Consider the following 56256-nt stretch of genomic DNA (forward strand, 5'->3'; position numbering starts at 1 on the left):
TGATCCCTGTAGGGGACTTCAGAAGTGGAGACACCCTTTCCATCCCAGAAAAGAGTAACCGGGGCCATCTCCTGAGATCAGAGTGGAATCTGGAACCCAGACAGCATGTGGTGCATGTCAGGCTCTGGTTTAGACCCTGGTCAGCAGTATCCTCTAAGGAGGAAGGGATCTAGATTAGACTAGATCATGGTCTTAGTCTGGAATCTAGATTTCTGGTGGGTTGGACTTGTTGGTCATTTAGAACAGAGGTTGGCAAAACTTCTGTAGGAGTCAGATAGTAAAAAAAAAAAAATTTAGACTTTGTAGACCATTGGGTCTTAGTCATGAGTACTCAGCTCTGCTATTGTACTTTGAAAGCAGTCATAGACAATGCATAAATGGATGAGTATGGCTGTGTTCCCATCAGACTTGAATTATAAAACAGACAGCAGGTTGGATTTGGCTCTCGGGCCATAGTTTGCCAACCCTTACTCTAGAACCCCATTCTTCCTAAGGGTATCTCAATCTTAAATCTTACTAGACAGCGATCTAAGCAAATAACGTTGTGGTGTCAGACTGTCAGGCTGGTTAACATGGAAGAGAGATCCACGGTCTTGCTGGGATCTAGGTGTTAGGAATTGGTGAACAAGAAATTAGTGATAAGAGAGTGGTTTAAAACAAACTAAGCCATAATCTCTGGCAGAGCCTAGATTCACAGAAGACTGGGGTGGAGTGGTGTGGGGTGGTGAGATTTAGACCAACACATAAGGTTGTGGTCTGAATATAGGGAAGTGGGTGAGCTAAAGCCACACAGATATTGATCTAGAGCAGGCAAAGTCTTGGCCCTAAGCCAGAGTACCATATGATCTAGAACAACACTGTCCAATAGAAATGTAATGGGAGCCATGTATGTAATCTAAATTTTCTAGTGGCCACATTAAATAAAGTAAAAAGAAATAAGTGAATTGATATTAATAATGTAGCAACCCAGTATGTCCAAAATCGTATCACTTTAATACATATAACCATTATTTAAAGTATTGAGATATTTTACTTTTTTTTCATATTCAGACTTCAAAATCTGATGCATATTCTGTGCTTATGGCACATCTTCATTCCAATTAGCCAAGTTCCCAGTGCTCAACAGTTAGTTTCTACCATATTGGGCAGCACAGGTTTAGAAATGGGCTTTTCTTTGGGACCATGATCCAGAGGAATCATCAGCCGGAATGATCTGGAGTAAATACAGTTGGACACACCAGAGGTTATACTCTTAGCAGACTTGAACTGGGTGTTGGCTGGCTCACCCCGGGAGAGCATCTTTTGCTGTATTGGGAGTTGGAGAGGGGTTCCTCCTTTGTAGTCCTGACCAAGTGGCCTCCAGCTCTTCCCTCCCTCATCCCAGTGTCACCTCTGAATCTGGAGTCTGGTCTGGCCTGGCAGGTGGGGGTGGGGCAGGGTAGCAGCTGGACCCTTGAGGGAGCAGGAGCTCCACCCCTCCAAGCCAGCTGCTGCCAGCCTTCCTGGACTGGCTCTGTGGAAACAGGGGGCCCAGAGACAGAAATAAACTGCCAGGTTTCCGGGGCGGAGTGGGGGGCCTGCCAGCCTTTGTGCTTCCTTGCTGGAGTTTGAGTGGGGGCAGGAAGCAACTCCATGCTCTGTCCCAGGCTGTTACCCCTCCATGCCATCTCCCTTCATCCCTAGCTCCTCCACCTCCATGGCTCTAAGGCTAGGCTAAGTCTAGAGTTTGGTGGATTGGTGAACTCTCTGGGCCCAGAAGCCTGGGTCAGTCCCTTGGGAGCAAAGGGTGATTCCTAGGGCCCGGGACATAGCTTTGCGGCCATGGGGATAGTGCTTATGAGCTCATTTCTAGAACTCCATCCTGGGAACCCTGCTAGCTGCCCCAGGGCAGAAGCAGAGCAGATTCGGAGGGCTGCAGTGGGGTGTTAGACTAGGAATTGGAAGATCTGTGTTGGATGCTCACCTCTTCCACTAACTGGCCAAAAGTAACTTTGGGCAAATGACACTTTGAGCCTCAGTTTCCTCCACTCTAAGAAAGGGCAGGGTTTGTCCTGCTTGTCTCAGGGCACTGTAGTTAAGTAGTTAACTCAGACTCTGGAGCCTAAGTTTATCTGACTCTGGCCCCTTCCGTTGGACCTTTGGTAGATCACTTAACCTTCCTGGGCCTCAGTTTCTACATCAGCGAAAAGGGAATATTACCTACTTTACGGGAACCTTATCATCAAGTGAGTTAACCCATGCAGGGCAAGTGCTCAGTGTTGGCTATTACTATTGGTAATTGAGTTCAATCGGGTTGTAAGTGAAAATGCATTATTCAGATGTAAGGGATTCTTGCCCTGGAAAGAGTTCTCTCGGACCCCCTCATTTTATAAATGGAAAAACAGAGGCTCCCAAAAGGGAAGGCGTTTTGCCCAAAGAGAGGCACACAGCAAGCAAAATCCTTATTTGGTACCACTATATAAAGCCAGGTGGCACATCCCCAATTTACAGGTAAGGAAATCGAGGCGAGTGATTGGTCACTGGGGCACAGTGGCGCTATCCAGTGAGGCCTGAGTCCGCCGCTGGGGCGGGAGTGCCCAGGCCGTCAGTGCTCGTCGGAGGAGGGGCGTACAGGTAGCGGGCGTCCCGCAGCCGCCGCCCGAGCCAAGCGCGCTATTAATAATCCCGCCGCTCCGCCCGGGCGGAGAGCGCAGGTCCCGACTGCCGCCGGGCGCCTCCCGGGCCTGGACCGGGGCCGGAGCCCGAGCCGGATCGCGGCGGCCCTCCTCTTCCCCCCGCCACGTGACCCCCCCTCCCGCGGGCAGCCGAGGGCCCGAGCTGGCGGAGGGCGGGCCGGGGGCCAGGAAAAAGCCGAAAACACCGAGGCTGGGCCGCTCCCCTCCCGCTCAAAATAGCCCCCGGCCGGGGCTGCCACGCATTCCGCCGAGCCCGGGGCGCGGGAAGGGGCGGCCGGCCCGGCCCCCGCCCGGCCCGACGTGGCTGCCTCGCCGGGTTGGGGTGGGGGGGTGGCGAGGGCGGGCCGCGCGGCCGGCCGGCATGTGGCTCTCCTTCGGGGAGCCTTGGCAGCCCGGACTGCGCGCTGCGCCGGGATGATGGAGAGCTTCTGGAATTTCCTGCAGCTGGAGAGCGCGGCCGGCCGGGGGAGCGGGCTGAGCGCGCGGCTCGGGAAGGGGCGCCTCGTAGCCCGACCCTAGGGGGCGCCTCCGCGGCCAGGGCTGTGGCGGGGGGGAGATCTTCTTACCCGCCCCCAGGCCGCGGGAGTGGAGGGCTACACACCTCCCCTCCCCCCGCCGCTCGTTTCGGGTCTGGCGGGGGTCCAGTCCCGCCCCTCCCGGCCTGGGCGGCGGAGAGGGGCCAGGTGCAGGCAACGCCCCTCCCCCAGCCGCCTGGTTTCCCTCTCGGCCCGTCACCTCCTCCAGGAGTCAGAAGCTCCGCGGCCTCATCTAGGAGGGGGGGGGGGTGGCAGGGATCAGGGGGCAGCGCAGGCCTGCCAGGTAGCCTGAGAGGCAGAGGCAGAGGCGGCGGCGGCGGGAAAACTCGGAGGCGGACCGTTCGGGCCCGAGAACGGCTGGATTTGCGGACCAGAGCCTCCCTGCTTGAGCAAGAGGCGCCCCAGGGCTTCTAGGAGGGAGGCAAGGCCATACTCTCTCAACAACCTCCCCACGGCCCTCACCCCCGGCAACCGCGGAGCCGGTGGGGGGCGGACGTGCCGGAAAAATCCTGGACAGTTTTCTGGACGTTGGCGGCAGCTTTCTTTGGGGGCGGAACTGCACCTTGCAGGTCCTGAAGTCCAGAAAAGGGCTCCCGGGAGGGAGGGGGTTCCTTTTAGAGGAACCCTGAGATCCAGGGGAGTAGGTAAGTGACCTCTCAGGGCTCACTCTTGGCACTGTGGGTAGGGGGAGGGAAGGAGGTCTACCTTGTCCTTTGTGGGGGAGGGGAAGGGATGCTTTCCCACACTTTGCTAGTTCCAGTACCATTTGGCCTCTGCAAACTGTTGAGCCTTTTGGCAACTCAGGCACCTCCCTCGCCTGGGGTGGACTACCTCTCCCTTTGCCAAGGGTCCCTGTTCAGCTTGCATTTCTCGCCCCAACCCATCACACCCTCACCATGTTCAACAAAAGCCTTAGAGCACACTGGCAGTGTGACCTTGAGCTAGTCCCTTCACTCCTTAGTCCCTTTGCTCATCTGAAAAACTAGATAATAGTAGGTAGGCTGTGGCCTTGTTGTGGAGCTTAAACTTGCACAATGTTTAAAGCAAATTACCATAGTGTCTGCACAGAGTGAGGACAGGAAATAAACGGCACCTGTGTAACACACGGCCTCATTCAGAGCCCTTAAGTATTTGAATCCCCTTCCCCTCCAACAGCCCTGCGGAAATTTGGCTTCCCAAGGTAAGTAGTGGCTCTCAGTAAGGCTGAGGAGGATGGAAAGATGTTGGTTTCATTGTGTTCATTTATTCATTGAGCACATAGTTAACGTTGTTCTCAGCTAGCTCCATACTAGGGGAGAGACCTCTGAATGTGTGTTGGGAACTGTAAACTAGGTTGGGTCACTAAACTCTGTTAAAGCTGGAAGAGCCCTTAGAAGTCCTTCCTGCTTGGTGAGCTCTTAGTACAGATGGAGAAACTGAGGCCAACAGAGGGGGCCTGGTCTTACAATACTCATGCTGTTCCTAAGGGGTGGGGGTGGGGCCTGGCAAAGAGCTCTGGCCTGGGGGAAGCTGGGGCAGCCCCTGGCCTGGCTCCCTAGGGTATGGCCTAGGCAGGCTGAAAGGCTGGTGAAATTCTTCTTTCTGCTCCCTCCCATCTCCGTGCTGACCTTTCACTCCACCTCTGCTAGAGTGGGTGCGGGTGGAGCCCAGATATCCAGATTCAAATTCAGATCCCTGTTGGCTCCCTGCTCAGCCCAGGATGTTGGGCCTGGGCCTGAGCCTGGGCCTGAGCCTGGGCCTGGGCCTGTGTCAACTCCCACCCTTCCCTCCCCTTCATGCCCCCCCCCACCCAGTTCTCCCTGTTTCCTGTTGGATTGGCCTTCCTTATGTACTGGAAGGAACTCAAGGCTCCATTTGTTGTCTGTGTGAACTTGAGCAAACTGCCCCACCTCTGTGAGCCTCGATTTGCTTTTCTGCAAAATGGAGTTGACATAAAAGCTACCTAGCAGGACACCTCTTTCCGGAGCATCCCAGGCTTCCTGGCAGAGATTTATTTAAATAATAAAAGGTAGTGAGTCCTTAGAATGTACCTTGAAGGCCAGGTATGGAGAACAGATCAGTCTTCCTTTACCTTTGGTTTGGCAGCTGGTTTGGGTCTCAGCTTGGTTGGGGGGCCGATAGGGGGAGCCTGGTCTAGGGGGTGGGGTAAGGATGAGGGTCCATCTGATCATTTGGCATGGTCCAGATTGGAGCAAATTTTTGTGGCCCAGATTCCAGGGCTGCCAGGTGCCTGTCTGTGAATGCACGCCTGGACAGTTCTCAGAAACTCACCTTTACGACTGTGGACTCCCTCGCCCATCAAATCCAGCCCCACCTCCCTCTGCCTCAGGGAAGCCCTCCAGGGCTGCCTGTATTCCTACAGTTTCTCTCCAGCCCTTAGAGAGCTCTCAGTTAGGGACTGCAGAAGAGAAAGGGATTGGAAGCCACAGTGGGGCTGTGTGACTTTGGGCAGCTGCTTCCCTTCTCTGGGCCCTGGTTTCCTCCTGCATAGCAGGGAAGGCTGGATTAGTGACTCCCTGAGGCCCCTTCCAGCTCTGACAGGCTCCGAGACTATGTTGACTAATGTATCCTAGGAGATAGGAGCACACAGAACCGAGTCAGATGGGAGATTCCTGTGGAGGTATCCCCACCTCTAGAAGACTGGAGAGCCTTCCTTCCCCAGACACACCATTCAGGGACACTGGCCAAGATTGTGGTGGGTGGAGGGGGCATATCACCCAAGTGAGTGGTGCTGCCGATTCCCAGGGTCCCTGTTGTCAGTAGAGAGGCCGAAGAATAAGAGCTCTTGTCAGCCCCAGGCTGTGAGACTGCTTGCTTCTAGGGGAAGGGAATGTGTGTGTCAGTGACCAGTCAGCCTCCAGGGATTTGGGGGGTGGGTGGGGTGGGGGGAGGGTTGCGGTGCTCAGGGCAGCTAGCTTATGGGATGGTGTGGCCAGAAAAGCGATTGCAGGGGCAGTATATGGGGTGGGGGGCAGTGAACAACACAAGAAAGCTGGCAACGGGAGAGAAAGAAACATAGATGAACCAGAGAAGCCAGGCTTTGGGTTAGGACAGGCCTAACTTCCTGGGAAGGTTGGGCACAATCTGACACAGTAGTTCTTGCCTGTGCCTAGGTTTGTTGGCTTGTTTGTGGGTGTTGAGCTGAACTGCACTGTTCTGAATTTGCAGTTGTCCTATTGTATGGGGGGTGGTGTCCGTGCAGGGGTGTTGTCAAGGTTTCCTGAACAGCGAGTGTCTGGCTGTTGGAGGGGTGTGTGTGCACAGGATGGTATTTATTGTACGGCAATAGGCAGCCCGTGTCCATTGGGGTGCTTATCAGATTGTGCTAGAGGCATCAGTTCTAGCTGTTAGAAAGCTTGGGCTACATTAGGGAGATTGCCTGGCTTGTAAGGGAAGGTGTTTTCAAGCTGCAAGCGAATCCTGGCGGTGTTTTGGGTGCCTCTTCCCCCTCCATCTCTTGGGGAGGGAGGTCTCCTGTCTTAATCAGTGCCTCCGCAGGTAGGCAAGCAGGCGGTTGCTAGCCTGCTCACACTTGCAGTAATTTTACCACGGTGCCTAAGTCAGGAACAGGCGTGAATTGACCTTTTAACCCCTTCCCTGCCGCAGGATTAGACTCTGTTTCCTGTTCAATCTCCTCCAGAACCAGTTCCATCCCGCCTGGGGGGCCCCCCCAGGAGCGGATAAGCAACCCCCCCATCTGTTCTCTCCTCCCTCCCCCCTGTTGAGCCTTGGGGGGGCCTGAGGGCCAGGCTGGTGCAGGGTCTGGCAGGAGCTGAGGGCCCAGGCGGGAGTGATAAATATTGAAGAGGAGGGATTTCGGTGTGGGCTGGAGCAGCTGCAGTGGTTCGAGTGTCACACTATCTCTCCCCAGGTTTACTGACCCATTTCCATTCACGCGGCTGCCGGTTTCCTAGCAACGGCAACAGTCCCCCCAGAACAGGCGGAGTGTGTGTCTGCCATTAGCGACTGCCGCAACTGTGTCAAGGTTACCCCGCTCCCTGCAAACCCACCCCGGCGGGTTTGTTTTCTGCCAGCGCCTGGCACTCACGGTGCCAGCCAGGGAGGGGGAGGGGAGGGGGCTGGGGGCCAGCCCAGGGGCTTGGGTGGGGGTGGGGGGCCGAGGAGGAGCTGCAGTTCCCGGTCCAGTGGGAGCCAACTTGGACTGAGGCCGAAGCAGCTGCCCCCCCCTTTGCCTGGTGGAATTCCTGAGCCTGAGGGGAGCAGGGGGCGGGGCTGTCCCTCAGCCCTGACCCCCGAGATTCCAGAGCCTGGGGGGAGGGGTGTGGGCCGAGGGGCCTCCGGGAAGCCTGCCTGATCTGACCCCACCTGGCTCGTTCTGCTCCTGCCCTGGCTTCCTCCCACTTCTGCACAGCGACGTGCTCTTCCCTGCTCGGCTCGCAGTTCTTTGTCCCAACCTCTGTGCCTAGTCTCCCCCATCAGACTCCCCAGGGCAGGGTTATATTTCTCCCATCAGACTAGGGGCTCCTGAGGTTGGGGTTCGTGATTTGTTCTTTCCTTCTCTCTCCTTAGCACCAGCTCTTGACTGTTTTTCCAAATGTCATGGGAGATGAGATTAAACAGTTGGGGTGGCAAAGGATAATTTTTCTTACTGGGGACTAGAAGGGCAAATCCCTCATTCTACCTCCTCAGTGAAGTCAGTTCTGCTTGCATGACCCCCCCTTCCCCTGCACTGCCCCGCAGCACTAAATGGGAGTGGCCATTGCAAGTAAAGTTAACCTCTCTTTTCACCCTGAAAGCCTGGCTGCAAAGGGTTAAAGCAGCTGCGCAGCCCCCCCCCCCAATCTTGCCTTGGTATGTGAGCTCCCCCAGGCTTGGGGGATGGGAAGATGGGGGGTCTGTCGCCTTATGGCCACTCATGTGGTCAGCTCAGACCTGACCAGTCACATTCCTGCCCAGGAGGACTGGGGTTTGGGGGGGGCAGGGGCCTGGAGGGGGCTGGGTTGGTAGGAGTGGAAAAGGGGGGTGCCAAGAAGCTGGAGCAGGGGGCTGCTGAGAACATGGAAGTATTGTGCAATATAAACCCCAGGAAGCCTGACTCTACCTCCCGTTCCTCTAGGCCTCAGTCTCCCTGTCTGTCTTCCCTGTTTGCACCTGCCAAAACATTCCCATGATCCACATAGCTGTGATACAGGTACAGACCTGGTCCTAGTTCTAAACAAAGAGAAGAGTGTGGCAGAAGCGGTTTCTGACATGCAGGGCAGCCCAGAGACTTGTGGGTAGCCTCCAGTGTGACTTTCCGGGGCTTGGAGGAGGTCGGCTGGGTGTTTGGCTGGGTCAGAGGCTCTGAGATCTAGGGTACAGAGCAGGCTGTGCTAGACAGTAGAAAGAAACCTGGGCGGAGCCCCAGGAAGCCTGGTTCTCTGCCCAGCCCTGTGACCGACTCCCCCATGGCCTCAGTCTCCCCATCGGAGGGGCTTAGGCCTGTGGTCTTTAAAAGTCCTCCTGTTCTCTAAGTCAATGGCTTCAGGTTAGGGATGAGGAGTAAGGGGCAATGGTCTGGAGGGATGTGGGAAGCTGCCAGCTCAAGGGGGAGTTTGCAACGCGATCCCAGAGCGAAAATAGCCCAGGTCATTTTCAGCTGCTTAGGCTGAGGGAGGTATCTGATCCTGGCAGGGCCGGGCAGCTTGGGCAGGGGGCAGGGAGGAGCATTCTGTCAAGCCCTCTGGGAAATCGGACCCCAGGATGGGAGGGTGGGGTGAGGTTGGCATGCTTAGCTGGGTTTCCTGAGACCCTCTGGGTCCTGGCAGATTCCCCACCCCCTCCCATGAAAAGATAAGGAATGCAGAGGGTTAACAGGAGGTGAGGGCTGTACTCTGGTCCCCTTTGGGTCCTGGCCTGGATGAGGTGAAAGGTCAGCCCCAAGGAGTCCAAGCACAGCTGGGGCAAGAGTAACCTGATCCTTCTCCCTAGCCAGGCTCAGGGGATCACAGAGCCGCCTCCCCCAGGAAAGGTGCTTTGACATCCCCAGGAAGGAGTTTGTTTCGACTTGTTCCCAGCAGGGGTTGGGGGGTAAGGGAAGATCATGGCCCAAGGGGTCAGGGAGAGCTGCAGGCCTGGTGCCCCAGCCAGTCTGGCAGTGCTTTGTCATCCTGGGGTCAGGGGAGGTGGAGGTGAGCCTGCTGGAAAGGTTAGAGGGAGCCTGTTCTGGCCCTGCTCTACTCGGTGCCCCATTTATAATGACTGGCGGCCAGCCCTGGAGATGCGAAGCTTAGAGGTAGGACACTCTTTCCCCTCAGCACACATACACTGTCTGAGGAGTGAGAGAAACTGCTTGATCCTAGGCAGTGACATTGACGTGTATTTGGGGTGGGGAATTACACCTTGACTGTGAGATGGGTTTGCCCTCTGTGGTTTTGTGGGGGGGGGGTGTGGGGGTGTAAGAGTGTGAGGTGGTGTGATGATTTGCAGAAACAATACAGATAAGAACAGGGGCTCTGAAGTCAAGTTTGACTTGGGTTCAAATCCTTCTGCCCTAGGTGAGCTAGTTAACATAAACCTCAGTTTCCCCACCCACAAAATGAGACTAATACCACTCCCCACAAAGGGTAATTAAAAGGATTGCACAGAATAAGTGCTCAGTAAAAAGGAACCTTAATGGGTTTCATTGTGTGCTAAGGTCACACATGAGGCGGTGACCCTGCTGAAGCTGGAGGTCTGACTCTGGCCGGAAGGAGTTGGTGAGTTACAGATGGTCTGAGGGAGCAGGTAATTGTGAGAATGTGACTGGATCAGTGTCTCTAGAGCTGCATGTGAGGCTGTGGGAGTATCCAGGTCACTTGGGATGGGATGGGGTGAGATGAATGGTGTTGAGCCTGTGGCAAACGGTGGTTGGGGCAAGGTTCTTAAAGCTGACCCCTTGGGCTGGCAAGGGCCCCCTAGTCCCCACCCTGGCAGGCTTTGTGTAGCAATGTGTGGGTGTAGCTGTCCCCGGAGTGTGGCCGTAGGTATGTTTGAGAAGACGCAGGCATCCCAAGAAAGAACAAGTCGCCTTTTGTCCGCATGCAGCCCGGGGCTGGGCTGGGCCCTCTCTGGGGGATCCCCTGTTTCCGCGCCCAGTTCCCCGCCCACGGACAGCGCCCCAGCCCCACCCGCCACCTGATGGGGGGGGCAGCCAGGTGGCCTGAGCGCCCCCTCTTGGGGTCTGTGCTTCCGGGCCTGGGGTTAGGGGTCTGGGACTTGAGGCAAGGGGAGTGCCCGAAGCCCTGGCACCGCCCCTCGTGACATCACTCCAGGTATTACCAATCCCTGGGAGCCCTGCCCACGGGTGCCCCGCCCCCAGGCGCCAATCTCCTGCTATCCCGAGGTGCAGTGGGTGGAGGAGGAGGAGGAGGAGGCAGGGCCACCTTGCGGGGCACGGAGACCACAGAAGGCCGCCTCCTTCCTGCCCTGGAAGGGGCTCAACTGGCGACCCTGAGACCTTAGAGCTCAGCTCGCCTTCAAGGACCTCACAAGATCTCTCTTCCGGAGCATTCTACCTTCTTGCTCACCTGTCCAAATCTTAACCAGGTACCACTTTCTTCAGGAAAGCCTTCCAGAATCAGCCTCTCCTGCCCCCCCCCCCGCCTTTTTCCTGATTACCTACACCCTTTTAGTGACCCTCTGTAATAAAGGGCTGCTACTTTTTCCTGATTACCTGCACCCTTTTAGTGACCCTCTGTAAAGGGCTGCTAGTTCACTGCTGCTCCTAGCTAGCTGCAGTCCACCGGACAGCTCACTGTGTACCACACTGCTCCGTATTTTTCCTGGAATAGCTTACCTGATGGATCTCGGATTGTTTTCCACTTTGTATAAGAGCCTTTCCCACCCACCGGATTGGGAGTTCCTCTGGGCAGGGGCTGCAGACACAGCCTGGCTCAGAATAGGTGCTACCAGATGTTTGGAGGATGGACGAGGCTCCAGAGGGAGAGTACCCAGAAGTCACACAGCAAGCACGTAGACCAACCAACACTGGAAATGGGGTTTCCTGGCCCCATTCAGGTTTTTGGTTCCGGTGTGTGCCTGAGTCCGGAGTTGCACAGAAAGATGCCACAGACCTTTTTCCTCTAGGAAGGCCTTTGCCTAGCCACCGAAGATCAGAAGCGCCCCGAAGTCTGTCCTCCTCTGTGATCCATACCAGAACCCCTGACTTCTGGGAGGCAGAGGTGGAGATGCTGGGGGAGCTGGGATGGCTTTCACGGCCAAACGGGCAGTTCTGGGTTGTCTTGTGGGCCCAGTAATTGGGGGTACTGGTTCTGGGGACATAAGGATTTAGCTGGCAGGTGGGAGGTTCCAAGTTGGGCAAAGAGGAGTTGCTGGGAGCCAGAGTATGTGGGGGTTCAATGCAGGAGAGGCAGAGATTATGCTGGGCCAGCACTCCCAGCACCAGGCTGGCCCAGCGGAATGCTGGGAGGCCCGGGGGATGGGGCCAGGCAGCCAAGGTGTCTCCGGTGGCACAGAAGCAGTTAAGAGCTGCCTCAGCCCGTTCCTTCAGACAATTAGTGACATCTCGCTTGACAACACCACACTGAGCCGATGCAGACCTCAGCCCCCCTCCCAGCCCCCCCACGGCCGCTTCAGCTGTTTATTCTTGGTCTTTAACAATTGGGATTCTGACTTGGAGGAGCGGGCGCCCCGCGCTGCCCTCTGACCCTCCGTCGCCTTGGCAACTGGAGCCCGGTAGGCCTGGGCTCTGCGTTAGGATTACAGATCCTGAATTCACAATCTTGCTGCTCCCCTGCAAGCAAAAACAGCAGCAGCAGCATGCGGGAGCTTCAGCTAGACTGGAGGGGATGGAGCTGGAGGGTCCCCAGGGGCTAGCCTGCGGCACTGGTGGGAACCTGGGAGACCCACAGGCGACCTGTGGAGTGGTACCCACCCCCCCTCCAGCCTCCATGGGGTTGAGCAGGGCCCAGAGCCCTCCTCAGCGCCAACAAACATCTCCCATCCTGTCTCTGGAAACTTTCTTCCTGGTAGAGCCCCGAGGGCAGGGGTGAAGCTTCTTCATCGCCCCCCCTTCCCCTCAGTCAGCCCCCTACCATGCCCAGAACTCCAAGTGCCAGCCGGCTGTGCCCCTGCCGGCTGTGCCCCTGCCGTGCCCGCAGCCATGGCAACAGGCCCCCCTCCTTCACCAGCTCTGCTCCTTCTCCCCCCCACCACCCCCCCAGCAGCCAACTGCCCCAGCTGAAACCGGAGCCGATGCATCTGTGAGCCTCATGCCCAGACCCACATTCCATTTCTGTCCTCTGTCCCCCCCCAAGCTCTGGCGACGACATCTCCCCCCTCTTTGTGCCCCCTCCCTGCTCACTCTGTGCTGTCCCCCCCCACCCCTTCCCACACGCTCTATCACTTCGTGTCTCCCCCTTCCTCCCGCCCCATTCTCTGAGTGTGTCTCACCCTCTCCGACTGTCTCTGTTGGTCTCTGGGTGTGTCAATCCCTGTCTGTCTCCAGCTCCCTGTGGTGTCCTTAGTTCTCTGTGCCTTGCCCTGTCTGTGGCAGGCTCCTTCTCCATCTCTTCCCCTCTGTGTGGATCTTGCTCTCTCTCTCTCTCTGTCTGTCTTTGTCTCTGCCTCATCCTGCCTGTCTCTCTCTGTCTTTGTCTTTTTCTTCCTCCTCTGTCCTTCTCTTCTGAGTCCCTTTTGCTGTGTTCCTTCCTCCAGCATCCTGTCCTCTCTCCCTCCTTCTCTCTCTCTCTCTCTCATCCCCTCCCTCCCCATCTCCTTCTCTTTGAGCCCCGTTCTGCTCTGTGTCTCTTGCCCCCCCCCTTCCTCTGTCTCTCTCTTCCTGAATCGGATTCCGTGCCTTCCCTTTGCCCTCCCTCTCTTTCTCTTCTGACTCTCTTTAAATACATAGATTTCTTTCAAGTTGTCTTCCTCTGTTTTCCATTTGGTGATTTCCTCATGGCCCCGGGTTTGGAACAGGGATGGGGGCCCTCCAGAGTCTCCCCAAAGGATCCCCTTTTCAGATAGGGGCCAGATGTGCTGGCACCCCATCTGGCACCTGTAGTTGAATCTGAGATGGGGAGGGGAGGTTCTAAGGCCATAGAACCTACAGGAGATGGGGTGCCAGAAGCCAAGAGTGCCAGCTCTCCCTTTCTGGGGTTTTAGAGCGCAGATTCCAACCATCTAGTCTACCTTCTAGGAGCCCAGGTCAGGGCAGAAGGTAGTTTCAGGGGCTGAGCTGGCCCAAGAAGCCCCCTTGCTCTAAGAACTCAAAGAAGAGCATGTGTGGGTCTCACAGATCCCTGGGATTGGTCTCCTCCCCTGCTACATTGATGACTGTCTCTGGCTGTACCTCAGTTTCCCCCAGTGGCACAGGGGTGCTACCCTTGCTCTATCTGACTTCTTTAAAGTACTTTGAGTTCCTGGAACAGTTAAAAGTTATGCAGAACAGGGAAGGGGTAGAGGGGCTGCTGACCCTTGCTTACCAACACCAGGGGGGACTCTAGCACAGAAGAGTCTGTCTGGGGCAGGGGTAGAATATGGGTCTCGTCCCCGTAAGTATAGAGTGGAGGACAGTGCCCCACCTCCCCTCGCCCCCCACCTCCCAGGAGTACCAGACCCTTCTGTCAGGCCCTCCCTCTCAGTCTGGGTAGTGGCCTCTATCTAGCCGTCCTCCCTGCCACCCTCTTCAAGGAATGAACTTGGAGTCATGGGAAACAGGCCCTGGGGTGGGGGTGCCAGGTCTCCAGGGCCTAGCCCTTGCCTCTGGGTGTGATGAGACCTGGTCAGGCAGACAGTTCTAGGACCCTGGGGTCTGGGCACTACTCACCAAGGGGCCGGCGGGGGAGTAGGGGTGCCTGGGGGAGGCGGGTTGCACGCAAGGCATGCTGGGCCCCCTCGGTGGGTGGGTGGGGGGAACAAAGCTGGCATCGAGGCCTCAGCTAAAATTAGCCGCTTCCCTGCGCGGGAGCGAGCATGCCTGCCAGCCGCCCAGATCGCCGCTGCCTCGGCAGGCCATCTGTCGCCACGTTTCGCTCAGTCCCCCAGGGCTCCCCAGCTCCAGCCATCCCCAGGGGCTAGAGGGACTCTGCTCTGAGACTGTCCCTGACCAGGGCTCTGGGCTCTGCTGCTGTCATGCTGTGTGACCTCAGGCTAGGCCTGTCCCTCTCTGGACTCCTGTATGATGGGCGGGCTCTGGAAACAGATATCCCAGATACCCCCAACCTTCTAAGCACCAGATAGAGGCCTTGGTCATGGGGGCCTGGGTTTTGGGCTGCCTCCCTCCCTCAGAGCTGGCCCTCTGCTCTAGAGTTTGAAGATGAGCCAAGTGGGGTTTGGGGTAAAGGTCGGGATGCATGGGAGACTCCCATTCAGTTTACTTGGTCTTCACGGGAGAGTAGGGCAGCTCTGTAACCAACACCTCCAAATCCTCCCTTTGCCCCCCCCTGCCCCCAACTCATTACTCCAAGGAGTCTTAACAGAAGCAGTTCAGGTGGGAAACCCAGAGCTAGAGTGCGAGTTCAGCAGATACTAACTTGCTCTGCGGCTTGGAAGAATCTCTCGCCCTCTCTGTTTTCCCCTCCTCAGTGAGAAGCTCCTATTTTTTGAGCACCTGCCCATTTCACGTCACATTGTCTTGTGAGGTTGACAACATCCCCGCTTTCCAGCTTAGGAAACTGAGGTACAGAAAGCTGAGGTTCCTTGTGAGGAAGCGGTGGGTCCAGGGACCGGTCTGCGGGGTCCTTCCCATGGTCACCAGGGCTCTGCCTGCGGGCTCCAGCCCCAGCTTCTTTCTGGCGCCCCCCTCACCGCTGCCCCTTCCCCCTCCCCATAAGCCATAGAGACTGAGCTGTTGCTCCAAGGTCACTCAGCTTGGCCTGGGAGGAGCTCGGACTTGAACCCAGGCCCCTTGGCTCCTCGCCTCCCTCAATCTCTGGCCAGCAGGCTGGGCCTGTTCCCTGGGTGAGTCATGCCCCTGGATTTTGGCCTCCTTGTCAGGCTCTGTGGCCTGAATTTGGAGAGGGGCCTTCCTGAGGACCAGTGCAGGTCTAAAGCTGTCATCACACCCCCTCTCTGTCCTGGGGCCTGAGGTCATGGTAACTGCACCCCCCAGTCTGCCTCCCTGCCACCCATCTCTGAGAACAGCTCCTCAAGCCCCAACGGCAGCCCTCCCTCCGCCACTCCTGCCCCCTCCCTGGAGAACAACCACATTCACTTAGAAATGGGGGAGGGGTGGCAGCATGGAGAGGTGGTGTTTCCAGGTCGTCTGCATGCCCCGGGGCCACTTGCTTCCCTGCCTCTCTCCCCCAGCACCAGGTAGCCAGAGTTACCCAGGAGGGAGGCCACAACACCTCCCCTCCTGGTGTCCAGGGACCAAGGTCGCGCCCAGAGCCCTGTGCGCCTCCACCTCCTCCTGGGGCCAGTGGTGTTTGTCGCTGGGGCAACATGCGGCTGTGCCCGGCTCTGGCAGTGCCGGGGTGACATTCATGCCCTGTGAGCTGTGACGCCTCTGCAGGCAGAGGACAGCATCACGCAGGCTGTCGCCAGTGATGGGGGAGCCATGGTGGGTGGGGGGGGTCACCTGTCTGAAGCAGTCAGGGGGTATGTTGTGTGCCTATCTGATGGGCTGAAGGGAGGACCCCCGGGGAAGGGCTGAGGTGATGTCTCTGACTCAAATTGGGTGGTGGGCATGGGGGGCGGGGAACTGTCCCTTCCTCATACCTGAAAGATGAGGCTTGTCTATGTGTGTTTGAGAGAGACAGGTTCTCCACATTTCACATCCATTAGCGGGTGTGGGAGTGCCTGGCCACGTGTCTGTTACACTGCGGTGAGGGTGACAACGTGTGTCCCTGTCTCCTGTTGTCTGGGGGTATCAGATGTGCCCATCTCACGCTTTGGGGGAAGTGACAGGTTACGTGCTTAGCTCATCCCGTTAGGAGGGTAGTCACCACCCCACATGCCTGTCTCTGACTGTTGGGGATGTGTGAGATGTCACCACGTGTCCCTCTCCTGCTGTTGTGGGGAGTGACATGTGTGATTCTCTCATGCTGTTGGGAGATTGTCAGTAACTTGGGAGCTCGTCTCTCACCCTAAAGAGACAACATGTTGCCCAGTGGTATGGGGCCCGCTGTTGGCGGGGCCTTCCCGTGCAGGCCTCAGAGTCCTCAAAGGCGGACAGGGGAAGCATTCAGAGCCCTGAGCACAGGGACAAGTGTGCTGGGATGGTGGCCGGAGCAGAGGGGGTGCGAGGGGGTGTCTGAGTCCCCCCATGACCTTCTTTCTGCCCCAGGTGCCAACCCTTGGGACTGTTTCCCCGAAAGGAAGAGGACCCAGTGCTCTTCAGGCCATGTGGCAAGGGTCCTCTGGGGCAGAAGCAGGTGTGACTGGGGTGGCAGGGCACCCGCCAGCGTTGGTATGGGGGTCCGTCCATGTCCCTGCAAGCGTGGGGGGACCCCAGTCCCTGCCTCTTCTGCCCCTGAAACTGTTAAACTAATTAAGGCTGTGGAGCCGCAGGATTAATCGGGGCAGCTCGGCGCGGGCCGGGAGCTCAGGTAGTCGATTAGTGCGCCGCGGAGGATATTGGATTTCTGAACCGCAAGTCAGCACTATTCGGCCTGTTATCTCGCCGAGGCTCGAGGGTCAGGAGGCGGGAGGCTCCGGGCTCGCTGGCCGCCCCCGCCCGGCCCGCTCGCAGTGTCCACTCCCCCTGCCCTCACAGCGCCGCCGGGGCCATCTCTGTGCCCTCACCCAGTCCATCTCCCAGGTGCACCCCACGCCTCATCCCTGTGGCCCTCTTGCCCCTGGGCCCCGTGGTGCTCTCCCCTTTTGGTCCCTCTGAGTCTCTAACTCGCACTCTGAGCCTCTGACCAGCCTCTCCACCTGCCTCTCCACTTCCCTGCCCCCCCCACCCCTGTGAGCCCCTCCCCATCACCAGGCTCTGCCTCTCTGCTTTTGTGTTCTTGCCTCCCTGTCTCACGGTTCCTGTCTGTCACTGCCTGTCTCTGTCTCTCGTGTCTCTCTGTCTCACCTTCTCTCCCTCTGTGTGTCTGTCTTTTCCTCTCCCTCTGGGCTTCAACCTCTCTCTCTCTTTCTCTCTCTCTCTCTCTCTCTCTCTCTCCCCCTCCCTTGCCTTCTCTCTCTCTCTTGTGTGGTCTCGGCTGGTGTCTGCAACCAGAACAAATCTCCCCCAGCCAACACCCCCTGAACAAGGAGGCCAGAGCAGCTAATGGGAAACATGTGATTCTGCCTTGCGCCTGGAGCACCGTGAAGGGAGCCTTAGTCCCAGCTCAGCCCCCCTGTGCCCCCCTTTGCTGCATTCCCCCCCACCACACTACCCCCACTCCCAGCATCTCCCCCAGCCTATGCGGGCACAGTTGCAAGTTCCCCAGTTATTCCCATTTCGGGGGTGGCGGGGAAGCTGGCGTTTATCAGTTGGGGAGTATCAGGTTGTGGAGGGGCTGGGAGCAGCTTTGCTCCTGAGGTCCCTCCAGCCCGCAGGGCCAGCCAGACCCCATGCAGACTCCCCCCCACACACACAACCACCACCACCATATGTAGGAAAACAGGGCCAAGATGCACTGAGCTCTGGGGGCCTGGATGGGGGGCAGCCAGTCCACCCCCACTGGAGGGCTCTGGGGCCACCCAGATTTCCATCTTTTCCGCCCTCCTGGGCCTCTGGGGAGCTGCAGAGGTGGGGGCTCCCTGAGGGCTTGGGAGCTGCCGGGCTGCATTTCTGTGCCCACCCAACCACGGGAAAAGGGGGGATGGATCAGCGGAGGGAGGCTCTGGCAGGTTGGAATTCTCCTTCTCTGCCTGTGGATAAATTGTCCCTAATCCAGGCTTGGGGAGTTGTCTGGCTCCTACAGAGAGAGAGAGAGAGAGAGCGAGCACGCAGGAGATAGGGAGGGAGGAGGGAAGCAGGCACACAAACACAGTGACACAGACACACACTGTTTCACAAAGGGTCTCTCGCATGCAATGCACACGGACCAAGGAGGTACACAAAGGCACCGCACAAACACTGAGGCTCCACTGTGCTGCCGGGCACACCATGGCACACAGACCCCCTCGCACATGTTGACACTGACACATCACTGTTGTGGTGCAGACACAGGGACGTGGCCAAGGACCCACTGACACCCAGGCCCTGAGTGACGAGGGCATACAACGCACGCATATAAGGACCCACTCACGGGCACACGGTGACCCCCAGCAGAACTGACCCACGGGAACACCGTGACCATTCACACTGTCAGCCGTGACCCTGAAAGCCCAGAAAACAGGCAGAGGTAGGCAGGAGGTAACGCTGATCCACAGTGACACCAGTGCCCGCAGTCACAGGCCTCGAGATGGGAAACCTGCAGGGACAGCAGAGGATCAGCCGCACACACCGCCCCCCCAACCACAACGCATCCAGAGAGCTCGGAGACAGGCAGAAGCCGGTTTAGCTCCTGACACAGCGAGATGCAGAGAGACGGGCGGAGCGTGTGTACACGCAGGCACACTCCTACCCCAACCACAGTTGGGGTCAGGGTGACTCCAGAGGGGCCGACACACGCTCCGTGGCCTCACAGACCTGCAGACACAGGCTCGGCTGGACCCACACACACAAAGCTGAATAGACCCAGATAAACACAGCTACAAGTATAACTGAAGATGCTGAACCCAGGTACACATCACCTCCTCTCTCTCTCTCTCTCTCTCTCTCTCACACACACACACACACACGGGTAACCATATGCACCATACTGAGCAAACATAGGATCCCATGTGTATACATTCTTAAACACACACGGACACACGCACATTTAGAAATGCACAGAAGGCTGCATAGACCCGGGAGCCCACATTCAGGTGTATTTACCCAGACAGGAATGCTCTCTGCCACACATACAAATTCCCAGGCAGCCGGAACCCAAAGCAGTCCATGAGGCCTGGTTCCCAGACCCCCTCTGGGCTCCAGTGCAGACCCCAGGGAGGCAGACAAATGTGCAAGAAGCAGGAGGGGGTGAGAAGGGCCATGGTTATTAAAGAAAACAAGAGGCCTAACTAGTTGCCAGTGGAGGAGAGTGAAGGCCAGCAGCCTATACACCCCACCTAGAAATCTGCATTCACCATGTCTTCAAACAGCAGTTCTCACACCTGCATTCTGAATAAGCTGTTAGCATATATGGTTTCCCCAAAGCATGCCTCCCCGATTCATAATATTGCCCCACTTTATAGATGAGAAAACTGAGAGCCAGGGAGGTGAACTGACTTGCCCAAGATCATACGCTGAGGGTTGAGCCAAGGACTGTCTGGTGCTCATGCATGTGTGTTCAGGATCATGCATGTGCCTACGTACATGTACAAAGATACTGCTTCCCAGGCACCTGGGGTGTCAACAGGCGTGCAGTTCCCCAATGACATGAGGTGGCAGGTGATTTCATTTTCTGCAAGACTGGACCCCAGCCATGCTAGCCTCCTGGTCCCTTTATCTGGCTCCTCCTGTGTCCATGCTTATGCCTGGGGTGTTGTGTTTGCTTCCACAGATGGGAGCTTGCCCACCTGTCTACCCATCGGCCTGGACCCCAGAGCCTGCCCAGCTAAGTGTGTGCAGAGGGCCCCGGTTTCGGGGCAACTCTCAGGCTGCCTCAGAGACCATCCTGGGATCACTGACAAAGACCGGCCTTTCCTGCTGAGCAAAACCTTGTCTACACAGCCTGCTCAGGTAACAGTGTACAGGGAAGCCAGTTCTGTGCCTGGGCCACTCCCAGAAAGTGAGGGTCAGGGGGACTGACTTCCCAGTCTTAGCAGGAATCCCCTACCCCCGGCTTAGGCCAAAAAGGCACCCATTATAGAATCAAAATATATTAACCCCACTTATTCAAAACTCCCCATTATCCAGAAAGGGGAACTGAGGCCCATGGATTATGCAGCAAGTCCCCCGGAGTCCTGCCTCCTAGTCTGGGGACTCTTCCCAGCACCTTGTTGACCTGAGAGAACTGGGAAGAGAAAGGGGTTGTGACAGTGACCAGAACTCAGGGCAGAGATGGAAACGAGAGTACCTGATGTGTGCTGCTGACCCCACCCCCCAGGACCCCTGTCTGCTGGAGTCTGGAAGCAGAGAGCTGGGAGGCCAAGGTGAGGTGCCAAGAGGACCTGGGTAATTCAGGTAGGCTAGGTCATCCTCATGAGGTGGGGTGGGGGTTAGGACCTGCCTCCCTGTTCCCGGCCCTGATCAGCCCACCCAGGCTCCCGAGGCCAGGTGGGGCTGCCCTGCCCTGCAGAGGCAACTCCCTGAACTGACACAGGGAGCCTGCAGGCTCCAGGAAGCTCCCTAGAGCCCAGCCTGCCTGGGGACTCCACCCAGCCTCCAAAAGAGCATTCCTGGGGCCTGAGGTCTAGGGGTGGGGCCTCCTGGGATGGTAAGGGTGGGAGGTGTGGCTATGGGAGGATGCAGGGCTCTGTGTACCCAACTGTAAATGCACAGGGCATCGTGTGTGTGAGCCCTCAGGCTTGTGAGTGAGCGGTGTGTGTAGGGCTCTGTCCTTAAGTACACAGGGTTCCGTATGCAGGAGTTACATAAGTGCACTGGGCTGGGGGACATTTGAGGGAACTACAGGGGAGTGGTGAGTGCAGGATTCGGAGTGTGTCCTGGGTAGGTGTGGGAGTCCTGGAGTGTGGTGGGGGCCACACTGGATGGTATATGTGTGCAGGGCGCTAGTGCACACTGAAGAGGTGTGTAACCAGGAATCGGAACACACTGGGGTGATATGTAGGCACACTCTGTCGGTGTGGAGTGTGCACACACGGGATCTCTCCGCATGTCACCCGGGAAGCTCACGTTTAGGGTTCTGGGCACACACTTGAGGGTGGTGTGTTCGTGTGGATCCATTTGTGCTTTGGAGGTGGGCTGGGCAGGCCTTCAGCAGAGCTGGGCTCAGCAGTGCCCAGCCTTGTGGCCAAATCGCTGAAGTCACTTCCTTTCCAGCTTCAACTTTCCAGGAGGAGGAGTTCTTCAGACCTGGGCGGGGAAGGGGGGGCGGGACGAGGAGCTCTCAGGGGAAGGAGGTGGGCGGGGGTGAGAGGCTGTGGGGAGGGCCTGGTGGGGCTGGAGGAGGGGAGTCCTCCGGGAGACAGAAGGAAAGACTAGGACAGGAGTCTGGAAGGGCCAAGGGCAGGAGGAGATGGGGGTGGAGCAGGGCGGGAAGCACAGTCCCTGGGTGACCTCGGAGGGAGGAAGGGAGGGCCGCCCGGCAGGGTGACCCTCAGGTTCAGCCAGAGCTGGCGGTGGTGCCCGCAACACCTGGCACCCAGGGCAGGGGGCTGGCAGGGGGCGGGTCTAAGGAAGACCTGCTTGCCAGGTGCCCCGCTCTGGGCAGGAAGGGGGTGGGCGAGGGCTGCACAAAGGAGCTCTGTGTGGCTGGGGGTAGGGTGGGGTGGGGTGTGCTATACCGTTGGGGGGGGGAGGCCTGATGACTCTAGGAGGCCAGGCAGGACTTGCTTCCCCTTGGGGGCATCGGTGGCTCTAAGGGGACACCTAGTGGTGAGGGAGGGTAGTGCGTTTGGATGACTGAGGTGGGAGGGGATGAAGAAGCTGGGAGGGGGTAAATTAGAAGTCAAAAATTAGAACGGGTGATGAGGATTGGGACTGTTGGAGGAGGCTGCAAGTGAGGGAGCTGACTCTCTGGACGGTGAAGAAGTTTGCACCCGAGGAGTTAAACCCAAATTCAGACTCGGGCTCTTTCTGGTAGAGCATTTGACTGCAGACTCGGGCTCTTCCAAGTCCTGGCTGTTTGTCTTCAAGGGCATCACTTAACCTCTCTGTGCCTCTATTTAAATGCCAAATAAGTGACAGCTGCTGTTATTATTTTCATCAGTGTCCTCTTTGGTAGACTTTTGGGCTGGAGTCAGGTTGGAAGATTTTTGGGCACTAGCCGGTGGGTGGGAGGGGGCGGAAGGAGATTGAGAGGGGTGCTGCAGATCCTGGGGGATAAAGGCTCCAAAGGGAGGTGATAGGGGAGGGCTCACAGCAGTAGTAATAGCCCCTTTGATACACTGTTTTTCCTTTGAGGACATCCCTGGGCCTTGAATCCAGGCTGGGAGGGAAATGGTGTGGGGGGAGGAGTGTGCCGGCTGGAGAGAGGGTCATGAGGCCGGAAGTGAGAGCTGGGGCTGGCAGCCTGGCTCCCCTGGGGAGGCTGTGGGTGGGGGAGGGGGAGGCGGGCTGGGGAAGGGGTGGGGTGGTCACAGCCGCAGCGGGGGAGGGTGGGGCTGGGGACTCAAGGATGTGGGCTGGCGCTTCCCGGCACTGTGCACAGCAGGTTGGGGCCCCCAGCCCCCTCCCAACCGGTTGGTGTCCCCATGGCAGACTCAGACACACTGACCCAGAAGCAGACTGTCAGACAGAAGGACCCTTTTGACTTTGTTCACAGACATGGGATAGGTGGTGCCCTTGGGAGGGGTCCAAGAAAATGGCTGCCTGGGTGTGGTGAGGAGGGGAGCCAGCCACTTCCCTCAGATCCTGGAGGCTGCTGGAGAGGGCAGTGGACAGAGTCAGGAGGTCTGGCGGGAGGACATGCCCAAAGGTCTTCACGGAGGGGGGTGGAACAGAAGCAACCACTGGAGAGAAGGTTTTCCCTTCTGCCAAGATCACACCCTGGGGCCCCAAGTGGGAGGTCTCCAGAGCAGGGAGGCTTGGTGAGCCCCACCCTCAGGAAGGGAGGCATCGCAAAGACTCTCGGGAGCCACGGGTCAACCATACCGAGTCAACCATACCTTTGGAAATGGGACTTGGAGGGGCCAGGGTCTGCGCCCCTTCCTTCCTTCGTGAGCTTGTTACTCACAGTCCTTCTTGCAAGAGCAGTGGGCGAGAGAGCCTGGCCTGGGAGGAGCCAGTCTACAGCCTACAGCCTGGCCCGGGCGAGAGCAGGACCCTGAGTGATGGAGCAGGCAGGACAGTGAGGGGCAACCGAGGCCTGGGAACTGCAGAGTGAAAAGGGACAGTGGTCAGAGGGATGTTCTGTCTGGATAAGCAACCGAAGGGCTCTCCCCGGGCCATTTTGTGACCTTGGGCAAAGGCCCTTTCCCTCTTTGGATCTCAGTTTCCTCATCTGTAAAATGGGAAGAGCACAAGGTGGCACCAGAACCTGATGCCCATGAGGAAGCTGATTTAAAGTACAGATTCCCAGATGTCCCTTCAGATCTGTGAGTCAGACTCCCCTGGACGAGGGCCTGGGTATCTGGAATGTTACACAGCTCCCCCAGGCCCAGGGTTTGGAAGCCAAATGGCTTGGCGATTTTAAGGTTCCTCCCAGCCTTAAATTAGACCTCAGCTCTAGGAGCAGCGCCTTTAGGAGTGGTGGAGGGAGAGCTGCAGAGCTGGGAGGGGAAGCAGGCTTTGGGCTTGGGGCAGATTTAGGAATCCTGCCACTTTACAGCTATGTGACTTCAGGCAAGTTCCACACCCAGCACTCTGAGCCTCCACAGGAACAATCGGCCCTGCCTCCTGGGATGCTGGGGAGATTCACTGGGTCACCTGTGTGGAAGTGCTTTGTAGGTTGCAAAGCACTGCCCACCACAGGGGAGTGGAAGAGTGTTCCTTTCCACACCATCTTGTCCCCGAGTCGGCTCCGTGGTCTTCCTGAGCAGCTGGTGGGAGTCTGCATGTGTGTGTGGTGGGGGTGGGGGTGGAGGTTGACCCCGGGGATCAGGTCAGAGCCAATCACTAAGAAGTGATCGGGGTCAAGCTTTAAGACCCTCCCCGTGGTCAGGGCCCCGAGTCCCCAGGCTCCCTTGGGAGTCAGACATGCCTGGATTGAAATCCCAGCTCTGCCCTGACCAGCTCAGGGAGTTAGTCAGTAAATATTTATGTAGCATCCAAAGCCCAGGCCCTGGGGTCACAGGATACAGTGGTAAACAAGACAGACACAGGGCCTGCCCGCGAAGGGCCCACATTCTGCGGGGGAGACTCGCCGAAAAGCCAGTCATACAAGTAGTTAGTTGCAATTGTGATAGATAGTGTGAAGGGGAAGTAGAGAGGCCTCTGAGAGTGCGCAGCAAGGGCCAGACTGTGGCCAGAGGTGCGATGGGGGGCGGGGGACGGTGAGGGGGGTCAGAGAGGGCCTCTCTGATAAAGGTGGGAGAGGGGCAGAGAACATCCCTTTCCATGTGCTTGTCCCTCACCCTCTCTGCACACCCTTCTTGGGTCCCACCTTTGGATCTCGAGAGGAATGAGAGAGAACCACCCGGGAAAAAGGCAGGGCTGATTGCTCTCTGCACCTCATTCATTCATTCATAAGAAACAGTTAATACTTCTTGAAGCACCCTTGTGGGCCACATGCAGGTCAGGGTGTTGGGAGATACACACAGAAGTGAACAGATAGAAATCCTTGCCTTCGTGGGGCTCACTGCCTTCCAGGGGCTGGTTTCCTCCTCCGTGAAGGTGGGAATGGTAATCCTACTGATCTCAGGTTTGCAGGGGGCTTAGATGAGATAATCCACATAAAGTGCTTATTAGCCCACTGTTCGGCAGTAGAGAAAGTGTCCCCAAAGTGTGTGAGCTTTTGTTGTTGTTGACTCCCTGGTATGATTGTCACACCTCTGACCTGAGGCACTCTTCACTTTTTCTTTACAGCTCTTATCCCACTAATAATTAAATCATTTATGATTATCTGATCACTGTCTGTCTACCCGGTCTTTGTGCAAAGTAGGCACTCCATAAGTAATGAGTATATGAATGAATGCTGTTCCTTCATCTCTGAGCCTCCATTTCTTCATCTGCAAGATGGGGTTATTAATAGCCCCTACCTCACAGGATTTGTATGAAGAATTAAGTGAAACGATGCCTGGACAGCTTCCAGCCCAGCGCCTGGCGCGCAGTAGGTGCTCACTAAACCTGAGCTGCGATGGTCCTTTCCAGGCGCTGTCCACGCCCCGAGGCCTGGGCTCAGGCCGAAGTTGCTCCACAGCACCCCAGGCTGACAGCCAGCAACTGGCGGAGCCCCCAGGCACGGGGGCCCTCTCTCTCCCAGGTCAGCAGGGTGCAGGGTGCGTGCCCTGGAGGGAGCGCCAGGGAGCTGGGGGTGGTGTGTGGAGGAGACCAGGCCAGTGGGCACGAATGGTTAGGCTGTGGCCACCTGACGGTTCAGATCTCCTGTTTCCTGTCTTGTCGCCCACAGAGATCTCCAGTGTGACAGCCCAGGCGGCAGAGCCGAGGGTGAGTGGCAGGGCTTCTGAAATGGAGGCGGGGGGGCGGGGGGGTAAGAGGGAAAAGGTCATGCCCTGGGTAGGATTTCCTGGCCTTCTCCTTAAGTTTGATCTGGATGGAGTGGTCACCCCAGCCTGCTGATGGCCTTCCCTTGCCCAGGCAGGCATCCTCTTCTCCCTGAGCCCATAACCAGGGTCTAGAAGTGGGTGAGCTTCCAACAAGTGGAACTGGGGCCCCTGAGGGGTTCCTGGTGCATGTGGTGGTTTGGGAAAAGGCTGGGAGTCAAAGCGGGGCACAGGGCTTGAGGGGACTCCCAGGAGGGGTGGCAGGGCCTCCCTGAGGATGTGGGAAGCCGAGGTCTTGGGCATTCCGTGAGGGCCTTCTTGCCCGTCCTGCCCCGCAGGTCCTGGTCCCGGCTTCTCGCACCCTCATGTCAGCCCCGGCCCCGCCCGGCGGCCCGCGGAGGACAAGGTCAGGATGCGTGTGAAGCCCCAGGGCCTGGTGGTGACTTCCAGTGCCGTGTGCAGCTCTCCTGACTACCTCCGGGAGCCCAAGTACTACCCCGGCGGCCCCCCCACCCCACGGCCCTTGCTTCCCACCCGGCCCCCTGCCAGCCCACCCGACAAGGCCTTCGCCCACACCTTCTCCGAGAACCCACGCCCACCCCCACGCCGGGACCCCAGCACCCGGCGCCCACCAGTCCTTGCCAAGGGGGACGACCCGCTGCCCCCGAGGGCAGCCCGTCCGGTCTCCCAGGCCCGCTGCCCCACCCCCGCGGGAGACGGCAACAGCTCCCGACGGCGCTGGGACAACGGGCGGGTGAAGCTGCGTCCAGTAGTGCGGTTGATTGACATCATGAAGGACCTGACACGGCTCTCCCAGGACCTGCAGCACAGCGGTGTGCACCTGGACTGCGGTGGCCTCAGACTCAGCCGCCCCCCTGCCCCGCCCCCCGGTGACCTTCAGTACAGCTTCTTCTCCTCACCCAGCCTGGCCAACAGCATCCGCAGCCCCGAGGAGCGGGCTGCCCCCCACGCCAAGTCAGAGAGGCCCAGCCACCCCCTGTATGAGCCTGAGCCCGAGCCTAGGGACAGCCCCCAGCCTGGCCAAGGCCACAGTCCCGGAGCCACAGCCGCGGCCACCGGGCTGCCCCCGGAGCCTGAGCCAGACGGCCCTGACTACTCAGAACTCGCTGACGCTGACATCCTCAGCGAGCTGGCCTCCCTCACTTGCCCCGAGGCCCAGCTGCTGGAGGCCCAGGCCCTTGAGCCACCATCTCCTGAGCCAGAGCCTCAGCTCCTGGACCCCCAGCCCCGCTTCCTGGACCCACAGGCACTAGAGCCGCTCGGGGAAGCTTTGGAGCTGCCACCCCTGCAACCCCTTGCTGATCCTCTGGGGCTGCCAGGCCTGGCGCTCCAGGCCCTGGATACCCTGCCCGACTCCCTGGAGTCGCAGCTGCTCGACCCTCAGGCACTCGACCCGCTGCCCAAGTTGCTTGATGTCCCTGGCCGCCGTCTGGAGCCTCAGCAGCCCCTGGGGCCCTGCCCATTGGGCGAGCCCTTGCGCCTGGACTTGTGTTCACCCCATGGCCCCCACGGGCCTGAGGGTCACCCCAAGTACGCCTTGCGGCGCACTGATAGGCCAAAGATCCTGTGTCGCCGGCGGAAAGCTGGACGGGGGCGCAAGGCTGACGCCGGACCAGAGGGCCGCCTGCTGCCCCTGCCTATGCCCACGGGGCTGGCGGCCGCCTTGGCTGAGCCCCCACCACCACCGCCTCCACCACCTCCCGCCCTGCCGGGCCCGGCCCCAGTCCCAGAGCTGGAGCCAGAATCTTCCCAGACTCCCGTGGTCCCCGCCCGCAGAGGCAAGTGCCGGGGCGTGCGGCGCATGGTGGTGAAGATGGCCAAAATCCCCGTGTCGCTGGGGCGGCGGAACAAGACCACATACAAGGTGTCCTCTTTGAGCAGCAGTCTGAGCGTAGAGGGCAAGGAGCTGGGCCTGCGTGTGTCCGCGGAGCCCACCCCACTGCTGAAGATGAAGAACAATGGACGGAACGTGGTGGTGGTCTTCCCCCCTGGGGAGATGCCCATTATTCTTAAGCGGAAGCGCGGCCGCCCTCCGAAGAACCTGCTGCTGGGTCCCGGCAAGCCCAAGGAGCCAGCAGTGGTCGCAGCGGAAGCAGCCACCGTGGCCGCAGCCACCATGGCCATGCCGGAGGTGAAGAAACGGCGGCGGCGGAAGCAGAAGCTGGCCTCCCCCCAGCCGTCATACGCAGCAGACGCCAATGACAGTAAGGCCGAGTACTCTGACGTGCTCGCCAAGCTGGCCTTCCTGAACCGCCAGAGCCAGTGTGCTGGGCGGTGCTCACCCCCCCGCTGCTGGACACCCAGCGAGCCCGAATCGGTACACCAGGCACCCGACACGCAGAGCATCTCCCACTTCCTGCACCGGGTGCAGGGCTTCCGACGGCGGGGCGGTAAAGCAGGCGGTTTTGGTGGCCGGGGCGGGGGCCACGCGGCCAAGGCGGCCCGATGCTCCTTCAGTGACTTCTTTGAGGGCATCGGCAAGAAAAAGAAAGTGGTGGCGGTGGCAGCTGCTGGCGTTGGGGGTCCCAGCCTCACTGAATTGGGGCACCCACGCAAACGGGGCCGAGGGGAGGTGGACGCCATGACCGGGAAGCCGAAGCGCAAGAGGCGGTCCCGGAAGAATGGGACTCTGTTCCCAGAGCAGGTGCCTAGTGGCCCAGGCTTTGGGGAAGCCGGCGCTGAGTGGGCCGGGGACAAGGGTGGTGGCTGGGCCCCTCACCATGGGCACCCAGGCGGGCAAGCTGGCCGAAACTGTGGGTTCCAGGGGACCGAGGCCCAGGCTTTTGCCTCCACTGGGCTTGAGAGTGGGGCCTCGGGCCGCGGCAGCTACTATGGTACCGGCACGCCTGCGGGCCAGACCGAGCTCAACCAGGAGCGCCAGAACCTCTTCACCGGCTACTTCCGCTCACTGCTTGATTCGGATGACTCCTCCGACCTCTTAGACTTTGCCCTCTCAGCCTCTCGTCCTGAGTCCCGGAAGGCATCAGGCGCCTACGCAGGGCCCCCCACCAGCACCCTGCCTGCCCAGCGGGGCCTAGCCACCTTCCCCAGCCGGGGGGCCAAGGCCAGCCCGGTGGCTGTGGGCAGCGGCGGGGCCGGTGCGGACCCCTCCTTCCAGCCCGTCCTGCCCGCTCGCCAGACCTTCCCGCCAGGCCGGGCGGCGAGCTACGGGATAACTCCAGCCACTTCAGACTGCAGGGCAGCCGAGACCTTCCCGAAGCTGGCTCCCCCGCCATCGGCTGTGGCCCGCTCGCCTACTGCCCACCCTCCCGCCACCACCTACCCACCTCAGTACGGTGGCTATGGGGCCGGACAGAGCGTTTTTGCCCCAGCGAAGCCCTTCACGGGCCAGGACTGTGCTAACAGCAAGGACTGCAGCTTCGCCTACGGCAGCGGCAATAGCCTGCCTGCCTCTCCCAGCAGCGCCCACAGCGCCGGCTACGCCCCACCGCCCACGGGCGGCCCTTGCCTGCCACCCGGCAAGGCCTCCTTCTTCAACAGCTCTGAGGGGGCCCCCTTCTCTGGGTCCGCCCCCACGCCCCTGCGCTGTGACAGCCGGGCCAGCACCGTCTCTCCCGGGGGCTACATGGTACCCAAGGGCACCACGGCCTCGGCCACCTCTGCTGCCTCTGCCGCCTCCTCCTCCTCGTCCTCCTTCCAGCCCTCGCCTGAAAACTGTCGGCAGTTTGCGGGGGCTTCTCAGTGGCCTTTCCGGCAGGGCTATGGAGGCCTGGACTGGGCCTCAGAGGCCTTCAGTCAGCTCTACAATCCTGGTTTCGACTGCCACGTCAGCGAGCCCAACGTGATCCTGGACATCTCCAACTACACGCCGCAAAAGGTGAAGCAGCAGACAGCTGTGTCTGAGACCTTCTCCGAATCGTCCTCCGACAGCACCCAGTTCAATCAGCCAGTCGGCGGCGGTTTCCGGCGCGCCAACAGCGAGGCCTCGAGCAGCGAGGGCCAGTCAAGCCTGTCCAGCCTGGAGAAACTGATGATGGACTGGAACGAGGCATCCTCTGCCCCCGGCTACAACTGGAACCAGAGCGTCCTCTTCCAGAGCAGCTCAAAGCCGGGCCGTGGACGGCGGAAGAAGGTGGACCTATTCGAGGCCTCACACCTGGGCTTCCCGTCCTCCGCCTCGGCCACTGCCTCAGGCTACCCATCCAAACGGAGCACCGGGCCCCGGCAGCCACGGGGTGGACGGGGTGGTGGGGCCTGCTCAGCTAAGAAGGAGCGGGGCGGGGCGGCCGCCAAAGCCAAGTTTATCCCCAAGCCACAGCCCGTCAACCCCCTGTTCCAGGACAGCCCAGACCTCGGCCTGGACTACTACAGTGGGGACAGCAGCATGTCACCGCTGCCCTCCCAGTCGCGGGCCTTCGGTGTGGGTGAGCGAGACCCTTGTGACTTCATGGGACCCTACTCCATGAACCCGTCCACTCCTTCTGACGGCACCTTCGGCCAAGGCTTCCACTGCGACTCGCCCAGCCTGGGTGCCCCTGACCTAGATGGCAAGCATTTCCCGCCTCTGGCGCACCCACCCACGGTGTTTGACGCTGGTCTGCAGAAGGCGTACTCACCCACCTGCTCACCCACACTGGGCTTCAAGGAAGAGCTGCGGCCGCCACCCACAAAGCTGGCTGCCTGTGAGCCCCTCAAGCATGGGCTCCAGGGGGCCAGTCTGGGCCACGCGGCTGCTGCCCAGGCCCACCTTAGCTGCCGGGACCTGCCACTGGGCCAGCCCCACTACGACTCCCCCAGCTGCAAGGGCACAGCTTACTGGTACCCGCCAGGCTCAGCTGCCCGCAGCCCACCCTATGAAGGGAAGGTGGGTACGGGGCTGCTGGCTGACTTCCTGGGCAGGACGGAGGCCGCGTGCCTCAGTGCCCCACATCTGGCTAGCCCGCCGGCCACACCCAAGGCCGACAAGGAGCCACTGGAGATGGCCCGGCCGCCTGGCCCGCCCCGTGGCCCTGCCGCTGCCGCCGCTGGCTATGGCTGCCCGCTCCTTAGTGACTTGACCCTGTCCCCTGTGCCGAGGGACTCGCTGCTGCCCCTGCAGGATACTGCCTACAGGTATCCAGGCTTCATGCCGCAGGCGCATCCCGGCCTGGGTGGGGGCCCCAAGAGCGGCTTCCTGGGGCCCATGGCGGAACCTCACCCCGAGGACACATTCACCGTCACCTCCCTGTAGTGCCAACTGAAATGCCGACTGGACCTCGAGGTTTTGTTCCTGGGTGAGTCTGGGGGTGTGGGTGGAGTGGGGAGAGGCCTGGGTAGGCGTCTCGGGGCAGGGCGGGGGGACGGCGATGAGGACGTTAGCGCTCGGGCAAGGGGAAGGGGTACAGAGATGAGCAGGAAGGATTTAAGGACAAGATCGGGCACCCCAATAAGAGGAAGGTGGGATTCAGGAAGGCGCCTGGGATTAGATGTTGGGGACAGTCTTCGGGAAGAGATGGGGTGCTCGGGTGGGGAACCCAGCACGAGCCTCGGACAGTCAGTCACTGAGATGGTTGGAGAACCCTAGGTTGGATGGGGCCATCTGGTTCAATTCGTCAAATATTTATTTCCCTTGCCTGTGCTAGGTCCTGGGCAGGTGCTACCTGAATCCCCGGAAACACTCGCCCCATGACCTCTTGCCAGGGAGGGCATTCGCATGGCCCCGTGGGAGATGAGTGGAGAGTGAATGAAGCAGGGTGGATAATTAGCCTCCAGGGCCCATCCAGGGTGCTGACCCAGCCTGGCTCGCTAGTTTCTCTAGGAGCTGCGTTTACTTCAGGATGCACTCTGGCCAGGGCCAGGCTGAGGGTGTGGTCACTATATCTTGGTCACACTCTGCAAGGGCTTTATAAAATGGCCTGAAGTGTCTCTCCTGGTCTCCCTCGGGGCCCACCCAAAGATTATTTTTCACTGTCTCTGACCCGAGGCGGGGCTCACAGTGGTCGGACGCAAGTGGGATGGGGATCCGGAGGTGGACAAGGAGTCTGAGCTCCTGCTTGTGCCTGACCAGCCCCCACCCACACGGCGGCTCCATCCCCAGGCTGGATAGTTCCTGCCTAAGAAAAGTCAGTCTGCCTTTCGTACAGCCAAATGCTTTTCCAAGAGTTCAGTTAAATTTTCCTGGATGTTTTGATCCTGTGTTTATCAGGCATGGTGTCCTCATGAGGTGGAGTCCAAGTTTTAGTATTCTCAAGATTTTGTTTTCAGGAACAGAAAATAAAAGAGGGGAAATGCCCCCAAAATGGGTTAAAAGGGACAAGGTCAGAAGAATCATTTTCTCAAAGCACAAGGTGCTCCAGGAAACACAGCCACAACTGGCCTATCAGATCCCACTGTTTGGACAGTTCTGTTTGGGCAGAATTGTCCCGGATGCGGTGGGTGTTGGGGAAGTGGCCTAGGGGCCTGTCTGAGCCCTTCGCCCTCCACCCCTGCTGCCACCGCAGCCTCTTGGGAGAGCCTCTTCCTGGAGAAGGAACAGCAGTGCTCCTGGAAAGTCCCATCCCTGTGCTGGGGAGGCCGCTCAAGGCCAGGGTGACTCCAGGTCCTGAAGTTGTGTCAGTGGAAACTTATTCTCCCCTTTCTGCCTGACCCCAGGTCCCTTGGTGCCTGAAGGTGGCCAGGGGCAGCACGTGGGAATCAGGAGGCCTGGGAAAGGACCATTCCCCAATTGGCCATCAACATGCTCCATGTCCTTGACCACGCTTTTACTCCCTCTGGCCCTGGGCCTCTGTTTCCCCATCTGTTCAAGAAATTTGGCTTTGATAATCTCATAGGTTTTGCAATTCTGCATGGCATGGACAGTGGACCAAACTTTTTTTTTTTCTTTTTTTTTTTTTTTTTGGCAGCATATTTTCCCCCTAATGAAGCCAGGCCAAGATTAAAATGGCCTTCCATTCCCCATGCGCCTCACTGCAAGCCGCAGAGCTGCAGATCTGAAGCAGGCCAGGGAGAAGCTGCTTAGGGTTTAAAATGTCAAACTCTTGATCCTCCTCACTGGAGGGGAGATGTCTCGTGGATAATCCAGAAATGTGAAATAATCCAAAAACCGTTCCTCCTGGGCTCTGGATGGGAAAATAAAACGAATGTGGGGGTGGGTGTTTGAGCAGGTCACAGCTCAGTGAGATACATAATGGAACCATCCAGTGAGGCCTGAACACAGGAGGAACTGGGATGCCATCCAGCCCCACATTCTGGCCACGCTCCCCACTCAGGGCTGGGAGTTGACAGTGCTGTCCTCAGACTGATGCATTCAGTTGTTCTGGAGACATCTGTCCAGCCCCTGCCACGAAGCAGGCGTTGGGGGCACCCCACTTAGCACCGCAGACGAGGTCCTGGTCCTCAGAGGGCTTCCAGTTGAGAGAGAAAGACAGTACGTAGGCTGACACAAAGCATTTGGTAAGGATTACCGTAGGAAGGACTGCGAGGAGATTACGGGAGCCTGCAGCGGGCTGACCAGATCCTGAAGCCGACACCTGAAGGATGAAGGGACACCGGCTAAACAGGGAGTGGGAAGGGCATTCTGGGCAGAGGGAACAGCAGCGGGTGAAGCCTGGGGCAGGAAGGAGCTCAACCTTGAGGAACCGATAAGAGGATAGTAATTACTCACTGAGTGAGCAGGCAAAGCAGGCAGGGTCAGATCATGTGGGCAGGGCACCGGAAGGAGTTTGAACTATATTCCAAACCCAGTGGGGAGCCACTGAAGTTACCAGCTAGAAGGCTAACCCCCATACCCACACATACACCGCCACCCCTGCCCCAGAGCAAGGGCTGAAGGAGGGAGACCTCATTCGCCAGTGGGCAGTGAGCATTCAGGTGTGGGACGCTGGAGAAGCACGGGTTCCGCTCCACCCCACATCTTGAGCCTTTTGCTGCCTGTCCTGGTGCCAGGCATAGAGGAGACAAAGCAGACACGGTCCTGTCCTCAAGAGTTCAGCATCCACCCCGGGAAGATAAAACAGGTACACAAAGAACCGGAAAACAGCTGGTGGCAAGTGGCAGGTGCCCAAAGGCAGGGAGAAACAAAGTTTGTATACCAGGAAGGTGGGTGTTCAGGTCACAGGTCATCTCTCAAGAGTTTTTGGTGAGAAAAGGGACCTATGTCTGTGCTGGGCCCTTCATGCAACACTGCCCCATTGAGCCTTCACGGCAGGCTAGAAACAGTAGTGCCCGCCCCTCGCCACCCCATCAGAGAGTTGAGGAAGTGGGTGCAGCTGGGAAGCTTGCCCAGGGGATCCACAGTTAGTCTGGTGGAGTGGGGATTCGAACCCAGTAATGCCCCCCCCCCAGAACCTGGGTACCCTACCATACCATTCTCCCAACACCCCACACCTACTGATTCCCCATCTGCAAAATGACACTTTGGTTGGACACTCAAATGTTTCGGGGTCTGACATTTTATTTTATTTATTTTTAGGTTTTATTTATTTGAAAGCGAGAGAGAAAGCATGGGGGGAGGGTTAGAGGGAGAAGCAGAGTCCCTGCCGAGAAGGGAGCCTGATTCGGGAGTCAATCCTGGGACTTTTGGATCATGACCTGAGCCAAAGGCAGTTGCCCAACCAACTGAGCCACCCAGGCACCCTGGGTCTGACATTTTAAGCGGACTTTGAGGTTCTGTGGAAGACGCTGCATTTAAGCTCAACCTTGAATAGGCAAGGTTTGGATGGACAGGGACTTAAGGGGAAAGGTGTTCTAGGCAGAGGGAACTGTGGGCAATGGGAGGGTCACACCCCACTATGAATTAGAAGAGGAAAGCTCAGGGGAGCCAGAATGGAGAATGTGGGACCCCCTTGGTCTAGGAGCTGAGCTGGTGGAACAGAGGGAAGAGGTAGAGGGTGGGGAGTGCTCGGGTCCCAGCGCAGACCTCTCCAGTCCCTTAGGTGGAAAACGGAGCCAGGGAGACTGACTCCACATTGGGCCCTCATGGCTGAAGTCAGTCTTACCACACCCTGTGCCATTGGGAAGGGCCCTCCAAGGTGCTCAGGAATCTTGAGTCCCCCTCCCCGCCTTATTCCCTATCAGGCATGGACCTGAGGCCAAGAGAAATGTCACAGGTCCTCCAAGGTTACACCAGCCTGGGGCCCAACCAGAGCAGGAAGCAGTTTCCAAGGCCTCCGGCCAACCAGGGCCAGCAGGCATGCCCGGACCTGGGCCAGGCCCCAGTTGCTCCGGGCTTTGTCTCTCTGCGGCTTGAAGCCTCAAGAGGTCACTTGATCTTGCCTCTGGCTCTGAGCGAGGAGCCCTCACGTCAGGGGTCAGCCATCCCTGCCCTGCCTCTTGTGGGCTTCTCTTCACACTCTGAGGTCGTCCTTCCTCCCATCCTATGTCTTGCCTCTCCCGAGGCCATTTTCAGGCCAAGCCTTCTTGTTCTGAGCCTTCATTTCCTGGAAATACAATCTCCCTGTGAACATACCCTCTCACACTCCTCCTCTCCCATCTCCCCACATCCCTGTGGACCCGGAAGAGCCCAAGGGAGTGAGGCCCTGGAAGTGGAGGGTGCCAGCAAGGAGCATGCCTAGAGGCACAAACCAACGTCTGTGCAGGGCCTGGTTCCATCCCTTACCAGTTATGTGACCCGGTGAGTCACATCACCTTGCTGTGTCTCTTGTGAGAATTAATGAGATTACCCATGAAGCCCGGTCCCTGGCACACAGTAAGCACGTAGTCAGTGGATGGTACATGGGTGGACGAATGCCTCCCACCAGCTGAATTCTGTCACCCAGTCTGTGTGACTCATACACACCTCTGACCCTTTCCTCCTCGCTCAGGACTCTGTGGGTAGCCAGCCTCCTTCACCTGCTGTCCCTGTTGTCTCCTAGGAAGGATTGTGTGTCTCACGTGGGTGTGGGTCCTTTGGTGGGAGGCTCTGAATCACCACCTAGTTTTGGGCCTTAGCAACTGGGCTGATTCCTCCCTGGGGGGCCCCGAGGCAAGGTAAGTCACCAATACATACACACCCCGCCCCCTGCCAAGGGACCTAAAGCCTGATAGGCAGCAGGACCCAGACCTCTACATGACCCCCGTCAGCCAGAAGCCCTTCCCACGCAGGTCCTTACACCAATCCCCTCTCTTGGTGCCTCGTGTCTTTGTAAATGCGCCATGGTTATATCTTGGCGGACTTGCCATCTTTGTTGCCATCACTTTTGCTGCTGTAGTGCCCTCTGTGCTAGAGGGTGGGAGGAAGTAGGTTAAGTCTGTGCTCAACACACGTGAACCAGCCACCTCCCCCAGGCCAGGCACTATGTCTGCTGCTGGGGAGACCACACTGAACGCAACCAGCGGTGTCCTGCCCTCGTGGAGTTCACAGGCTGTCAACAGGTGTCCCCTGAAAGTCTCCGTGGGAGCATCATTCTCCAGGACAGGGACTGAAATGGGCCCCCTGGAAATTTGAAGGACCCCCCGCCTTGAACCATGAGCAGGGCAGGCTGCAAAAGCTTCCTGGAGCCAGAAAACCAGAAAATGAGTCTTAGGGGGCACCTGGGGAGCTCAGTCGGTTAAGTGTCTGATTCTTGATCTCAGCTCGAGTGTTGATCTGAGGGTTATGAGTTCAAGCCCCGCGCTGGATGTAGAGCCTATTTTATTAAAAAAAAAAAAAAGAAGAAGAAGAAAGAGAAAAAAGAAAGTGGGTCTTGAACAAATTTAAGGCTTCAGAATTGTAGTCCTGGGTCAGTCATCCAGTGGCTGCTGTGTTGCTGCCCTGACACCTGCCCCCAGCCCCCATCTGCTCCCCTCATTGTGGCCTCCAGAGTGCTTGTTCTTCAACATTTCTGGACGTATGGTGTCTGGAGTCCCCCAGATATTTACTGGATGAATGGATTCGAGCCCGTTTTCTCCTGTGCCTCCATTGCTTCCCATCTGTCGACTGCATCCCCTCTCCTCCCACCCCCCTCGCCCCTCCAGTCTCCTTGCCTACAAAGTAAGGGCCCAGCCACTAGCCTGGTAATCCAGATAGTCTGCTCTTCCTTTTCTGCCCTGACCTCCTCACACACCATCCCTTTTCAGCCCTAGAATGTGGAATTAGGAGGGAGCTTTCTTTACCCTAGTGTGCCCTGTGCCTTGTCCCTAGCTTTCCCCAGTCTGGGCTCCCCCTTCCCTGCCCACCATCCATCTCCCACCTGTCAGTTCCTATCTTTCATTCACATGTCACCTCCTCCAAGAAGCGCTCCAGGATCTTTCCCAGGCCCACTTAATCTCCAGCCCTTTATGCATCCATGACAGCCCTTCCCAGGAATGTCCTCACCACATCATCGGCTCCTTTAGGCTGGTTACTCATTCCTGTGCATGTTCCCTGTCTTCCTCAGCTGCCCCATGACCTGTTCAGCACCCTACTTTACTTAAAGACTGAATCCCACAGAGGGAGAGGACTTGCCCTAGGTGACACAGCACACCCGGCTCAGATGCTCACACGTTCTCTCTGCCTTCTGCTCCACTGCTTTGTTTGTGTTAGACCCCTTTCTGGAGGGCAGAGACCCGCAGGTGGAAGTGAGACCGTAGCTCCTGGCTTGGCAGTCAGTGGGCGTGAATACATGTCTGCTGGTGGCTGAAATGAATGCACGGACATGTGCGCCTTCTGGGGGGAGAGCTGCTCTCCGTGGACGGCCTGATTTATACGTGAGCTGAGCACTGGGAGTGCCTGCTCAGCTAGCCCCTGATGCTTCCAGTGCCAGCCCCTCCTGACGGGCAGAGACCGCTTCCCACCTCGGCACCTCAGCCAGTAAAACCACTGGGCCCTGAGGGCTCCGTAGAATGTGGCTCTGCAGTCCTCGATTATAGAGACACTAAAAGGTTAAGTCTCAGGAACAATGGCTGGTGTCCTGGGGCGCCGGGCGCAGGCTGGCACTGGGGATAGAGAGGTACTGCATACGGGTCTCTGCCCTGGAGGAGAGTGGAAGGCAATGAGAAGTGCACCAGTAGCTATGGTAACAGGGTGGCCTAAGGAGGCATCCTGGAGGTGTGCAAGACCTGAGCTGGACCGCACCGCGCCGCTCAGATTAAGAGCGGTCATCACTCTGGCATTCAGTCAGCACCGTCTCGACCCCAGCGTGTGCTGGGCACCGTGCTCAACAGTGGGCTGAAAAGCCAGAGTTCCTCCTGCCAAGGCAGGGTTAGGTGCCCCCCTCGGTGCTCCTGGAGCCCTCTGGACGTCCCTTGGCACCGCCCCCATCTCCCTGCCTTGGGCTTGCCGGCTCTGGGGTCTGCTTTGCTTCCCTCTGGACTCCGTGAGCCCCTCAAGGGCAGGGGCCAGATCTGCCTCCTCCGCTTTGTCCCCAGTGCCCAGCGCGGGGCCTCACCTGGCACCACAGCCTTAGTTCTGTTTTGTGGAGTTGAACCCAGTGAGGTCAGGGTCTCATGGGGCTACGGGGCATCCTCCCTTCTCTGGGCTCAGGACCCTCTGGAGTTGATTCTCTCCCCAGCCCCCACCCCCACCATCCCCACCATCCCCCAGATGCTGGCCAAGTCCTGAAAGGTGGGGAGGGCAGGGGGAGGAGGAAGGTGAGACAGGGAGGGCTGAGCAGAGGGCGAGAAAGCCTCCCTGCTGCCTGGCCGCGGGCACCGCGGAAACTGTTCTGGCAGGAGCTGCCTGCTGGGCTGAGATCACCATGGAGACCTGGCTTGGAGAGGGTCACTGGCAGTGGCTAAGGGCCGGAGGGGGCGGGGGCGAAAGGGATTTGTACAGAGGCTCCCAGCCTGCCCCGGGGCCCTTCTGGGGAGCAGGGAAGGCTGGGGCTTAGTACAGTCCACTTGCTGAGTGGTTTGGGGCAGCCGGTCCTGAATCTCCCCCTCACTTGTCACCCAGCCACACTCTACCTGTCACCCCAACAGAGGTTCCTTAGCTTGGCAGCTGTTCCTCAGCTGCAGTAAAGCTGCCCTATAGTGGAGGCCTCCAGCCCCGCCCGACACCCCTCCCCCCCCCCCCCCCCCCGCACTGAACCTTTTCCCCCAGATACAGTCGTCCTGGCCCTAATGGATACCCTCCTTATGGCTCCAGGTGGTCTGTTTATCACCTAGACTGGAGGACTGTCCATCTCATCGGCACCCCTGGCCCCAAGAGCTGCTTTTCCACCATTCACCCCGGTTCTGATACAACTGCACCCTAACAGGCACACCCCTTCCCCCTAGGGCTGATACTCCATCCTCCGCTCCCTCCCTCCCTCCAGCCTCTGCTTGCCACCTGGGCTGATAGACTGGAATGGGGGCTGCCTCTACCTATTGGGAGCCCACCTGGTTCCCCTGGCCCTGGGTGGGTGGTGGGGGGAGTCCTGGCAAGTCCAGCCTCAGGACAAAAGTCTTCCCCAGGGCTGACTGCCCAGCAGACAGCAGCCGAGGCTGAGCAGAATTTAAATGTGGCCCTGTTGGGAAGAGGAGCCAAGAAAGGACAAGAGAGGAAAGGCTTTCTGTGGCCGCCTGCTTCCTGCAGGCGTGGGGGAGGGGGGGTGTTCTGCTAGGAGGTGTTAGAAGGCGGTTGTAGCTCCCCTCACCCCTTAATTCTGGTGGGCTGGTCACTCACCGAGTGCTGGGACGGGGTCTTGAGAATAACTGAGTCCATCCCTGTCCCTCTGGGCATCTTCCCACTAGCCTCTGGAAAGCCTGGAGAAGGGGTACTTCAGAGCACCAGCATCTGGTGACTGTAGGGTCTGGGAGCTTGGAAGTTTCTGAGCCTCAGCAGCCAAACACAGATGGTATTGTGTTGGGCCATTTCTTTATTCCTTTATTCAGACAGACATCCCGGTCACCTTGCCTCCGGAAGGAACTGAACAGCATTGGAGGGCACTGGGAAAGGGTTGGAATTAGAAGAAATGAAAGTGCACAGGTGTGCAGTTCATACCTGTGCTGTGCTCAAGCCCTTTGCTCCCCACTATGTCATTCCTCAAATAGCCTAGCTTGGAAGAAGTACTAAACTCATTGTTACATGAGGAAACCGAGGCTTGGGGCACCTAGCTGGCTCAGGCCCCAGGGAAATAATAATGGTGTATAATCAGCATCATTTCTTATGTTTCCTGTACCAGGCTTAAGCCACCTTAAGCCTCTGAATCCTCCCAACAAACCTGTGGGATAGTTTGGTTATCTCCTTTTTATAGATGAGTAAACTGAGGCTCACGGAGATTCACTGACTTGCCCAGCATCCTAGAGCTGTCCAGGGATGGTGCTGGCATTTGAACTCAGCTGTGTCTGACTCAAGAGCCCAAGTCCCTGACGGATTGCGCTGCCTGGAACCCCAGCTCCTCTCAGGGAGGCAGGCTGTGGATACAGACCTGTTTTACAAATGGGGAAACTGAGTTCAGAGAAGACCAGGAATGGTCCGTTGTCTCACAAGGGGCTATTTGGAGTGTTCTGGGAGAGGGAACAATGTGATTAGCTTCTCCCAGAATCCTGGTAGGAACTGAGTGGGGGTCCCGCTCTTAGCCTCTCTGTTCTTAGAGCTCGGTGTCTGTGCCCACCACTGACTTCTGCTTCTTCTTTTGTGTTTCTTTGCAGCTTTCAGAAAACCAACGCCAAGACCCCTCCCAGCGTCCACATTGTCCTCTGGCAGGAGCGCTTGCCCCTCCACCTCCCCCCCCAACCCCACCTGTCCCCCTTGCACTACCATCTCCCCCCCACCCCTCCCCGCCCATCTCCTCCACGCAGAAGCCGAAGGTGAGCCCTTTCTGCACAAAACCAGCAATTGTAAATACTTTTTAAAAATGTACAAAACTTAAAAACAAAACACAGTTTTAGAAAAAGACAAAAAAAAAAAAGAGAGAGAGCGAGAGAGCGCGCGAGCGTGTGCAAGAGGTTGCGAGCGGGGGCCCCCGAGGTGTCCAGAGCCCCTGCAAGTATGCACTGAGACATTTATCTACAGGTCGTTTGACAAAAATGAACAATATCCTATTTATTGTATATACTGTTTTATTATAAATCGTGGATTGTATATTGCATTCTGTAAACCTGCTGTGGTCCCGTGGTGTGCAAATTCGCATGGTGGGGGGGAGGGGCAGAACCTCTTGCGGGAGCTTTTTTTTTTCCCTTTCTTTCTTATTTTTCACTCTTTTGGGTTTTCTCTTCTGTTGTTGTTGTTGTTTTCTGTTTTGGCAGGACACACCCAAAGATCCAAGTTTGTATTAAAAAGAAATGAAAAAAAGCAAAAAAAAAAAAAAAAACAACCTCGTGTCTTGTGAAAGGGGGTGAGTGAAGGGTGGATGGAATGGAAGGCATGGTTGGGTTTTGTTACCAGACACTGGCTCCCCAGAGTTGTAATACCCCTTCATGTGTTCCCACCTTCTTCTGCCTGAGATCTGAGTCACCTTTGCATTGGAGGGTACCACCCCCCTCCCAGATTACAGCCCAGGCCCTGGGTCTCCCCTGCCGCACGGGGATCCCCAGCCTGCTCCCCAGGGCTTCGCGGCCCCTGCCCAAGCTTTAGGTCCCAGATCCAGGGATTCTGCCTTCTAGACCCTGTCTTGGTCCTGGGTCTCCCCTGATTCTGAAACCCATGTTGTGTCCCGTGCCCTAGGATCCCACAAGTACGGGAATGCTGGCCTCTCAGACCCCTCTTCTCCCCTCAAGTCCTAGGTGTCCTCTCCTGGAGGGATCCCTGTTATAAATCAGGTCTCGAGTTTCTCTGCTTCTGGACCCTCTCATTCCATCCTAGATCCCAGGTCTCTTGACTCCAGCCCTTTCATTTGTACTGTGTCACCCCAGCTTCTGGGCCCTACGGTTTTCCTCTGGTTCAGGGACACCTGTCTTTGAGACGCTCGTGCCTTCCTAAGCCCAAGAACTCTTATGGGGGTACCCCCTTTCCCACAAGGACTGGAGTACCCCCTGTTTATTTCTCATTCACCCCAGGTCCTTTGGCCTCCAGGCCCCCCATTTTGCCTCAGCACACCTGATGTACCTGCTTCTGCCTGTGCAAATTCCAGAGTTTGACTAGGCCAGTAACCCCAATATTGCTGCCTTCCCCGTTCTTACCCTGAACCCCAAATGCTGGGTCTGTTTCCTCCCAGCATTTGTAAACTATGTATAAAGAAAACTCAATCCTGTGCCTATTTCTGGTGGACCTGGAAAGGCTAAATTGTTCCCCAATCCCTGACTTTGGGAGCTCTTGGCTGCCCTTGATCAAATTAATGCCCACTTTGGGCCACCTGGTCTTTAGCAAGCAGCTTTTCCCATAGATCCGCTGCCGATTGTGGCTCTCTGTCTCCCCACTGAAGATCAGGGAGACCCTGAGGAACTCTCTGAGGGGGACACACACCCCCAGCTTCTGGGGACCCCTAACTGAAAGAGGATGTCAGAGGATTCATATGGGGCAGGTAAAACAGTCCCCCAAAACCACAGCCTCTGTGCTGAATGTGAGGCTTATCCACCCCCCAAGTCCCCTCTATGTGTCCCCAACACTCACATGAAGACATTGTCACCACACTGCCTGGTGAGGCAAAGGCGACAACACAAGCTCAAGGCCACAATTCAGTATGCTGTTGCAAGTGGGGGCAGGGAGCAGTAAGACCCAGTAAGGGTCGGGAAGGGGGTCTTTGTTCCCAGAGGAGTAAACAGCCTGTGCAAAGGCCTGGGGGTGGAAGCGGGGGTGGGGGGGTGGGGGGGAGGAGCAGGGGGCCACCACCCATAGGTAGGTCTGTTTGGAGCAGACACTTTGTGCAGAGGGGAGAGGACTGGAAGAGGGCTTTGGCAAGGTCGCTTTGGGACCCCACGGAGGCTGGTTGGAGTAGGTGGCATGGACGAAACCAGTGCAGGAGGTGACAGAAGCTTGCTTTCAGTCCCTGAATCGCCTGCAGGGAGAAAATAAGTGTGTTCGGCACTGCTGAGGAAGCAGAAGCAGCTTGGGGTCACTGTCCAGGCTGGGGCAGGTTGAGGGGGGTGGTGTGCTCTGAAGGCTCCGAAGGGGGAGGGTGCCCAGAGGAGTTTCTGTGAGGAAAGGGGCAGGAGGGGGAATTCAGTGGAAGGGACTAGGGCTCTACTTGAAATGGGGAGAGAAGGAATGAAAGCTTGTGTGCCCAGGAATTGGTGGGGGTTGGGAGGGACGACCCATGAAGGAAATGGGAGTTTAGGGAGGTGATTATAGCCCAGCGAGGGGGCTCATTAACTTGAAGAGGGTTTTGGAGGAAGGATGGGGATTCACTGCAAAGAGTAGAGCTACAGTTTCTGGGCTGGGAGAGAGAGTTGGAGAGGGAGCTCCTGGAAAGTGAAGTTGGGGGGGCGGGGAGTGGGGGTGAGGAGAGAATAGGAGCTCAGGGAAGGGAGGGGGCTCAGTCTGTGGCTTAGTAAGGGGTGAGGAGGGCAGAGGTGCATCTTGGAGAGCAGACTTGGGAGATCTGCCGGGGAGCAAGGGCCCAGCCTTTGGGATGGAAGGTTCTCTGACCCTGTCCAGGTGGGTGGGGCAGGGATGGGGGGGGTCACCCTATTCTGATCTGTTCTTTCAAAAATTACAGCCTTACCACAGTCACAACCCTGCACCTGGTTGCAAAAAGCATCAAGGCAATGTGGGTCCCAGATGTTTGGGTTTCACCACCATTAGTAAATACTTCCCTGTTTTTATTCCTCAAAACAATCCTTGAGGTAGAGAAGATACTCATCTCATTTATAGATGAGAAGACAGGTTCAGAGACCTGGAGTAAGTGACTTGTCCAAGATCACATGGGAAGTGGGAAGAAGTAGTCTGAGCCTTCACTCTTTCATAACAATTTAAAGAAAAAAATCCTGCTGAAAAAATTCACTCAGAAAAAAGATTCGCTTAAAGGTTAAGTAAAAAACAAGAATAGGAAATCATTTCTTTAATTATGTGCCAGGTACTATTCTAAACTATATAAAATTCATGCCGTCTCCACAACAATCCTACGATAAGGCTTTATTGTAATTATTCTCCTGTTTTACAGACTGGAAACTCAACTCATAGAGAGGTCATTTACAAAGACCCTTGTGATAAGAGGAGAGTTAAACCCAAATAATCTGGTTGTGGAGTCTGCTTGCTTTGCTGTCCTGTTAAAAGTGAAAACCCACTCTACCCACATCCCTGGTAATAACCCACATGTCTACATTTTCAGGTCCATTCATGGAGATCAGTGGTTCTCAGCCCAGAAGTTATGATTTCATTGGGCTGGGTGGGGTCTGGGCGATGAGATTTTTAAAAGCTTACACTGATGGTTCTGATGTGCCAAGTGGAGAACCACTAACCCAGCTATTGTGCTGAGTGTTTACACACAAGCAGCCACCTGTGTGCACACACCTATATTTAATGTGTTGTCCTAGGTGTTCAGGTGTTTGTAAGATGCTTTTCTTGTGTATGCACTGTGGTATCCATTAGTGCTTTTCACTGAGTGGCTGTAAATTACTATGGGTTTTCCGAGTGACTGTTAGAGGCACTGTAAACACATTCATTCAACAAATATTTCTTAAGCACCTACAGGATTCCAGGCAATAGCCCAGGCACTTGGGGATGCAACAGTGAACAAAACAGATGGGGTCCCTGCCTTTGAGTGTATCATCTTTTGGAATTGACAGACTGGTCTTTTGTCTTTGCCTGTGTGTGGCAGGGGGATAGCTGCCCTTGGAGGTTGCTGAAGGGTGAATGTCTGGCTGGGAGATCTTAGGAGGGTGAGACATGCTGGTTGCTATGTGCATGGGTCGGGGGGCTGGGGGCCTCTGGCCCTACGTGTAGATAAATGTGTTAGAGAAGGAGACCTAGGGCATGTTTCTAACTTTGAATGCGTGTGGCTGCCTGTGTGGCACGTGTGTAAAGATGTGCATGAGCTGGACCTGTGAAAAGGTAGACAACAGGATGAAGGGGGTGTGATGGGGAAGGGCTGTGCACAAGGTAGGCACCAGCGTACGTGCACACACACAAACACACATACAGCCAGCTGCTGCAAGGAGGATACTGGTTTCCAGTCCCAGGGCACAGACTCCCAGGGCCAGGAGAACTCTGCTCCTGCTCCGGGTATGTGGAGGAGGCACAGCTGGGGCTGGAAACTCCAGAGTGGGAGGAAGGGAGGGAGAGCGAGGGAGGGAGAGCCAGGGAGGGAGGCTGGGGAGCCACATCCTTGATCTCTGGTCTGTTTCAGCAGTTCCGGACTTGGTGCTCTGGGTCTCTGTGTGACTCTGGGTCTCCCTCTCTCTGATGTCCGGATATTGGCATCACTCTTTCTTTCTTCTGGGTCTTGGGCTCGGAGGCTGATCACATGACTCTGGGTCACCACCTCTCCAGCCTACTTGGCTCTCTGTCCCCATTCCAAGTCTGTCTCTGCCTCCATGTCTGACTCTGTCTCCGTGTCCTTCCTTGTCCTTGCCAGGTGGGGGGAAGGGGCCCAGTGCTCAGGGAGCAGGTGTCAGCTCACTCAGGCAGCAGGGAGTGAAGCCAAGGAGGGCACAGAGCCAGCAGCCCCTGGACACACGGCCACACTCCAGGACACACCGGGGTCGCTCACAGGAACGCACAATGACATACATGGAGAGATGGGTTCTCAGGGACATATACACAGGTGCGCAGTTCAACACACAGCTAAGCCCAGAAACACAAGGGTGCTAGACAGAGGGTCACATGCAGATACCAAGGGGTCATGCACACACAAACTGATGAATACTTATTTAGGCACACACCAAAACAGTCACAGGCACAATCAGGGCATTTTTCTAGAGGAAAACCCAGAGCCATGGGCACACAAATGGACACAAACATACACACACTTTCAGTCTTGGGCAGACACACAGGCTTAAAGATAGCAGACATAATCACTCACTGGAACACAGATGTCCAAAGGCCCAGGTACACTCTGTTACACCTGGGCTATCAACACCCAGAGTCATACATTCAGGATAGGGACGCAAATGAGCACAGACAGGCAAATACCCTCAAGGACAACCCGAACCAGGGCAAGACAGGCGCACTGAGGGACACTCCCAGCACAGGCGGAACATCCTCAGGTACACACCCCCCTCCTCGGGGCTCACTCGGGAGCACCTGGGGACACGCCCACAGACGGCGGGAGCTTGGAGTGGGGAGCAGCGCGGCCCCAGCGCACCTGGCGCCCAGGGCGAGCCCCCAGGCGCCCCGAGTGTGCGTGCCCGTGCGTGCGTGCGTGCGTGCGTACTCGCCCGTGCGCGCCGCCACCTGTGGGAGGAGAGGTGCGCACTGCGCCCGGGGCTGCCCGGCTGGCGCGGCGCGGATTGCGGGGGGAGCGGTTGCCATGGAGCGCAGAGCGCGGCAGCATACTAATGGGTCGGCCAGGGGCACTGCCCCCTGGCCAGCCCGCCTCCCTCCTCCTGCTCCTTCATCCAGTTCCTCTGAAGTCACTCCGGCCCGCGACCCCGGCCGGCGACCCCCACTCCAAAGGCCGGAGCCCTGGGGGACGGTCAAGAGACCTGGCTCCCGGGACCCTCGCGGCCTCGACTTCCCGGGAGAAGGCCCAGGCCGGTGGTGCGAAGCGGTGGGAGGGCGGAGCGAGGGCCTGGGACGCTGCAGGGGCTGCCCGGCGGCCTGGGCGCGGGCACCAAACAGGCACGGCAGCTGGGAGCGCAGGTGCTGCCTTGGAATGGGGGTGGCTATCCTAGGAGGGTGGGAAATAAAGGGGGGAGCTTAACCCTTTTGTTGCCAGAGGGCCCATCAATCTGTTGTCCCTAGGCTTGGCTGGGGTGGGGGAAGAGCCACAAGGACACTTGACCGATCTTAGTAGTAGTACAATCCACACCCCTCTCTCCATTTTCATTGCTCCAGTGTTGGCTTGACCTGCAGGAGAGGAGGGCATCAGTTCCCAACACTTCAGTTCTGCCTGTAGTCTGACTGGTGATACGGTGGTGTGCCCTGAGGACTGAGGGGAGGGGGGCAGAGGCACTGGAATGGTTAACACCTCCCCATACCTCGATCCCAGTCCCAGAGTCCCCCTTTCATACAGCCTTAACCCCTACCCCCTTAGCCCCACTGTTTGAATTGGCGTGGAGGGGCACGATGGTACCCTGGCGGTGGTACCCTGGCGGCGGTGGGGGGAGCCAGCAGAGGGTTTGCAGGTAGAGAAAGTGGGAGGGGGGCCTAATGGTGGGGGGAGCCAGGAGGTTGCCTAGCAACCCCACAGCTGTCTGTTGACCTAGAAGAAGCTGCGCTGTCTTGACACAGCTGGTGTTTACATGTAACCGAGGCTCTGGCTTAGCGCTTGCTTGGAGGAAAGCTGAGGCAGGGCCCTCGTGGCAGCCTGGCCCTGGCCCCCGGCTGCGGGTGGGCTCCATGCCTGCCTGCCCTCTTTGCTTCAGCTCCCACCTCAAGTCCAACCAGGAGAGAGTGGGAGGGCAGATCTCAGACCTGGAGGCTTTGGAGCTGGGGAAAGTTGATGGACACACACACACACACACAACCACACACATATACTCACACACACATGGGCACAGAGATGCCCACTGACATCATGATACCCAGATGACACACCAACACAGAGAAACAAAGTAATCAAGTGGTTGAAACCCAGACACACAGACATCTTGATACAGAGGATAAACAGGTACCGACCATCCGACGGGGACATGCTCAAACACACTGACAGGGACGCCTGGGTGGCTCAGTCGGTTAAGCATCTGCCTTTGGCTCAGGTCATGATCTCAGGCTCCTGGGATCGAGCCCCACATCAGGCAGGGAGCCTGCTTCTCCCTCCTGCTCCCCCTGCTTGTGCTCTCTCTCCCTCTCTCTCTTTCTCTCTCTGACAAATAAATAAAATTTTAAAAACAAACAAACACACTGATATATATACAGAACCCCCCCATGTGTTCACACCAGCAACTGTCCCACGAACCTAGTTTATCCCATCTAGGGTATGCTGGTCTACGTCAGGGCCCGCATACAGAGTCACCCACACGCACACAGCACACAGAAACCCGCAACTCCCCAAAGCTTTATTGGTTGCCCAAGGCAGACAGTCACTGACACCACTGACAGAGGCAAAGACACACCCAGGAGCCCGACACGTGAAAAGGCACAGGTCCCTGAAAGACCACGGGCCCTGACTTGTCCCACCCACTCCCACACAAATACTGTAGCACAAACACATGCCGGCCCAGGGTGTGGGCAGAGCAGAGACTCCTCCCGGCCCAGAGCCCTGAGCGTCAGTGGCTGTGCCTTGGGGTCAGAGAGCCCGAGTGGCCCCAGGACCACTGCCAGATGAGCCCATGTGTCCTATGCCCTAAGGGGTGACCCTCAGCTCTAGGAAGAAAACCACCAGCTCTTTTGCTAGGAGCCCCCAACGGAGGGAAAAGATCACGCTCACCACCCCCCACTCCAGCCTGGGAGCCCCTGTCTGAAGCGATGTCCTCTGGAATCCCTGGACAAAAGAGGCACTGTCCTGCTCAGATGAGCTCCTGTCTGATGGAGGCCATATCTCTCTCCCAGGCAGCTCTGGACACCACAGATGGACGGACACATGCACACGCACACGCATGCACGTGTGAGAGAGCATGTGGCAGCTCCTGGGGGCTTCTCGAGGGCCTCCTGATGGAGGTGAGCCTGGGACCTGACCCACGAAGAAGTGGGGGAGGGAGTGTGCTGAGGAGAGAGCCTCCTTTTCTTACCCCAGACCCCGCCCCTCATCCAGCAGTTTCTGCTCCCCCCAGGGCCCCAGGGGCCGGCCAGGCCCCACAGCCCCAGCAGCCCAAGCAGTGAGCAGAGAGGAGAGCGGATATTTTTAGCTTCTCTGCCACTGACATTTCGCAGCAGGCGACCTGGGGTGAAGCTGAGTGAGTGCTGAAGGCTGGGAGCAGCCGACAGCGCATTCCCGCCCCCATGCACACGCACACACAACTGTGCACACACACAGCCCCGTCCCCCAACACCCCTGTGCTCACATGAGGGCCGCACCTTCAGGCCCACAGTCAACACACCTAGACACACACCTAGACACAAGTGTGTGCACCTGTGCACACACTTGGTTCACAGGCCACTTACACCTAAGACCTCACACACCTAGATACAACACGTGTCTATTCACACACCCAGATACACACACAGTTCATACCTAGAACCCACTTCCCACACCTGGCCAAGTGTACACACACTCCTTTGTCATTCACTCAAGAAGGCAGATCTGGTGACGACTGAGTTTTGGCACTCTTCTAAACGCCAGGGAGACTGTGAGCGAATTCAGCAAAAATTCTCCATCCCTCACGGAGTTTATGTTATGTTCCTGTGAGGGAAGTAGGAAGTTTGACGACAAACAAAAAACAAATAAGCAAAGTATTGCTTCAGGAACCACATGTATAACCCAATCCCCCAAAATATACAACCACACATGTGAACGGCTCCCTAACATTCACTCCCCAACAAATACACACAACAGCACACACAGCCCGTGGCCAAGACTCACACAGACAACTCCACACACGTACCTCACAACAGTCACACTGTTGCACACAGTGGCACACTCTGCCACACACATCTGCAGTTACACACTTCACAAACACTCATGCAACTCGAACACGTGACACAGGGCACAAATGTAGCCACACACACTGTGCAGAGCTGGACACGTTCCTTACCCATCTACATGGAATAGAGCCTCCACAAGAGCCCATAAGTGCAGGATCACACAACCATGCCCCCCCCCACACACGTGCACACCATTCCTTCAGGTCGAATTTCTCCCTCTGCCTATCACTAAGGTACACATGCACACATTCCCATAATCCTGCCCCAACCCAGTGTAGTCCAGGTCTGCTTGCCACACGCTCACAGGTAAACACAGGGACTCCTGGCACACTCACGACTCAGACACACCCCACCTGCACGCTCTAAAGAGGCCACGTACCCTAAGTCAATATAGACCCGCTCTCCCACCCTCAGTCCCTCCCTCATTTCTCATGAGGTGAGTGTGGTCACTGCAGATCATACATGTATCCCGAATACCTCCAAGACTCCAATCCTGCTGTCTCCATGCCAGTTCCCAAGGGACAGGACTCCCTCTGAGCTCAGAGTTTGCCCCTGGTGCCCAGGCTAGAGGTGGAGGCCAAGGAGAAGCAGTGCTTTTCAGATCTCCCCCCTGCTCCCTCCTTCCACGTCCCTCCCCTCCTTCCTTGCTCCTTGAGTTTCTTTCCTTCTACTTCTCCATCTCTCCATCCCACCTCCCCAGTAGCCCTTGGCCCAAAACCAAATTTTCTTCTCTTCCAGGTTCTGCTGCCCCAGAAGACAAAAAAAAAAAAAAAAAAAAAAAAAGGCAAAAAAGCAAGAGTCATTGTCAAATCCTGAAGTCCTGGGAGGAAGAAAGAAAGAATGTGCCAAGGGAAGGAAGGATAGGACCAACCGGACCATGGGCTAGCATGCACAGCTGGGAGAAGCAGCCCTGTGTGTTCCCGGGTCTGCTGTGTTACCCTGGGTCAGTGGCTATTCCTCTCTGGGTCTCCCTTCTGCCTCTGTACAAAGAGGGAGTTGCAGGGGATGGTTCTGAGGCAGTGAGATTCTCAGAGGCACTGCAGTGGCTGTATAAATAGGGAGAAGGCCTGGAGCCTTGGGAGTCTGATTAGAGCAAAGAAAGCCCCCTCCCCAGAGCTCCCCAACCAGAGCAGCCTCCTCCTTCGGGGCCTGGTTTCTGAGAGGCCAACAGCACCCCCTGCCCCCCCAACACATATAAACACATGAGCTCCCCTCAACCCTTGGCCATGTCCTCTGCCCTCTCTGGACCTTTGGCATCCAGGCTTGTGTATCTGGGGCTCACATTTGGGCTCTGTGCCGGTGAGCCAGTCTATGTGTGCACTGTCTGTCTGTCTGTCTGGTTGCCAGCAGCCTTCAGGCGCCAGGAGGGGAGGCAGCAGTCGGGGAGGTGGGGGTGGGGAAGGAGGTAGCGTTGACAAGTTCCAATGTCTGGCTTTCCCTCCTGGAAACCCCGAGCTGGGGCTGGCCCCCCCTTCCCTTCCTGTCTCTCTCGCTCAAGCACGTCCCTTCTAAGAGCCCCTCTCTGCAGACACCCCCAGTGGAACCAAGCCCAGATCTGCTGCCAAGAAGGCCGACATTTCTTAGACTTGCCACGTTAAAGGGGCCTGCACAGGCACGCACTCCAATCCCCCCTCCGTGTCCTCCTCCCGTGCACATTCAGACGACCCGAAACACACAAAGACACGGTTGGACACAGCGGCCACCTGTGCACACAGGAGGTAGCACGTGGAGCACATCTGACCCCGGGCTCCCAGACAAGTACAAACACAGCCACGTCCTCCCCCTCCTTCCCACACTCAGCTTACCACCGACTCAGAAGCACACACGGTTCCCAGCACACGGTGCTCACAGACACTCACAAACATGATCACACACGGGGCCTCATTGTGCAGAGAAACCAGTGCAAACCCATAGCATATTGTCTCCCTGCACAGTGCGCACAGCGCCCACAGCCACCTCCGCGGCCACTGTGCCCACCACCACCATCGCAACCCCAGGCAGTCGCAGACCGGCGACATGACGCCTGTGCCCGGTACACGCGGCCCAGCATGTCAGTCCCACATAGCAGCGGTCCCCTGCCTCGCTTTAGGTAACCGCTCTGACAAAAGCTGCTGGGCGCAGAGACACCGCAGGGCCACACCAGGGACGTTTGGAGGAACCCACACAGTCACGGACACACGCACACACTCACAACTACGTGCGGTGTTCCTCTGGGCACGCACAGCCACTGCCCCCTGGGCACACGCAGATGAGCTTTGACTCACAATTGTGTCATTAGCCTCTTGTCAACAACGACAAATTTGCAGGGGCCCCAAACACACCCAGACGGGACATGCGTGAACTCAGACACACGTACTGACCCTTCAGTGCACACGCGGATTCCTCGTCACTCGCAGTTGGCTTCCACGTGCACACACTGCTAGACACAGCATCTCTGGGAACACAGGCATGTGTTCAGACTCAGAACACATGTAGCTTCTCCTGGTGCTTACACAGACACACAGTGACCCCCTGTGTACGCGTGAGCCAGCACAAACACACACACGCACGGCAGCATCTGTGCACGCCGAGGCAAACCCAGACTCACAAATCGCCCCCACATGCTCTTCTCCGTGTACGAAAGTATGCGTGCTCCCCCCAGACAGACCCAGCTCTCTGAACCTCACACAAGGACCCTCCAGCCCTCTGGATCCCCACCCTAGCTAGGCTCCTGACTCCCTCCCTCGGCTGGTGAGGGTGAAGAAGGACTGGGAAGGCTGGGGGCTGGCTCAGCCCTTGTTCCCTCCCTCTGCCGGCTGGCTCGCTCCCTCTTGTCTGGCAGAGTCGGCCAACCCAGCCCCGGCTCCGGCAGCCCTGGCTGTTCTGGGCAAACTCTCGGCGGGTTGGTCTCGGCTGATGCCGCCGCCGCCGCCGCAGCAGCAGCAGCAGCAGCAGGGGCGAGAAGGGTGCAGGCGGCTGCCAACGTGGCAGACGGCGGGCAGGGAGGCAGGAAGGAAGCTGGGCCTGTTCTGCGCCCACTCACTGGGGGAGACAAAACCAAGGGGGCTGGATGAGCAAGCAATGCAGCTGGGCAGGGGGACCCTGTGCCCAGCCTGGGCTCTGGGCCCACACTGGCCCCGGACTCCCTGGGTGACCTTGGGCAGCTTGCTCCCCCTCTCTGGTCCTGTTTCCTCCTTCAGTGAACAGTCTGGACTGGACACTTCTTTCATCTCCCAAACCTTGTATCCAATTCAGCACAGCAGGGAGCCCGTAGGAGGGAGACGTGAGTTCACTCTGTGGCCTCAGGCGGGTCCCTCCCCCCCTCGGAAACTTAGCCTTTCAGTCCAACAGTAAAAATTCCTGAAATCTATACAGTTCTCACTGTTGACAAACCATTTTCATGCTACAAAGGTAGTACCATTTTACAGGTAAGCAAACTAAGCTTCAGAGAGGTTAAATGATGCACCCAAGGCTCCCCAGCAGGTGACTGGCAGAGCTGGGACAGGAGCTGGCCTTAGGAGTTTGCCTCTAAGAATCAAGGCTGCTTCCTCATCTTTCAGTCATCCCACGCCCCTACCGGTATCTGGGCTGGCCCCCCTGAGGCTCCCCACCTCCCAGCCCTGGGCCCCACCAGAGCCACCTGGTTCTGCCCTGGGGAGTGAGGGTTCAAAGGCCAGACAGGCCTCCCACCAGCATTCCAGCTGCCACTGGGAACACAGCTGTCAGCAGAGCCAAGAGAGCCAAAAGCCGCCTCCGAAGCAGACCCACATAATTGGTACATTGTCAACTCAAAAACGGAGATGCTGTGGGATCCTGGGCAAGCCACAGTCCTCTCTGGGCCATAGTTTCTTCATCTGGCCACGGTCGATTGGACTAGATGAGTTCCAGGGGCCCTTTTGGCTTGGACGGTTGCCTAGGGAGTGACCAAGGAGAAACACGGTGGGGAGAAGCAGCTGTACCGGGGTCCCCGATAGGCCATGGGTGTGTCTCAGGTGTCTGGACCCAAGAATCTGGCCTCTGCCTCACTTGTAGGCTGGGTTCACAGCTGAGTCCTCTCTGAAGTCCCACTTGGAGAGTGTTTGCAAGATGGATGCATGGGCAGACAAGTGGACAAACAAAGGTATGAAAGACAGAAGGGAGCAGAAGCCCTCAACCAGTGTCCTAGGGGCAAAGCACCCCCTGAGGAGGAAAGAGGACAAAAGGCAGAGGGAGGCTCTCAGACTACCTACCTCCTTTGTTTATTGGACAAACCTCTCTTGAAGGTCACTCTGCCCCACCCTGCAGGGCAGTCTTCGGGGAGGACAAATGTGGGGCAGCTAGAGGAGGGTGGTCAATGCGGAGGGAGCAGTCCCCAGGCCTGTGGAGGAGGCTCCTGGCTCATCTGGGAGGGGGAAGAAAAGCCTCTGGGAGGAGTCAAGATGTTGAGCACAGGCTTCCAGGAGCAGTCGGAGCAAGCCCGGGGAAGGGAGCGTGCTCCAGTATGTGTCCAAGTGGGTGCAATTACCCTCCCATTTTGCGGATGGGGAAATCAATTCTCAGGAGCAGAGGGACAGAGCCAGGCCGTATGTCCAGGCCCGCCTGACTGCAAAGCCAGTGTTTTTTTGTGCTATGCCACGCTGCCTCCCGAAGGAGTGAATTGCTAATGGTGGCATTTCAGATTTCAGATGTAGTGACAGCAAACTAGGGAAGAGGTTCTGGACAGATGGTTCCCAATCGGGTCCCTGCCTCGGGCTAGCAGAGCAGAGGGTTGTCAGGGCAAGCGAAGCGCCCTCCCCTCCATTCCTCTTGTGTGTGGGATGCAAACGGGTCCCCCCCCAACACACTCTGCTCACCATCCCCCTCCAGCCCTTTGGCCCTGCCGGGGTGACCTGCATGAGCTCAGCTTCCCAGCAGCCCTGCGGAGGAGTCAGCCGGGGCAGAGGCTGCCTCTGCCCTCTCACGGCTTGGCAGTGCCAAGGGAGGCGGGGCCGGGGAGGGGCGGGGGAGGGGGAGCCCCGCCGCCACCAGACCTCTGGTCCTGTCTCCCAACTCGGGAGCCCCTGGGGTTTGCTGCAGAGGCCCAGGCTGGGACAGGTGGTGCGGGGCTGGGACACGCCGGTCAGGCCTGTCCCCGTTGCTGCAGCCTTGTTGAGCTGCCATTAACAAGTGGCCGGAGGTTGCCGTGTCTCCATGGAGACCAGACAGTCAGTGCGGCTCCGGGGTGAGGGCCGTGATTAGTGAGTGTCAGCTTTGCCAGCTCTGCTCTTCCCACCGCCCGCTGCTGGGCTCAGAGACAACAGGCCTGGCCCCGGGGGTGGGGGGGGGTGGGGAAGCACTCCCAAGCCCGGGCCCAGGTGCTGTGTCTTTGTCTCCCCCAGTGGCTCCTCAATTCCCCCTGCCTTCCCTCCCAATCAATCTTCCACACAGCCCCCAGGGGGAAGCCTTCTAAAACACCAGCTGAATCCTGACCTGGCCTTCCTTAAGAACTTTCCATGGCTCCTCATTCCCTCCAGGCCAAGAGTCAAATTCCTTCTCGCAGCCTTCAAGGCCTTCATTCATTCATTTCTTCATTTATTCACTCATTCCTGCAACAAATCTGGTTTTGCCCATCTGCTATGTGCCCGAGAGACTGCCAGGTACACTCGGGCAGTAAAGCCAGCAAGATCCCTGCCGTCCTGAAACTTCCAATCTAGTGAGGAAGGTACACTCTAGACAAAATACAAATCAATAGATACTTGATTACAAGCATGGCAAGGACTGGGAAGAAATGGAGAGGATGTGCGGGCAGAGATTAATGCAGAGGGGGCTGGCCTACCTAGGACGGTCAGCGTGACTTCCTGCGAGGGAAGACATCCACCAGTGGGGACACAGGGAGGAAGAGCTTTCCAGGGAAGAGCCTGGGCCAGCGCCCCAGTCTCTCGCCCTGGCCTGCTCTTCTCCCCACCCCACCCCCACCCCATGTTTCCTTTCTTTTTTAAGGTTTTTATTTATTTATTTGAGAGAGAGAGAGTATGAGTGAGGTAGGGAGGAGCAGAGCGAGAGGGAGAAGCAGACTCCCCGCTGAGCAGGGAGATGAGCAGGGAGCCTGATGCAGGGCTCAATCCCAGGACCCTGGGATTAAGACCTGAGTTCAAGGCAGATGTTTATCCCACTGAGCCACCTAGGCATCCTCCCCGCCCCCCCCACCCCCCGCATGTTTCCTGTCTTGGTTAAAGCATCAGGTTTACTCAAGGGAGAGACCTGCAAGTTAGGGCCAATTCTGTCTCCCCACCCCTATACACCCCCACTTCCGCCATGCTCACCAGTCCCATGTCCTGTCAACTCTACCACTTTCCGCTGGTCTTCTCTCTCCTCATTGCTACTTCGGACCCCATCCTTTTCACCCCAATCACACCTGCCCCCTAAGGAGCTTATCCATTCACTCGCTAGTTCCTTTGTCGCTCTGATCATGCGTTGAGCGCCCCCTATGTGCTGGGCCCGAGGCTGGGCCTTGCCGACGCACCGGTGAGCGGGAAGCACACAGTCCCTGCGTCTAGTCCAGGAGACGGGCAAGTCCACAGCAGTAGGAGTAGGAGGACCTAATCTGGGACAGGGGTGCCTAGAAGAGCTTTCCAAGAGAAAGTGGCTAAACGGAGACCTGAGGGAGGGTGAGGAATTTGCCGCAGAAAGAGAAGGGGAAGGTAGCCCACGCGGAGGAAAGAGCACGTGGGCAGGCCACGTGGACAGGCAGAAGTAAGAGAGTCAGAGTCTCCTGTGCAGGCTGGAGGGGGCCACTGGGGGACTTGAACCCACAGGGGCGCACCCTCAGATCTGCTATCCATTTCACTCTATAAGCTTCGGCTAGAATCATCTTTCTACAGTTGGCACAACCATGCCCCTTCCCAGCTCTTAAAATCCTGCTTTGTCCCCAGTCTTCTAAAGGCCCGACCCTGAGGAGCAAGTCACTCGAGGCCCTTGAAACCCTCACGCCGGCCTCATTTCCTTCTATCGCTTCTCCTGCCGCTCCTCCTGCCGGCAGACTCTGCTCAGCCACACCCGAACAGGTCATATCCTTTCCTGGCTCTGGGCCTTTGTCCTTGGAGTTCTCCCCTCCCCGAACGCCCTCCCCCACTTCTCCAGGTGAAGTCTTCATGCTTCGGGGACCCAATCCAGATGGGCCTCCTCCCCAAAGCTTCTCCTGACCCCTGTCCCCAGGAAGAGTAAGTTTCTCCTCTATGCCCCGATCACTTAATGACAGAGAGCTAATATTCAGTGGATGCTGTTTCCTCTCTGTTAGGCTTTACAGAAGTATTTCATGCTCATGATATTCTTTAGGAAAGTGTCTTATCATCAGCCCTGTTTCACTCATGTGAAACTGGGGCTCAGAAACTTGAAGGGACTAACCTAGTTTCCAAAGTGACAGAGCAGGGACTCAACCCCAGGCGGCTGACTGCCACAGTTCGTGTGCTTAATCCCTAGGCCCCCTCACCCTCTAATAAGGTTTTCTAGCAAT

At 57.6% G+C, this 56256-nt stretch overlaps 1 protein-coding gene across 1 annotated transcript; it reads left to right on the forward strand.

Annotated features, from left to right (window-relative positions):
- Positions 1-25802: 25802 nt before the first annotated feature.
- Positions 25803-40520, forward strand: AHDC1 (AT-hook DNA binding motif containing 1). The gene is made up of 2 exons (XM_080800730.1): positions 25803-30660; positions 39896-40520. Exon 1 carries the CDS (start codon positions 25818-25820, stop codon positions 30615-30617), a length of 4800 nt encoding a protein of 1599 aa, XP_080656856.1. The 5' UTR covers positions 25803-25817; the 3' UTR covers positions 30618-30660; positions 39896-40520.
- The last annotated feature ends 15736 nt before the right edge of the window (positions 40521-56256 follow it).

Source organism: Martes martes (genome assembly GCF_963455335.1).
Source record: "Martes martes genome assembly, chromosome: 4".
Taxonomy (NCBI): Eukaryota; Metazoa; Chordata; class Mammalia; order Carnivora; family Mustelidae; genus Martes; species Martes martes.

Coding starts and splice junctions, on each gene's coding strand:
- AHDC1 (XM_080800730.1), top strand. CDS start 25,818: ATGCGTGTGAAGCCCCAGGGCCTGGTGGTGACTTCCAGTGCCGTGTGC.